Source organism: Erythranthe guttata, chromosome 8 (genome assembly GCF_056151865.1).
Source record: "Erythranthe guttata isolate IM_541 chromosome 8, IM_541, whole genome shotgun sequence".
In the NCBI taxonomy this organism is placed as follows: Eukaryota; Viridiplantae; Streptophyta; class Magnoliopsida; order Lamiales; family Phrymaceae; genus Erythranthe; species Erythranthe guttata.
The window spans coordinates 6,018,602-6,090,529 of NC_142540.1; the positions used below are offsets into that span (position 1 = coordinate 6,018,602).

The 71,928-nt window shown below is 37.3% G+C and overlaps 8 protein-coding genes across 9 annotated transcripts in view; 3 read left to right on the forward strand and 5 right to left on the reverse strand.

Moving 5' to 3' along the window:
* Nucleotides 1-6,627: 6,627 nt before the first annotated feature.
* Nucleotides 6,628-7,260, reverse strand: LOC105966310 (uncharacterized). The gene has a single exon (XM_012990874.2). It carries the CDS (start codon nt 7,258-7,260, stop codon nt 6,628-6,630), a length of 633 nt encoding a protein of 210 aa, XP_012846328.2.
* A 15,888-nt stretch (nt 7,261-23,148) lies between these two features.
* Nucleotides 23,149-25,687, reverse strand: LOC105960127 (PKS-NRPS hybrid synthetase cheA-like). Its single transcript, XM_088821179.1, has 4 exons — nt 25,661-25,687; nt 24,592-25,331; nt 23,997-24,503; nt 23,149-23,887 (listed from the first exon to the last, which is right to left on the reverse strand). The coding sequence occupies exons 1-4, from the start codon at nt 25,685-25,687 to the stop codon at nt 23,149-23,151; spliced, it is 2,013 nt and encodes a 670-aa protein (XP_088677305.1).
* An 852-nt stretch (nt 25,688-26,539) lies between these two features.
* On the forward strand, nt 26,540-30,432 carry TBL14 (TRICHOME BIREFRINGENCE-LIKE 14). Its single transcript, XM_012998264.2, has 5 exons — nt 26,540-26,684; nt 27,669-27,969; nt 28,662-28,871; nt 28,997-29,192; nt 29,374-30,432. The coding sequence occupies exons 2-5, from the start codon at nt 27,813-27,815 to the stop codon at nt 30,200-30,202; spliced, it is 1,392 nt and encodes a 463-aa protein (XP_012853718.2). The 5' UTR covers nt 26,540-26,684; nt 27,669-27,812; the 3' UTR covers nt 30,203-30,432.
* Nucleotides 30,433-33,095: 2,663 nt separating this feature from the next.
* Nucleotides 33,096-38,558, forward strand: LOC105973225 (U2 small nuclear ribonucleoprotein auxiliary factor-like protein). Of its 2 annotated transcripts, XR_016033088.1 has the most exons (8): nt 33,096-33,357; nt 34,659-34,770; nt 35,218-35,379; nt 35,707-35,753; nt 36,173-36,293; nt 36,704-36,767; nt 36,841-37,815; nt 37,970-38,558. XR_016033088.1 is itself a non-coding variant. In XM_012998242.2 (7 exons), exons 1-7 carry the CDS (start codon nt 33,154-33,156, stop codon nt 36,881-36,883), a joined length of 753 nt encoding a protein of 250 aa, XP_012853696.2. In that variant the 5' UTR covers nt 33,096-33,153; the 3' UTR covers nt 36,884-38,558. The 2 variants fall into 2 exon arrangements, 1 of the variants encoding a protein (XP_012853696.2); XM_012998242.2 differs by having other exon boundaries at nt 36,841-38,558.
* On the reverse strand, nt 37,151-38,215 carry LOC105973226 (uncharacterized). Its single transcript, XM_012998243.2, has 2 exons — nt 37,647-38,215; nt 37,151-37,476 (listed from the first exon to the last, which is right to left on the reverse strand). The coding sequence occupies exons 1-2, from the start codon at nt 38,213-38,215 to the stop codon at nt 37,431-37,433; spliced, it is 615 nt and encodes a 204-aa protein (XP_012853697.2). The 3' UTR covers nt 37,151-37,430.
* Nucleotides 38,559-38,992: 434 nt separating the features above from the next.
* Nucleotides 38,993-41,059, reverse strand: LOC105973224 (pentatricopeptide repeat-containing protein At2g21090). Its single transcript, XM_012998241.2, has one exon. The coding sequence runs from the start codon at nt 40,785-40,787 to the stop codon at nt 39,210-39,212; it is 1,578 nt and encodes a 525-aa protein (XP_012853695.2). The 5' UTR covers nt 40,788-41,059; the 3' UTR covers nt 38,993-39,209.
* Nucleotides 41,060-66,198: 25,139 nt separating this feature from the next.
* On the forward strand, nt 66,199-67,991 carry LOC105973142 (alkane hydroxylase MAH1). Its single transcript, XM_012998162.2, has one exon. It carries the CDS (start codon nt 66,235-66,237, stop codon nt 67,765-67,767), a length of 1,533 nt encoding a protein of 510 aa, XP_012853616.2. The 5' UTR covers nt 66,199-66,234; the 3' UTR covers nt 67,768-67,991.
* Nucleotides 67,992-68,831: 840 nt separating this feature from the next.
* LOC148768384 (uncharacterized) overlaps nt 68,832-71,928 on the reverse strand; it is a 3,958-nt gene continuing 861 nt past the window's right edge. The window contains exons 3-4 of the mRNA XM_088821180.1: nt 71,054-71,928; nt 68,832-69,124 (exon numbers count right to left, since the gene is read on the reverse strand). The exon at nt 71,054-71,928 is cut by the window's right edge and continues 109 nt beyond it. Of these exons, the coding sequence (XP_088677306.1) occupies nt 68,832-69,124; nt 71,054-71,928 (1,168 nt within the window). The remainder of the gene's footprint in view (nt 69,125-71,053) is intronic.

Here is a 71,928-nt window from a genome sequence, read left to right on the forward strand (position 1 = left end):
TATATATGCCTCGTCTGCTTAGTGCTATTAATCTCAATTAACTAAATAGTAGGGATTAGTAAGATGTTTGGTTGATGAGATTCGTATTTAGTCAAGTCCGCTACTACATTCAAAGTCCGCAATTGAGGGCTATTATTTGGTTAAATTAGTAGCACCTCCCCCCTGCGATTAATTTTGTAGGGGAGATTAAAAGAGGAAAATAAAATTTGATCCTTAAAACAATATCTTAATTTTTTTAATTAAAATACTTTTTAGACAATTCACATTAAATACCAGAATTTAACAAATTTAATACAAGATTTAGTCTAACGAATCAAACATCTTACTGACTAAATAATTAATTAGTCAGTGGAATATTAATTGAATCACACCTAATCCAATGTAATCCGATATAGGTAAGCAAACGAGGCCATATAGTACAACCTCGTGTTGGTATAATTATAAATAACAATCTGCGTAAACGGAAATACTTACTTGTTTGTCGAAAAGAGGAATTTTTAAAAACGCAAAGAACGATCGAGGCTCGCCAAAGCAATTCCCTTAAGACAATATTTCCGGGCTGTCAACGGTGCACAGTCTCTTCCCGGTAGTCTCCCAAGGTACAACGATCGGTTGTCAAATATTTGCACGAATATTCGACCCACGGCGAACTTGGACAACGAAAGAAACTTTGAAGTAGAAAAAGAAGAATATGAAGAACTGTCTCTTAATTGCCGATTAAATTCAGTACATAATTGGCCAGATTCTGCCTTTATTTACAGGCGGTAGAGATCCATTCATGGAGGGTTGCAATGGTTGGAAGAAGAAACATAAAGTTGTGTTTGGTCTTTTCACCGAGTTCAAGCGTAGGAAAATTAATTGGTTATGGGCCAATTAATTAATTTGGTTTGGGCAAAATATTTTATTATTTGGATTTTTGGTTCAAATAATTTGACTAACTACTAAATGTTCCCAAAAGTAATATTTGTGGACACCTAAACCCAAACTAGTCATATCACTCGATCACATCGAGCGCGCATCTTTTGAAGTTTAACCATTTACTCAAGACAATTTTCATTCACTTTACTTCATGATTATGATCAAGTAAATAAATGAAATCAATCTTTTCATATTTTAATTAATATTACTCAATATTAATTATTGGAAATCATGAAAATTCCACCACCTCGTTCGTTTGTATGGACGATATTAGTCCTTTGTTATTGGTAATGTAATTAATTAGTTAGTTCGTTTGGGTTATTTTTATGCCACACTCGGTGAAAATTACACTGAGTGATTTTTTTCTGCATCGATTAAATTTTGAGAATTAATAGTAGTTTGTACCGGGCTCATGCTTTTATAGCGGACTTCTCTTGGTTCGAATCTTGTCAACCGTACCGAACGTGTTATTAGTCCATATTATTTAGTCAGTAGAGAATAATAACAACAACCAAACGAGCCCTAAGTATTAGTATTAGTATTAGTCTTTAGTGACTTACACTCTAGTATGAATTTGAGTGTGTTTGTTTATATATCTTAGTGTAGCATAAAATAAACTCTATACACAAATGTGTAATTTTTGAAGATAAATAGTATTTACAAGTTGTCGACGAGGACTCGTCGGTGTAATGCTTATTATATTTGAAAATATAATAAGTGTTGATCGACAAACCACGATCCATAATTCGCGACAATAGTCAATTTTTGCAGCTCTTTTTGGCTATAAAATTTAATTCTATGCGTGTGGACGTGCAACCACTCGTTAATCTCCTCACAACTTCTTTTTTTTTTTTTTTTTTTTTTTTTTTTTTTTTTTTTTTAAATTTTATGTTTAATTTTAATATTATTTTTTCTTCGAGTGTCATCTCCTCTTATTAAAAAACAAGAAAAATATAAAGATGCATGTAAATCCAAACAACAGTTGAAATTTTAATTATGAGGTCGATGAAATTATATTTTTTTTACTTTGATTATTTTTATATGTAATTTTAATTTTCATTTTAATTAATTAATATAAAAATAATTAATAACTTTTAAAAATATATTTTGTTTTTTTAATTTCCAGTATTTTTGTTCATAATCAACTACAAATATTCCGAAAACCAACTAAAATATTTCCATAATCAACTTATTTTTTTCATTTTCTTTTTCGTGTCGTTATTTATTTAATTCTCAGTTTTTTGTTTGATTCTTTTTTTTTTCCAGAATCAACTACAAAATTACTGAAAACAACTACTTTTTCGTTCATTTTTTCTATAATCAACTATAAGAATATTGTAAAACAACTACAAAAAATAGTGGTTTACGATAGCAGAATTACCGGAAAAAAAAAAAAAAAAACTCAAATTATGAAAAATCAACTATAAAAATAAAACAAAATCAGCTATATATTGTCGAAATCACCATCAACTACAAAAAGATCGAAAACAACTATAAAATATAGTTGGTTAATGAAATCAACTACAACAGTAACAAAAACAACTATAACGAAAACAACTTAAAAACACCATCTTCTACAACAAAAACCTAACGCAAAAAATCCTAAAAAAAAAAAGAAAAAAAAAAAGAAATGATGTGTATAATTGGATCTTAAACCCAATTGGTCCATTAAAGGCCCAATTAAGGGAAAAGTCCAATTAGAGCTCCACTTCTATAATTTTCTCTCACATTGAATCTCTACAAGAAGTTTCACACTTCTACACTTGTCCCACATTGAAAGTTTACAAGAAACTAATAGTCAAGTCCTACTATAAAGACAATGTATGATTCATTTGTTGAAGTATCTCTAATTTGGGTGATATTTTAGCCTTTGCAAAGTATCACTTCCAATACCTAACTTGAGCGTCGGAGTGTAATCGTCGGGGCCACCCCGGCGAGTCACTTAGTGTCTTGATTTGTTTTGTAGGATATTCGGCGGACCCACACCTTTGATCCCTTTGGACACGTGGCAAGGACCCCCGGCATTCCCGATATTGGGCTTGAAGATTCCCGGACTTAGGAGACCAGTGGGCTTCAAGACCATTGGGCTGACCCACCATTTTGGAGCAGCATCAAAAAAGAGAGATGAACACTTTAAGATTTGCCTCGAATGACCAATCTTCACTCTGACATCAATGAGATTACTGTCACGTAACAGATCTAGATTTCCAATTGCTCAAGTTACGGAAAAAAAAGAAGATGAAAACTTTATATTCGAGCAATTTTCATCATCAAGGCGATGCGGAGCGGCGGATAACGGTGAGGGGCGGAGATGGCGACATCGGCAGACATAGGCTGCGACGGGTGGAGGGGCAGAATATGTCGGCCACTTGTGGAGAAAGAAGAAAAGAAAAAAAAAAGGAGAGAGAAAAAGAGAGACTGTGATTAATGAAAGAGAAAAAATGGGTGGCAACGTTAGAAAGTGATAGTGGTTGTAGTTAGGGGTGTAAATGAGCCGAGCTCGCCTTATTTTGTGAGCTCGAGCTCGAGCTCGCTACAAGTATACCAGGCTCGAGCTTGAGCTCGACGAGTCTATAGTTTTGAGCTCGAGCTCGAGCTCGTTTTGTTTCTAAGGAGCTCGAGCTCGTATACCAAACGAGCCCGAGTTCGAGCTCGGCATAACCAAATATTCCACTTTTTTATTTTTCTTTTGTGTTTAATTTCAATTTTCTTTTCTTTAATCAAATAACAAATTACAAGATTAAAACTAAGGAATAAAGTAAATCTATTTTTTTTAGGGGTTATTTTACATAACCCCCTAGCCACCAAATAAACTAGGGATAAACCCAAGCCCAAATCATCCTTTGACATACCCCCCTGAGAAGCGAAAGTACTATACTACCCTTATATGCAATTTTCGGCCAAACTGCACTCAACATTTATGGTCCTGCATTTATCATTTTCGCTGATTTATTAATTATTAATTATTATTTCCTTTTATTTTTATTAACCTGTTTGTTATATATATATATATATATATATATATATATATATATATATATATATATATATATATATATATATATATATATATATATATATATATATATATATATATATATAATTTTAATTTTTAATTTTTTTTTTAATTCTTCATTTTTAATTTTCAAAACAATATATTTACAGTACTGAAAATAACTACATGTAACTATAGTACCTATAGTAATTCATAGTTATGTTTGTTTTTTCCCCCATATTTTTAGTCGATCAATTGTATACACACACGAATACTGGCTTATACAAAATAAATTCATAAAACCCCAACAAAAATTTACAAATTAAAATATTTTTATTATAAATCACATCAGAGCCAATAAAATACAAATCGAAAATACAAAAATATACGCATATGTAAACTACATGTTACTATAGTAATGTATAGTAATGTACAATAATGTATACAGTCTGTTGAACAAATCAGATGTAACTTCAAAAACAAAACTGACACCTTCAAGGAAAGGATCAATGGCCTTCATTAAGCTGCAATTGCAAAATCAAAACAAAAAGAAATTACTTTAGTGCAAATCAACAAAATTTGAAGAAAAACATCAAAACACTCAAAAATCAACAAACACTAAGAGATCGAGAGATGGAGAGAGAGGTTATTGCTGGGAAATGCTACAGATTTTAAATCAAACAGACAGTGACTCCTCACCCCCTCGCCTCCTACCAAAACCCTAGACGCCGCTAATAACCACCCACGGTTCCGTGCGCCCACAAATGCAAAAAAATATAGAAATAAATCTGAAAACATTAAAATAAATGAAATTACCATCAAAATATAGATCCCGACGAGAGGAATCCAACGGTGGGTAGCCCGTCAAATTTCGACGGGTGGAACACAAAATGCAAGACCACCGTCCTCGAATGAAAAAAAAAATGCAGAAATAGATCAGCGCTCAAAACTGAATGAAATCACCACCAAAAGAAAGAGATCGACGAGAGAAATCCAACGGTAGTTAAACCATCGAATTCCGACAACCGGAGAGAGAGTTATGGCTCCGAGAAGCAATTTCGCCGGTGGGAGGTTTGTGGAGGCGGGATTTTGAATCTGGGAGAAGAAGAGAGAGACGATTGTAGTGGCTAGGGTTTAAAACTGATTTCAAAAGGGTATTATAGGAACTTTAGGGTGGCCCAGGGGGGTATATCAAAATATTTTCGAAATGAGGGGAGTTTTCCCTAAGATGCAATCCACTTGGTAGTTAGTTCTATTTAATTTGGAAATGAGGGGGGTCTACAAAATAATCCTTTTTTTTTTTATTCGAATGTTAATGTCTTAGCAATAGTCTGATATTATGTCTCTCTTATTAATTTTTTTTTAAATTACAAAAGTAAAATTATTCTTTTTTATTTATTATTAATAATATTCATTATTATATATTATTAATATGTATTAAAAAAATATAGAAAAAAGGTACAGCTCGCGAGCTATCGAACAACTGAAATGAAGCTCAAGCTCGACTCGTCAAAAAGCTCGGGCTCGTGAGCTCGAGCTCGAGCTTGATTTTTCGAGCTCGAGTACGAGCTTTTCTCGAGCAAGCTCAGAAAGCTCGCGAGCCGGCTCGTCTCATTTACACCCCTAGTTGTAGTTATAAGTAGGGTAATATAGGTATAACATATATAATTGTATATAAATATTTATTTAATTAAACAATTAAGGGGTTTCACTAGTAACACAAAATGGATTGTATTCCTCGTCGCCATATCTACTAGGGATCAGGAATTCGAACGAGCGTTAGGATTGACTCTGTTCGGAGAAATAACTCGGAGCACGGAGAATGATGTTGTTGTAGCAAAACGGGTTGTCGAAATTCGTATGTAGGAAAATAATGCCAATGTGTTTCATCATTAATAGTTCAAAATAATTAATACTCCATCCGTTTCATAGTATCTGTCGCTTTGGAGAACTTTTTTTGTTCCATATTATCTATCACTTTAAATTTCCAACACTCATTAATTACTTAATTTCCAGTTTATACCCTTATTAACTCTTTCCAATACTCTTTTTTTCAACTAATTCCTCTCTCTTATTAATTATAAGACAAGGACATTTTAGTCTAAAAGCATACATTTTCCTAAAATCAAGACACATTTAATAAAATTCTTAATCTTTGTGAAAAGCTTAAAAACGACCATTAAAATAGTTTTATGAAATTTCAAAACTGAAATGCTATTCATAGTGCGGTTTTTACCGGCTTGCAGTGCGATTTATTTCATTTGTAACTTTCCTAAAAAAAAAAACAAAATTCGCCCGCTATTTCGTGTATAAATACACGAAATCCACTCAACCATTTCGTATCTTTTCACACGAAATATAAGTGTTTATTGTTATAGAACACGAAGGACGAAACTGTTAGATTGAAAAAAATCGTGTATTTCGTGTAAACGTACACGAAATGTGACATCATATTTCGTGGAGTTTTCTACGAAATGGAAGACCATATTTCGTAGATTTTTCCACGAAATATGAAGTGACATTTCGTGGAATTCAGTACGAAATCACTAATTGATTTATTTTTTAATTAACCAATTTATTTCAGACACTCAAATTGACCTAAAAATTCAAATACAAATACAAATTGAACTAGAATTCAAATACAACTACAAATTGATCTAAATTTCAAATACAAATACAAATTCAACTAGATTCAGATACAACTACAAATTGAACTACCGACCAGACTTTAATTGTTCGTACAAGAGTAGTCGGGGTTTGTACGTTTTGAGTAAGTGCCTCAAGTTTTTAGCTCTATGGTGTACCCATGCCGGATGGATTGGTGGTAGTGGACTATTCGCGACCAAATTAACAAACATGAAATGATTGTTGTGCAATGTCACAACAATCATACATGATAAGTGACCACTGCCAAACATAGGAAGGTAAGTCATACTCCCTACTTGAGTCAAAAGTACCACTAATGCACTGTATCTGGTAGCAATGGCCAATCCCATTTCACTCATGTCCATCCAATAAGCTTGTGGACAAGGTCCTGAGGTCCAGTCACACTTGTGTATGACCTCAACGTATCCGGTACTGCCAAACATCGCCGTGTAGACACTAGCATGCTCGTATAACTCAATAAGCAACTCCCCTCTCACTTGCGGCCATCTTTCTTGATCCCCGTACACGGCTTGAGCAACGCACCGGTACCCACAGTTGCCATCCGCCATCACGTTAACATAATCTTGAATAAGACGGACCATAAATCTGGGCACGAAAGAATAAAAGTTGATTCCTTCATGTGCAGGTATTGTAGGGGCAGCAGATTCTTGTGTGGGAATACGAGAACCACGACCTTTCATCTTCGATTGAGGCGTTCCTGTTGGGATTCGGGCACGCGTACGCAGCGGAAAACAAAAATTTTATGCGAATTAAACTAGTTTAAAACACATAAGCACATGCCCGTTAAATGAAACCAATTAATTGCGTACCTTTGCGCTTCCAGCGAAATTAAAAACAACATACATGCTAATAATTTTAACCGAATTTAAATCAATTAACATGCTCGCGTTTAAACCAAATAACATGCTTGCAACGATTTGATCGATTACACATAATCACATAAAATAATACGAAACAAACATGAATACATAGGTTTAAACAAAACTCAAATCGAAACTAGGGTTTCGCGTGTTTACCTCTTGAAGCGTGAGGTAGGAGCGTATAGCACGTCGAGATTGCTACGGAAACCAATCCGTACAATCGGGGCAGCAATGGAATGCAGCGGCAGCAGCGGCGGATTGACCACGGCGGCGCGTGAGCTTCACGCGCGGACTTCCGGGGCGGCGCGTGGGGCAGCGTTGATACGCGTAAAACCTACGTATAAATAACCGCAAGTGTACAGTATCGCGTTTTGTAGAATAGTGAATTCCAGATATCGATCCACAGGGAATTAAGTTCCTAAATCTACCAAGTACCGTAATTATACTATCCTAAACTTTATCTAGACGGGAAAAAAAGATGGGAGATGACATGAAGCCAAAAGGAAACAAAAATAATAAAAACAACGGTCCGCCAGTATACGCGAGGAATTCCGACGTGTGATGGCTTCTAGGGTAAAATCCACCAGTGTATTATCGATAAAGATCTACAAATCCGAATCTATTGTCAATTCTATGTTCGCTAACCCAGACACTAAAGTACCCTAACCCCCGTCTCCAGTGTAGTTAGAGTCTACCCACAGGTCCGACGTCTCCGTTCAGAACCTGATATTAAGAGAGCATTTAGGTCAAGTCCTTAAGGGCTACCCGAGGTGCATCACGTCTCCGTTTCCACAACCCGAGCTATGCTTTCCTAAAATCAAACGAGAAATCCTCTCTCGAGTTCATTCCCATTTAGAATCAATTCAATTATTGGCCAAACAATCGAAAGCATTTAATACAGGAAAACATAAACAGAATCAAAGAACGACAAATAGATCACAGATCTGGAAATCAAAATCAATATATACAAGGTTTCATTTCCCTAAAAGAAAATGCTCAGTTCATTACAAACATAGCATCAAAATGAAGAACACGAGAAATTATAAACTAAACGTAAAGAAAAGCTTATGAAAAACCCGAGTCGAAACCCTCGTCGAAGCTTCCCGCGAAGAACTGGCGAGAACCGAAGAGAAAACCGAAGAAAAAGTCAAGAGAGAGTCGAGATCTTATCGAGATATGGAAAAATGAAAAGGAGACCTTCTATTTATAGTGAGAAATCAAAGAAAAATATCTAGTCTCGATTTCTGTGCCTAGATCGCGATCTGGGCTTCTTGGATCGCGATCTGGCAACCTCGAAAACTTCCCACCGCCTTCCCAGATCGCGATCCAGGAAGTGCAGATCGCGATCTGCCCCAACTTTTCGCTGCTACTGGAATTTGCCACCAGATCGCGATCCGGTGATGCTGGATCGCGATCTGGCCTCTGCATCAACTTCAAACACTGTTTTGACCCTTTTTCAGCCCGAATTCGACAATTGTGCATTTCACAAAAGTTGTAGCCCTTGAAGTTAGCTTTCTAAATCCACTTGACTCAGCTCAATCGGAGGTCGCATGAGAAAGTTATGCTTGAAATACCAAACACTGCCATAATCCGCGAGAATGCACTTTTGCACGTGTTTGGTTTGGTTCTCGGCTTCGCTTCCAAAATCGTTTCGAATCGGCAAAAATAGCTTCTCTTTACCTAAAATATAAATAAAACAAAAACAACATAATATATACAAATAAAGCCGAAAACTCGGACGAATGAAGACCAAAACACGAAGATTAGATAAGTAAAAGTTGCACAAAACGAACACTTATCACACCCTCAAACTTAGATCTTTACTCGTCCCGAGTAAATCAAAACAAAACTACGACACAAAAACAAAAACGACAAACGAAAGAAAAACTAAACCTAGGCCACTAACGTAGGGAATCACGATTGCATTTAGCGTATGCAACAAGCCTTTGAACCCCTGGGTACCCCCAAAGGACGAGTTGTGTCTCGTGAGGGTTTTCAGACAACACACCCACAAAGTTGCCGAATAGGTCAAAGCATTGCAATTAATTTCAAAGATGAAACGAGCTAGATAACCTAAAATCTTAGAATGGCATACGGCTTAAGGTATTCGACTTTCTTACCGACGCAATTAGTTGTTTCTACACCAAAATGAAAGATAGACTCAAGAATCCGTAATTAAACAATAAACACAATCATCGAGGGTTTTGAGTAGAAATGTGGGTGAAAAGTAAGTTTTGATTCTGAAATTCAAAAACTCGAGTTGGGCATAAGTAGGTCTCTTTATTCAAAATAAGAAATGACAACAACAATATTTTTGGTGATTTTCATCACAATTTTTTTTCTTTTCTCATTTTTTTTGAAACGGGCATAATCGTGACTCGTGCAAGGCTCGACACCACTGTGTTATCTCCCTGACCCATGTATCGAACTTTAGTCCAAGAAACCCCCAAGCTCGACAGCTCGAGAGCCTTAGGCGACGAGGTGCACCCAACGGGTTAAGCTCGAGTCAGAAAGGCGGGGAAATCAGAGCGTGAATCACAACAATACCACAAATTATTATTTTTATCTGCTTTTTTTTTTTTTTTTTTTTTTTTAACATCGAACATAAAATAAAAACGTAAAGACCATTGATAGAACTTTTAGCCAACAACTGGAAATCGTGAACACATAATTCAATTCTAACTCGCCCCCCAAACCTCAGGCTATTATACCCCTCAGAAAAGTGCGCTCAAGCTTAATCGGAAAGGATTCGAAAGGCTATCCACACAAGTTGCAAAAACGCAGTCGGAAGATACATCTATAATTAGCCGGTTATCCATAATTTCAATTTTAAAATCAACTAGCCCATCTACTAATTCATTAATTGCTTTGCTTCAATAGAATCCGGAAATGCAACTTACACTCGATCCTAAATGAGATGCATGTGACAAACATAACACAACTACGGAAATCGAAATACATAAACGAGACTAAATTATATGATATGCATGCAAAAGACCAAATCAAAATAAGCTAAACTCCCCCCAAACTTAAATCATGCATTGCCCTCAATGCGAAAATAAAAGAAAGGAGAAAGAAATACGCCCTGAACAGTCGTGCCGCAGATTGATCAGTGTTCTACGGTTGCAAAAGTGTTCTTTGGTTGCACGGGGTGCCGTCAATTTGGCACCGAGGGCGAATTGCCGGAATTGCCTAGACTTCCCGACTTCTTACTCTTCTTTCCTTGGGGACGAGATACCGACAAAAATCAAGAAAATGGGTGAATCTGGATTTAAACCAAAAAATGCAAAAATAAAAGAAAACTAACAAAATAAATGAAGAAAAATAAATAATGGGTTGCCTCCCATCCAGCGCCTGTTTTACTGTCGACGGCTCGACACAATTTGGACGGATTATGTCCAATCCAAAGCCTTGTAGATTGCGCATCCATCCGTCAATCTTGATACATACTTTGCAATCATATCATGGATTAGATTGCAATCTTGTAATGACCATCCCAACCCATGGTACTTTTCGTTTTCTGTGGAAATCAGTCGGTAGGAGACTAGGATGGGTTGCTTGCCTACCGATCTCTCAAACTCGTACACAAGATATTCGAGCTTTGGAGTAAGCTCTACCTCAAATTTGATACCCATCTCCTCTCTCACACTCAAATCCGGAGTTACGATGTGGAAAGGATTTTGTTCGTCAAGTTCCTCTACCACCATCTTCATCCCACTCTCATCACACGCAAAAGTATCTACAGAAATGGGATGAATAATTCCCTCAAGGTTCTCAACCTCATCGTTCATACGAAAATCTGTAAATACCTCGTTGTCTTCATAAAGGATGGTTGGATGTGGTTCATGACTGTGACATCTCTGAAAATTTTCAAAAATATTCGCCAGAAAGTGGAGTTCGTCTTGTAAATAGCACAAGTGCTCATTTGTCTGTGCAATTCCATTTTCTGGGTTGAACCTTCGATGTCTTTCAATATCCTCCAACTCTTTTTTAATGTAATCTGCTCTGGATTGAATCTTGCAAAGTGAGAGGTCAAAAATCGAGGCCATCAATGTATACAAATCTGTTAAAAACAATAAAAAAAAATCAAAAGAAAAAAAAGAAAAAAGTCTAAAGTAAAGTAAGGATAGTTGGTAACGATATTAGTAAATTCAAGATTAACTAATTCCCCGGCAACGGCGCCAAAAACTTGATACGCGTAAAACCTACGTATAAATAACCGCAAGTGTACAGTATCGCGTTTTGTAGAATAGTGAATTCCAGATATCGATCCACAGGGAATTAAGTTCCTAAATCTACCAAGTACCGTAATTATACTATCCTAAACTTTATCTAGACGGGAAAAAAAGATGGGAGATGACATGAAGCCAAAAGGAAACAAAAATAATAAAAACAACGGTCCGCCAGTATACGCGAGGAATTCCGACGTGTGATGGCTTCTAGGGTAAAATCCACCAGTGTATTATCGATAAAGATCTACAAATCCGAATCTATTGTCAATTCTATGTTCGCTAACCCAGACACTAAAGTACCCTAACCCCCGTCTCCAGTGTAGTTAGAGTCTACCCACAGGTCCGACGTCTCCGTTCAGAACCTGATATTAAGAGAGCATTTAGGTCAAGTCCTTAAGGGCTACCCGAGGTGCATCACGTCTCCGTTTCCACAACCCGAGCTATGCTTTCCTAAAATCAAACGAGAAATCCTCTCTCGAGTTCATTCCCATTTAGAATCAATTCAATTGTTGGCCAAACAATCGAAAGCATTTAATACAGGAAAACATAAACAGAATCAAAGAACGACAAATAGATCACAGATCTGGAAATCAAAATCAATATATACAAGGTTTCATTTCCCTAAAAGAAAATGCTCAGTTCATTACAAACATAGCATCAAAATGAAGAACACGAGAAATTATAAACTAAACGTAAAGAAAAGCTTATGAAAAACCCGAGTCGAAACCCTCGTCGAAGCTTCCCGCGAAGAACTGGCGAGAACCGAAGAGAAAACCGAAGAAAAAGTCAAGAGAGAGTCGAGATCTTATCGAGATATGGAAAAATGAAAAGGAGACCTTCTATTTATAGTGAGAAATCAAAGAAAAATATCTAGTCTCGATTTCTGTGCCTAGATCGCGATCTGGGCTTCTTGGATCGCGATCTGGCAACCTCGAAAACTTCCCACCGCCTTCCCAGATCGCGATCCAGGAAGTGCAGATCGCGATCTGCCCCAACTTTTCGCTGCTACTGGAATTTGCCACCAGATCGCGATCCGGTGATGCTGGATCGCGATCTGGCCTCTGCATCAACTTCAAACACTGTTTTGACCCTTTTTCAGCCCGAATTCGACAATTGTGCATTTCACAAAAGTTGTAGCCCTTGAAGTTAGCTTTCTAAATCCACTTGACTCAGCTCAATCGGAGGTCGCATGAGAAAGTTATGCTTGAAATACCAAACACTGCCATAATCCGCGAGAATGCACTTTTGCACGTGTTTGGTTTGGTTCTCGGCTTCGCTTCCAAAATCGTTTCGAATCGGCAAAAATAGCTTCTCTTTACCTAAAATATAAATAAAACAAAAACAACATAATATATACAAATAAAGCCGAAAACTCGGACGAATGAAGACCAAAACACGAAGATTAGATAAGTAAAAGTTGCACAAAACGAACACTTATCAAGCGTGCGGCTTCGGCTCGTGCGTTGCTCCTCGATTCTCCAATCTACAGTCTTCCTCCTCTCGGATTTCACCTCGTATACTTCGATCTACTAAAACGTGGCACTAGACACGAAGTAGTTAGAATTAACGGAAGAGAAGAAAGAAGAAAAGAATACCGAAAGAGATCGGCCAAGGGATGGCCGATTCCGGCGACGGGGCGGCGTCAACGGCGGAGGTGGCCGCGCGAGAGAGAGAGCGAGAGAGAGAGGTGGACGGCCGCTTAGGGTTAGGGTTTGTTATGTTTGTGCAAGGCCTATAAATCATGTATTTATAGTCCCTTGCATAAAACCCTAGCGGGCTTAAGTTGGACCGGGCCCAACAGCTTAAGCTTGTCAGTTCCTTTAATCGCTCGTCTCTCTCAATTCAATGTCCGAAAAATTGCAACGATTACATTTTCGGAATCATTATAATTTCCTCGTCATTACGAGTGCCATCTCTCATTTTCCAACTTTCCAAAAGTGGAAACTCTAGTTCAGTGCACTTTCTAAATTTGGAAACTTCCCGATTTAGAAAGTTCACTAATACGTTCGCCTATTCTTTTCCTTTTCTGATTCTCATTCATAATTCCAAATTACGAATGTTGGACTCAATCATATTGACTTCCAATCATGCAAAGATAAACTATTTTATCTCTGACCGTTTATTCAAAGATCTCATGTGCACGAGCAGTGTGACCCTCGATGGTTCAGGTGTAAGCTAGCCGTGGGCCCACAACCCTTTTGTGGTCAAAACTCGTCCCCTTCGAGTTATGATTAAGATGAAGCTCGTTTCACCTTAATCACCCAACGAATCAAGATTGGCGTCTAGCAACTACGCGTCATGATTCCCTAGATACAAATGAAGTGCCTGCAAGAACCTTCAGATATAGTTAACGTACAGTACGGTCCCTTCGATTCATATGTCCCGATCGAACTAGAGGCATTGGTTCATCGAGACCTCTTTATATGTTCGATGACGGTGCGATCGTTCTAAGTGTTGTAATCCTTACGTGCATGACTTAGAGAATCGAATTCTCTAATCATCACTTAGTCAGCTCTGGCCAGAGACTTAGAATGATTACAAACTTTCAGAACACACAGGACATCCAAGACTATTCTAGCGATCGAATCCCCGACTACAATGCACAGACCTCCCACTAGATTTCGGACTGCACGAACACTGGCCCTTGGGATGGTCCTCGGTGGAACTCAGGGACAGGTCACGATACAGCTGGTCCTCTAGTGAAGTCACGGTGATGTCTAGGTCATAAGGACTAATGGTGTACAACTATACCATAGATATCTCTACTCGATTATTGGGAACCACTTAGAGATTTCTAGGGTGAGGGAGTTCAGTGAACTCGTCAACTTACGAGCACCCACTTATGCATGCCGATATCACAATACCGTTTACTGATGAGATGCAGTACACATACACTAAGTGCTAGTCTTAATGGGAAAGGCCGATATCCTCATTAGTGGCGTAACCCTTCGACTAGGAACACGTTTAACAGTTATAATACTTAAGTAAATATCTCACGATCCTAACGATCAATTACTAGTACTTGTAATAACTGTAAGGACTATATCTATGCTTGTGACAAATGGACAAAGATATAGAATGCCAAGGTGTTTTATCATTAATACGAATAAAGGTTCGTTTATTACAATAATAAATACGAAAGACCACAGCCACAGGTTGGCTTGTTGGTCACCTACTCTAACAATCTCCCACTTGACCTAAAGCCAACTACCCATAAATCGCAATCCCATCGACTCTCGATGTTTCTCATGGACCGATCTCGGTAAAGGCTTCGTGAAGGGGTCTGCAACGTTCTCTTCCGAGGTGACTCGTTCAACCTTAACTTCACCTCTATCAATGATCTCTCGGATCACGTGATACTTCCTCAGAATATGCTTCGACTTCTGATGAGATCGTGGCTCCTTAGCTTGCGCCACGGCTCCGGTGTTATCACAGTACAACGGTACTGGATCACTAGCATCAGGAATGACACCCAACTCTTGGATGAATTTCCTTATCCAAGTCCCTTCTTTTGCAGCTTCGGACGCTGCAATGTATTCCGCTTCGGTAGTGGAATCGGCCGTCGTGCTTTGCTTGGAACTCTTCCAGCACACGGCACCACCATTAAGCGTGAATATAAATCCAGAATTCGACTTTGAGTCGTCCACGTCCGATTGAAAACTAGAGTCAGTGAAACCCTCTAATTTCAACTCGGCACCCCCATAGACCAAAAATATATCCTTAGTCCTTCGCAAATACTTGAGGATATCTTTCACGGCTTTCCAGTGAGCCGGGCCGGGGTTAGACTGATATCTGCTTGTGACACTCACAGCATATGCAATATCGGGTCTCGTACATAGCATGCCATACATTATGCTTCCTATGGCAGAAGCATAGGGCGTCCTTTTCATCTCCTCGATTTCACTAGGTGTTTGGGGACACATAGATTTCGAGAGACGAACCCCATGGGACATTGGCAAGAATCCCTTCTTGGATTCTTCCATGCTAAACCGTTTCATAACGGTGTCTATGTACAGGCTTTGGGATAAGCCAAGCATCTTTCTTGCTCTATCTCTATAGATGCGTATTCCTAATACATAAGATGCTTCTCCCAAATCCTTCATTGAGAAACGTGTGGACAACCATGCTTTCGTTTGCTGCAACATTCCTACATCATTCCCAATGAGCAGAATGTCATCAACGTAAAGCACTAAAAATATTACTGCCCTCCCACTAACCTTCTTGTATACACAAGGTTCCTCCGGATTCTTCTCAAAATCAAACTCTTTGATAGTTGAGTCGAACCTAATGTTCCAACTACGGGATGCTTGCTTCAATCCATAAATGGATCGCTGGAGCTTGCAAACCTTTTGCTCACTTCCAGAAGATATGAAGCCTTCCGGCTGCGCCATGTAAATTTCTTCCTCAATATCTCCATTAAGGAAGGCGGTCTTCACATCCATTTGCCATATCTCGTAGTTGTACCACGCAGCTATGGCCAGCAAAATCCTAATGGACTTCAGCATCGCGACTGGCGAAAAGGTTTCCTCATAGTCAACCCCTTGCCTTTGAGTGTATCCTTTTGCTACCAATCTAGCTTTATAGGTCGATACCTTTCCATCAACTCCAATTTTCTTCTTATAGATCCACTTGCAGCCTATAGGAACAATTCCTTTGGGTGGATCTACCAAGGTCCATACCTTGTTGGAGTACATGGAGTCCATTTCGGATTTCATGGCAGTTAGCCAATGTCCCATGTCCGCATCCGATACGGCCTCATTGTATGTTCTTGGATCTCGTCCAAGATCAACATGATCTTCATCATTTTCGAGGAGGAATAACCTATCCGGCATTTTCCGAACTCTTTCGGATCTACGTACCGTAGGTTCAGGAGGTATATTAGTGGTTTGTTGTATTGGTTCGATTGCTTGTTCTTGCGTTTGAACTTCATTTTGTGGTTCTTGAACTACTTCAAGTTCTATCATGCTGCCCTTTCTATCGGATAGAAACTCCCTTTCCAAAAAGGTGGCATTTCTCGAAACAAACGTCTTTGCTTCTTTGACATAGTAGAACTCGTATCCCATCGAGTCTTCGGGATACCCCACAAAATAGCACAAGTCGGATTTACTATCCAACTTATCTCCCATTAATCGCTTCACATAAGCGGGACAACCCCATATCCTAATATGTTTGTAGTTGGGTTTCCGGGAATGCCAAAGTTCATAAGGTGTGGATTTAACTGCTTTGGTGTTAACTCTATTCAGCAAATACGCGGCAGTACGAAGTGCATGACCCCATAAGTATGCCGGTAAGTTTGTGAACCCCATCATTGATCGAACCATATCTAATAAAGTTCGATTCCGACGTTCGGATACTCCATTAAGTTGAGGAGTTCCCGGTGGAGTCCATTGGGACTGTATCCCATTTTCTTTTAGATAGTCAATGAACTCGATGCTCAAGTATTCTCCACCACGATCGGATCGTAGCTTCTTAATACTTCGTCCGAGTTGCTTTTCTACTTCATGTCTAAAATCTTTGAACCTTTCAAATGTTTCAGACTTGTACTTCATCAAGTACACATACCCATACCTAGAATAATCGTCGGTAAAGGTAGCGAAGTAGTTATATCCACCCTTCGCACTAACACTTAGTGGACCACATACGTCTGTATGGATCAAATCCAAAAGACCCTCGGCTCGTTCCATTTTCCCTTTGTAGGGTGACTTGGTCATTTTCCCTTTAAGGCAAGATTCACAAGTTTGTAGTGATTTCACGTCCTCCAAAGAGAACAATCCTTCACTAACAAAATCGTTCATCCTTCTTAAAGAGACATGACCTAATCTAGCGTGCCAAAGTTGTGCGGGGTTTTGATCTATCTCCTTACGTTTTGCTGATATAACATTAATAGGTATTTCACTTGGATTTAGTTCATACAAGTTGTTTAATAGTCGTCCTTTGCAAATTAAATTCTCATTCTTTTGTATAATGCAAATCGAATTTCCAAAAATAAAAGTAAAACCTTCAATATCTAATGCAGGAATAGAAATAAGGTTTCTAATGAGCGACGGAACAAATAAACAATCGTTCAAAACAATAGGAAAACTAGAATCCAAAACATTTAAGTAAATTGTGCCAATGGCTTCAGCAGCAACTCTTGCTCCATTCCCCATCCTTAGGTAGGTCTCACCCGCTCTAAGCCTTCGACTTCTTGTCATTAGCTGCAAATCATTGCACAAATGTGAGCCACAGCCCGTATCCAATACCCAAGAAGAAGAGTTGACAGACAAATTTACGTCAATGAAATACGTACCCTTTTCAGAACCTTTCTGCTTCAGGTAAGCCTTGCAGTTGCGGCGCCAATGTCCTTTCTTTCCACAGTGATGGCAAGCATCATCAACTTGTTTGCTAACCTTTGCCTTGGGGCCCCCACTACCTTCACCCACTTCGAACTTGCTGTTAGGGAAGGGAACTCTTTCCTTTCTCTTCTTTTGGAAAGAACTCTTCTTTCCAGAAGTAGCAGCAATGAGAACAGACTTCTCTTTCTTAATGGTGGACTCGAAGCTGACCAACATGTTCATTAACTCATCCAAGGGAGGATCTAGTTTGTTCATGTTGAAGTTCACTATGAACGATTCATAGGAACTAGGAAGAGACAACAGGATCAAATCCAACGAGAGCTCGGCCGGGAGGGTGACATCAAGATTCACTAGCTTTTCAAGGAGAGTGATCATTTTGAGACAGTGCTCGTGGACCGAAGTCCCTTCGCGCAGTCTCGCTGTGATCAACTCCTTTGTAGCAGCGTACCTCGATGCCCTAATATTCTCACTGTACATGCTATCGAGATGAGCCTTTATATCGAAAGCATGCAAGTGAGACTCATATTTCCTCGCAAGCGCGGGCTCCATGGCGGCTATCATATAGCACCTAGCATGAGTGTCATCTTTCTTCCAAACTTCATAAGTTTCCTTTTCAGCATCAGTCGCTGTGGCAGGTATTGTGGCGGGAAGTCTCTCGTTCAAAACATAGAGACGCCCCTCAACGGTTAGTACAAGCTTAAGACTACGCAACCAATCTAGGTAATTAGGGCCATTGAGTTTATTGTCGAGGATTGACATTATGGGATTCTTAGACATAATTATCTGAGACATATAGAGAAGAGGATTATTAGAGATTCGCGTTAAATGATTGCTACAATTAAATGTTTGGACTTATGTTATTTAATTGTTCTCCCACTAATTTTATCGAGTTCCACTTCCCTCTAGTAGACAAACGAGAAAACTGATTTTTCTTAATGGGCTTTAGGTCCAATAGACAAATATAACCCGTAGTTAATCTAGCCCGATTATATTTGCCCAAAGGTAGATCACAATCAATCATATCCACAATATGACCCTAAATTAATTTTCCTCACACTTGATAATGACCTAAGTTAATCTCGTGAATATCAAAATCGTCGTGTGTCAAGTCTAACCTACCAATCAAAGATGCTCATAGAACTTGATTATGCCAAACTAATGCAGTCCCTAGTTAATCTAGCCGACCACGTTAATCCAACATAACCCTTTTCTACGGCTACCTTCATCATTATGTCAATTGAATTACAGCTTACTCTACCATAGCTAGGGCTGTGCGTTGGTTGGTTTGGTTAAAAACCAGGCATAAAACCAACCCAAACCATCCAACCAACTTTGCTAAATATTGGAAACCGTTATCGACCCAACTTACATGGGTTGGGTGATGGTTGAAAACCAATTTAATGGGTTGGTTGGTGGTTTGGTTGATGGGTCATCCATCTAAATATTTTTTAATTTTTTTTTAATATTTTATTACTTGGTACAACGCTATATTTTTTATAAATTAAATGCGACTAGTTCAATAATATTCAAATAAAAGATTCAAAACATTACGTGCATATATATTGCAATTAAACATAACTAGTTCAACAAATAATAATCGTCCAAATATTTAGACTGTATGTCTTAAAATTAAAATAGTTCAAATTAGATAATTAAGTTAGATTTATTGCTTTAAGGATTTTGGTCAATATTAAACAATTTAATAAATGTGATATAAAATAGAAATTTGAAATTAAAAATATTAAATATTTTAATTAAAATTAACAAATAATAAATTAATGAATAAAGTTGGTTGGCCGATATTAACCGACTAACCAACTTTTTAGCATATTAGAAACCATTATCGACCCAACTATACATGGGTTGGTTGACATTATCGACCCAACTTAAATGGGTCGGTTGATGGTTGATTAACCATCACAAATTGTGGGTCGAAAATGGGTTGGTTGATGGTTAAAACCGATCCATGCACAGCCCTAACCATAGCACTCCCCGCTAACACGGCTTACTGCACTATAGTAAAGGGCTACACATAATCCAACCGTTGGCAGAAGGAAAGAAATAACTCAACAGATTGGGTTTTCCTTTATAGCTTGAAATGATTCTTAATTGAATTAAGAATGAGGGATTTTATTTAAAAGTTTTATCTCATCAGAAGGTTTTGATTGGTCTATGTGATTCCTACATCTATGTTCTCTAAAGGTATATGGAAGCGCATATTGTCCTAAGAGGAACATACGACCTAACTACATAATTAATTACATTAATTAATTATCGGGGTTTTCAAAATAATTATAGAACCTCAACTAGCATAAATCATTCAAATAATGTTGAGGTACTATTAATCAAGTTGAACTATAATCAATATTATATATGTGTTCTATTAATTGAAATCAATTTAACAATTTAAATCAATTTAATTAATCTAACACCTATTTACTAAAATAGATGATTGTCGATCCAATTATCTAATTGGGATTAATTGAAAATAATTTTCCAAAAATTAAAATCAATTTGTTTTAAGTATAATTTTAGAAATCTGAAATAATTTTTTTTTTTTTTTTATTTTCAGTGAACCGGTTCGGCCCGGTCCAGCTGACCCAAATCAGTGGGCCGGGTCAGTCGGACCGGGAACCGGTCTGACCGACCCGAATCCACGTGGATTCGGTCAACTAAATCGTGCACAACCATCGAACCGGCCGGTTCGACCGGTTCGATCCGAACAATTAAAAAACCGATGTTTTAAAACAATTTCAGATCCGATTTTCCAATTTTAAACAATTTTAAAGCTGGAAAAATTCTAAACAATATTTCAAAAATATTTTAAACTTACGAAAACTCCCAATTACATAATACGACTATCACTACTTTAATAAATCGAACATGCATATTAAAACGAACGCAATTAATTGCGCAACGAGCTCTGATACCACTGTTGGGATTCGGGCACGCGTACGCAGCGGAAAACAAAAATTTTATGCGAATTAAACTAGTTTAAAACACATAAGCACATGCCCGTTAAATGAAACCAATTAATTGCGTACCTTTGCGCTTCCAGCAAAATTAAAAACAACATACATGCTAATAATTTTAACCGAATTTAAATCAATTAACATGCTCGCGTTTAAACCAAATAACATGCTTGCAACGATTTGATCGATTACACATAATCACATAAAATAATACGAAACAAACATGAATACATAGGTTTAAACAAAACTCAAATCGAAACTAGGGTTTCGCGTGTTTACCTCTTGAAGCGTGAGGTAGGAGCGTATAGCACGTCGAGATTGCTACGGAAACCAATCCGTACAATCGGGGCAGCAATGGAATGCAGCGGCAGCAGCGGCGGATTGACCACGGCGGCGCGTGAGCTTCACGCGCGGACTTCCGGGGCGGCGCGTGGGGCAGCGTGCGGCTTCGGCTCGTGCGTTGCTCCTCGATTCTCCAATCTACAGTCTTCCTCCTCTCGGATTTCACCTCGTATACTTCGATCTACTAAAACGTGGCACTAGACACGAAGTAGTTAGAATTAACGGAAGAGAAGAAAGAAGAAAAGAATACCGAAAGAGATCGGCCAAGGGATGGCCGATTCCGGCGACGGGGCGGCGTCAACGGCGGAGGTGGCCGCGCGAGAGAGAGAGCGAGAGAGAGAGGTGGACGGCCGCTTAGGGTTAGGGTTTGTTATGTTTGTGCAAGGCCTATAAATCATGTATTTATAGTCCCTTGCATAAAACCCTAGCGGGCTTAAGTTGGACCGGGCCCAACAGCTTAAGCTTGTCAGTTCCTTTAATCGCTCGTCTCTCTCAATTCAATGTCCGAAAAATTGCAACGATTACATTTTCGGAATCATTATAATTTCCTCGTCATTACGAGTGCCATCTCTCATTTTCCAACTTTCCAAAAGTGGAAACTCTAGTTCAGTGCACTTTCTAAATTTGGAAACTTCCCGATTTAGAAAGTTCACTAATACGTTCGCCTATTCTTTTCCTTTTCTGATTCTCATTCATAATTCCAAATTACGAATGTTGGACTCAATCATATTGACTTCCAATCATGCAAAGATAAACTATTTTATCTCTGACCGTTTATTCAAAGATCTCATGTGCACGAGCAGTGTGACCCTCGATGGTTCAGGTGTAAGCTAGCCGTGGGCCCACAACCCTTTTGTGGTCAAAACTCGTCCCCTTCGAGTTATGATTAAGATGAAGCTCGTTTCACCTTAATCACCCAACGAATCAAGATTGGCGTCTAGCAACTACGCGTCATGATTCCCTAGATACAAATGAAGTGCCTGCAAGAACCTTCAGATATAGTTAACGTACAGTACGGTCCCTTCGATTCATATGTCCCGATCGAACTAGAGGCATTGGTTCATCGAGACCTCTTTATATGTTCGATGACGGTGCGATCGTTCTAAGTGTTGTAATCCTTACGTGCATGACTTAGAGAATCGAATTCTCTAATCATCACTTAGTCAGCTCTGGCCAGAGACTTAGAATGATTACAAACTTTCAGAACACACAGGACATCCAAGACTATTCTAGCGATCGAATCCCCGACTACAATGCACAGACCTCCCACTAGATTTCGGACTGCACGAACACTGGCCCTTGGGATGGTCCTCGGTGGAACTCAGGGACAGGTCACGATACAGCTGGTCCTCTAGTGAAGTCACGGTGATGTCTAGGTCATAAGGACTAATGGTGTACAACTATACCATAGATATCTCTACTCGATTATTGGGAACCACTTAGAGATTTCTAGGGTGAGGGAGTTCAGTGAACTCGTCAACTTACGAGCACCCACTTATGCATGCCGATATCACAATACCGTTTACTGATGAGATGCAGTACACATACACTAAGTGCTAGTCTTAATGGGAAAGGCCGATATCCTCATTAGTGGCGTAACCCTTCGACTAGGAACACGTTTAACAGTTATAATACTTAAGTAAATATCTCACGATCCTAACGATCAATTACTAGTACTTGTAATAACTGTAAGGACTATATCTATGCTTGTGACAAAGGGACAAAGATATAGAATGCCAAGGTGTTTTATCATTAATACGAATAAAGGTTCGTTTATTACAATAATAAATACGAAAGACCACAGCCACAGGTTGGCTTGTTGGTCACCTACTCTAACAGTTCCATCAGTGCTTCTCTCAACCTTTGTTTTAGGAATCTTTGCACCAGATGAGTTTGGCGACCCTTGGAACCACAAGACGACTTAATTGTCTGATCATCATCAATATGATACTGCCATCCAGAAGGGTCTCTCTTTGTCGAGTTATTCTTTGGTCGTCCTTTGGTCTTAACAAATGATGGCTCGGACAGATGCGACGTAGACGGATAAACGATGCCACGCAATGAGGCCACGGCATTTATCTTACTCGTGTAATTCATCTTCTTCAAATTGCAATTCAGGTCATCAATCTGTCTATCCACAATCTCCTCGCGGTTTACTTGATACTCAGGTAGCTCCGAAGGCTCAATTGCCATGGTACTCCAGAATGGATGCAAGTTTGAAATGACGAACGTGTCATTATCTTCCATTTTCTGCACAATTTTGCACGCGCATGGGAGCCCATGAGTATTCCAAAGATAGTGTGTGCAAATACTCGGATCTTGCATCGCCGGGGACTCCATCTCTTCATCCAATTTCTCTAATGCCAGATGCGTAACATAACAAATCAAACCCTGAAAACACGACCATGCTGCAGTATGCTTCCTTATCTTGGATGATAATGAAAAATCGCACTTCAGCTCACTAATTTGGATATAAACTTGGTCCCGAAGTTTGCCTTGCACGCTATCCAGACCTCCGGTCGAAACATTTAACCAACCCTTCGCCGAAGAATGTGCACTCTCCACCCTATCCAATTACAACAACAATCAGAGCATACAATGACAATCAAATTACAAAATAAATATTATTTTTATATAATATCTTTTATCATTTAAATAACTAAAACATGTAATACCTGTTGGTGCTCGTGTTGCCAAAATGATACACATTGCGAGTATAGGCTCGAACAAACTTCTCCTTGTATATCAACCACGTATCATTCAAATATTGTATCAGCCTAAGATACCCTGCATACCGTCCAACAATTTCATTGTAATTGTAATGATACTCTTCTTCGGTTTCTGATTTCACCAGCTTAGCCCACAGCACACGTCGGAATATTAGACCTTGGTCCTTGTTGCCTCCCATAAATTTCGTTGCATTTGCCTCAACATTTCTGTTTATATGGAATATACACAACATATGATACGAAAATGGGAAGACATTTGGCAGTGCTTTCAAAAGACCCAACTCTCTGTCTGTCAAGATCGCATCAGGTTCGACACAATCTAGCAACTCTTTCAAACAATTCAAAGTCCACTCGTAGGTGTCTGCATCTTCATGCGACATAAATGCAACAACAATTGTAAAATTCCTCCCAACTGGAGTTATCCCAATTATTTCCAAAAGAGGCATTCCATACCTACAACAATGTTGTTTTTACTTATTTAAACAATACAAGACATTAAAACACAATAATCGTAATTTAAACAATCGTAATTTTTACTTACTTATTGGTTTTGTATGTGCAGTCCATCAATATAACATACGGGAACAGCCGTAATAACTTAATAGATTCGGGACATGCAAACATAATATCTGTAATCGTGTTGCTCGTTTCACTATCGACGCGATGCCAATATCGATACTCGCCTTTTTGAAAGTTATGCATCATAAACTGAATAACAGTCATGCCCTCCATTTCCTCAGATTTAATCTTGGCCAACTCATTGTAAACATGCTTCATAGAGGTTTGTATCGTCGGATCATCTTTCCTCAGTCTATCCATGATCAACATTGGCTTCACGTGAGAATTTCGCAATTCTTTAATTCTTACTTTCTGTTGTGGAGTTATACGACTAGTCGTACCTTGTCCGTGAGGAAACAAAGCCGGACGATGACTATGCCTGCCATCGCTGACAGTCAACCGCCATAATTCATCAAACCTTGACCTTTTGCCAATCAATTTGAACGGACAACCACATTTTTTTGTTCCTGTGTTTCTAGGATCTTCCATATCGATATTCGTTTGTCGGCCATGTCCGTATTTGTCACACATCATGTACTGTGTATTCTCCCTTCTAGACTGACAAATCAAACGGTGACAATGACTAACTGTAGTTTCTTTCGCCCAGTTGATTAATTCTTCACTACTGCCGAACACAATATCAACTTGGAAGAAGTGAGAGAAATCTTCATATTCATTTCGATCCAAAACCGAGGGATCAAAATACAAATTGTCGTCATATGGCTGCGTAAATACAAAAAAAAGGTTAGATACTTGCACAAAAAAATTTAATAACCATACTAGGTATTTCGTGTACAATTACACGAAATATATGTATACATTTCGTGTAGTACTGCACGAAATGAATAACAAAACAGTTTTACTGCTATTTCGTGTGACTTTACACGAAATAATAGGTATAATTTCGTAGTATTGTACACGAAATGACTGGAAAACACGAATAAAGTGTTCATTTCGTGCAAAACACCACGAAATGACTTGAATAGTTTCGTGATATTCTACACGAAACGACTGAAAATCGAAAAAAATCACACTAAAACGTATTTTTTTACCTCATTTACGGGATCGATGTTGGCCATCTTGATAATCGTTGGGTTTTAACTGATTTCTACGAAAACAAATCACGATCTACGAAAGTCGAAATATTTGGAGGTTGAGAGGATTTTGTAAAAGGTTAAAGTGTTTTTTGACAAATGAATTATTTCGCACTGTAGCTGGAAAAAATCGCACTGATAATAGCAAGCCCCTTTCAAAATGATTCTAAATATGCACATTTTGCCATAACATCATTATATCATAACCATTGGTTGTTTCTATGCTACACCCGGTGAAGGTTACACTGGGTGATTTTTTACCGTTGATCTACACACACCAATGTAAGTGTGTGTTTATGTGTATATGAATGATAAAAATCTACCCGGTATATTTCACCCGGTGTAGCATAATATAAGCCCATAACCATTCATCATTTAACAACAATTAATATCAAATCAACAAAAAATACTTCAATGTTCAAACTTTCCAATATGATAATTGATAATAATATTTAGACTTCCAATACCCACTTACAAAAATCACATTATTTATTTATAAATTAAACGACATTTTATTAATATAGTTGGTTGACCAATAATTATTAATCAGCTGATTTTTTATTATATTATAAACCATCAACCCACTCGCTATAAATCAATTGGTTGAATTGGTTGAATTGTTATTGGGCCGACTTCCGTTTTCCACAGAATCTTACAGTGGGCTGTCACACAGCTAATTAAGAATATCCAAATCGGTAAATTACCCGACCCGTTACGCAATCAAAACCCATGTCACCATGTGTATATATATATTACGTATTTTTTCTTGAGTAATATATATATATATATATATATATATATATATATATATATATATATATATATATATATATATATATATATATATATACGTATTTGGATCTATCTATTATCTATCTATCAACTTTCTAAGGGAGGAAACCCAAAAAAAAAAAAAAAAAAAAAACACACACATTACGGCAAAGAATTCTGACAGATCTACAATCGTTCAGCAAAACCAAAGGTGAACGAACGCATTCGCAATTGTACTGTTTTTTTCTTTCCCGAAATTACAAACGATGAAACGATGCCGTAATTGTTTTTGTTTATGTTTACATTGCTTGTAATGGGATCCATTTATTCGTTTTGGGGAATTTCAGCATTTATTTTTTTCGAATTACTGCTTGCTATTTTTGCCTTCAATTGAATTTCGATTGTGTGAAAGAGACAGTAGCCAGTCAGTCAAGATTGTGGGGTTTTTTTTGTTTTTTTTTTTTTTTTTTGTTTTATAAGGCACCCACTTATTTTCCCATTAGTCATAAATTTGATAATGCTGATTGATAGTAAGAGTTGATATAATTGGTAAATTTCATAGAAATAGAAGTGGGGAATTTTTCTAATTGATTCAAGTGCTATTTAGATTTTTCGAGGTTAAAGAAAACAAAGTTTGTATAGTGATTTGGACAGCATAGGATTTGGGGCCTTGTATTTCGACACTCTTGTATGTACCGTTTCTTGATTTCTCTCGAGATGGATATTTTGAATTCTTGATTAACCAATAGTTCCGATTTTCCGGTTGCTATATTCTGGAAATTTGTTCGACACGTTAATTGGATTTAATTACAACGGCCAAGCTCTAAGACTGTTTTTTTTTTTTTTTTTTTTTTTTTTACCTTCATGCAGATCGAATTACAAAGTCGTAAGTTGATATAATTGGTAATTTCATAAAAATAGAAGTGGGGATTCTAATTGATTCAAGAGCTATTTAGAGTTTTCGAGGTTAAAGAAAACAAAATTTATATAGTGATTTTGACAGCATAGGATTTGGGCCTTGTATTTCGACACTCATGTATCAACCGTTTCTTGATTTCTTCCGAGACGGATAGTTGGAATTCTTGATAAACCAATAGTTCTTATTTTCTATATTCTGGAAATTCGTGCCACAAGTTAATTAAATTTATTAACAAAGGCCGAAGCTCTAAGACTGTGTTACGTTTTTTTCGTGCAGATTGAATTACAAAAGTCGAGAGATTCGTTCTATGTTTATATTGATATCGTATACAAGTGACGGTCTATACATACATGCCCACCGAGGCTTGGAGTTGGGCCTGACTATTTAATCTAATACCCACAATTGTGAATAAATAACGAGATGAAGGGTGGACATTCGAGTAGAATTTGGGGACGACAGTCGTCGTTTACAGTGGCAGCTCTTGTAATTACCACCATATTTTTTTGGGCTTGGGAGTATAACCCACTCGTGATCAGTCTATTATCTGCACAAGAGCAGTTCATCATGCAGACACCAGGTATTTGTAATTTGTCGACGCGTATTATTTCTTGTTGTTTCATAATATAATTATATGTTTCTTCGTAGATAGGGTTTCAAACTTCCTTAATATTTAGTAAATGGTTCAAATAATTAAACACTCGCAGATAAATTCCGACAGTTGAATAAGTAACTTCCCGTTTTAGCAAAAAGAACTAAAAATAAATAAAGGGTTCCTAGAGTTTGCTTGTTATGATATTACTTTTAAATGTCAAAATCGTATTCCAGCAAAATCTCGTTTTCCTTTCTGAAGTTTTGAGAAAACTCTAAAGAAGTAAGTTCATTGTTGTAATAAAAAAATAAAATTATATTTGTCTTAAAAATCAAAAATAAAACAAGCGTCCTTCCAACAGAGCTGAAATATTTTCCCCATTTCACTAAAAATAAAATTAATTTGCTTTATCTCAGTAAAAATTTAATACATTTTATATTGGAAAGAATACCACCGAGTAACAATTTGATTTATGTCTATCTTAGCGTAAAATTTGACCGAAACCTTGTGAATACATCTGTTGTTAAGTTTAACTTCAATTTGATCAGCGTTGATCACATTCTTTCTAATATTGGATTTCTACGTACGATATTGCGGATATGATAAAGGGTTGTAGATTTTTAAAGTAATTTGTAACAGTAAGGGGGACTGGACTGAATTGAATTATGTTTCAATCACAGAGTTTTGGTTGGGTGATTCTGCCGATTCTTTGGTTCTAACGAACCCCAAGGAACAGCTGGTGGAGGAAGATTCAGTTACTCAAATGGCAGAAACTAAAGAAGATGAGAAGATTCTAGAACATTCCGAGAGTGATGTGGAAAGGGAGAACGTGCTTTCTACTGAAGAAAAAGTCGAGAACGGGGTTTTGGCCTCTTCTCTTGAGAAGCAAGGTATAACGGTTTTCTTGTGCAATTTTTTTTTTTTTTTTTAAGTTTGCGTCCCTCTTGTCAATGAAATTCCATTACAAGTTTAATATTTTGCGACTATAAACATCTTTTAATATTTGTTTCAACAGATTGTAATTACGGTAAAGGAAGATGGGTAGCAGATAGTAGACGACCATTGTACTCTGGGTTCGGATGTAAGCAGTGGCTATCGGATATGTGGGCATGCAGACTTACACAGCGCACCGATTTTTCTTACGAGGGTTTTCGATGGCAGCCAAACGGTTGTGAGATGCCCGAGTTTCGAGGCGAAGAGTTTTTGAGAAGGTATATATATTTTTCTCCTTCAATCCATTTGTCAATCATTTCACTTTTTTTCCGAAAGTTGTGTGCTAAAAAAAATTTGCATTATAGGGTTTTTTTGCTAGAATTAATAACACGAGGGTTTTTTTAACAATTTGATAAAAGTTGCTTCGATTTTGTGCGAATCATATATTTTTTTTTTCAGAATGCAGGACAAGACGATTGCATTCATAGGAGACTCTCTAGGCAGGCAGCAATTCCAATCCCTAATGTGCATGGCATCGGGGGGTGAAGAAAACCCTAATGTCGAAAACCTCGAAAAAAAATACGGGCTCGTAAAACCACGCGGATCGATCCGCCCAGACGGGTGGGCCTACAGATTCCCCGCCACCAACACCACCATTCTATACTACTGGTCCGCCAGCCTCTGCGGCATCGAACCAATCAACGCCACCGACCCGAACACCCATTTCGCCATGCACCTGGACCGCCCGCCCGGTTTCCTGAAACGGTTCCTGCCGGAGTTCCACGTGGTGGTGCTCAACACGGGCCACCACTGGAACAGGGGGAAACTCAACGCGAACCGGTGGGTGATGTACGCGGACGACAGGCCGGTGACGGATCGACATCTGGCGGAGATGGGCCGCGCGAAGAACCACACGCTGTACAGCATCGCCAGGTGGCTCGACTCGGAGATTGAAGCTCGCCCGGAGTTGAGGGTTTTTATGCGAACGATTTCGCCGCGTCATTTTGCGCACGGGGATTGGAACACGGGCGGCAGCTGTGACAACATGTCGCCGCTGTCGAAGGGCGCTGAGGTGGCGGGAGATGATCCGAGCGACCCCGTTGTGGAGGGTGCTGTGAGGGGGACGAGGGTGAAGATTTTGGACATAACTGCCCTTTCGGAATTGAGGGACGAGGGTCATATATCGAGGTACAGTATAAAGGCATCGGAGGGTATAAATGACTGTTTGCATTGGTGCCTACCTGGTGTTCCTGACACGTGGAATGAGCTGATTTATGCCCAATTGTAGAGTATCTATTTATTATTATTATTATTATTATTATTATTTTATTTTATGTCGATATTTATTTATACTAGATAAATAAAATTAGTTCACGAGTAAAAAATGCATAGTTGGTTTGAATTTTTTTAATTTTTTTGCCACCCGGAAGCCAGCTTCTTGGGTACATACATTGAGGAGTTTGCAGCTATAAATATGTTAGAGAAGAAGTTTAATTCAAAATCCGTTATTAGTTATTACAGTTGTTTTGGCATTATGGATTGGAAGTTGATAGTGACATGGCATTAATTGTATATTTTGCCAAGAATCCAATTGTTCATTGTTTTGGGTGAATTCATAATGGTCCCATACTGCCATGCTTGATACTTGCAAGTATCTAGTAATTTTTTAAGGTGTCATTAGCAATAAGCTGATTATATAGATAAGAAATTGTGATATGTGCATTTCTTAAATTTTTTTTTGTGATAACTCCATACAAAATTTTATTTTCAATACTACCCTTATGTCAATTAGCCACTTAATTTCTAAAAATCTATTACCAAATCAAAAAGAAAAATGATTTTTTTATTTTTATTTTATAGTATTTGTTGGCACCAAATTTCCGTTTGTGAAGATTGAAGAAATCCGCCATACGTGGAAATTAAAGATTGGCAAAGATTTGTTTTCCATGTTTATTTTGGAATTAATTAGAGTACTATTCTTCTAATATTTTTATTAGGACTTAGATTTATTTAAAGATTGGCAAAGATTTGTTTTCCATGTTTATTTTGGAATTAATTATAGTCCTATTCTTCTAATATTTTTATTAGGACTTAGATTTATTTCCATGTATTATATTCTAGTTAGGTATCTTTTGTACTTATCTAGAATAGAAGTAGAAATCGACTAGGATTCTATTACCTAGTTAATCGATTTCTTAGGGCTCAAGTTAGGTTTAGGGTGGTGGATTTCGTGCCTATATAAGGCCCTCAACCCCATATGAGTCCGATGGAGCTTTAATAAGAAATATCCCAGCATAAAGGCTTTGAAGGGTGCAGCCCGTGCTGCAGCCCTGTCTGCACGGCAGGTGTGGCAACAGAACAGGTTTCTTCTACCAGGCCATAAAGAAGATCGGCGTTTCGGGAGAAGTGCTTAAAAGATCTCGGGAGAGGTCGATCCGCCGTTTGAAGGAAGTTCAACATTGGAGGAAGTCCAAGAGTGCGGAGGAGGAATTGCTTTGATTATCAACAAGTTCGAGTCGTGTGCAAGAACGGCGTATCACATAAAGAGGGAGTCCTTAGTGTTTTATTAAGTCCTATTAATGTACACTTAAATCTAAACTAGTTTTGCAAGTCCTCGTGGATGTAGGGTACATTTGTATCCGAACCACATTAAATTGTTGTGTTCTTTATTCTGCTTTTCGTAGATTTATTACTGTGACAACACAACAATTCTGTTACGTCACCTAATGTCGTAAACACGTAGTCTGTCTCAACAGATGAGTGGACTTTGATAGGTATTTAAATTCAACAGTATTTTCGGATTTATTTAGCATTTATTATTTATTATTTATTATTTATTTTTTATTATTTATTTTTTATTTTTCTTAACAAAAAATTGATTTTTTTTTCTCGACAGGTTTACTACGCCGAATATGACTATAGTGTAATGTGACTATACGTGACTATATCAATTGTAGTCATATTATTTCTTTATATTGCAGTTTTTTACATTTTCAACTTAAAAATTCCGATTATACAATGTGATAAAGTCATTTTACCAAATTATATAAAAAACAAAAATTGCCTATAGTTTACGAAAACAATCCAATCAACATCCACACAAAAAATCACAGTTTGAATCTTGTTATTACAAGTTAACTTGAAACGAGAAGAAAAAACATATTCGAATATGACTACAGTCATATTTAACAATAATCATACTCAAATATGACTACAGTCTATTCAACAATAGTCATATTCGAATAGTCGTATTACTGCTGCCTCTCAAATCTGACACTGTATATTCAGATCTAGAGAAGAAAAAGAAAAAAAAAAGAGAAAAAAAAATACATAAATAGAGATGAAAAAATAAGGAAAAAGAGAGAGGGGAGTCGACGACAACAGCTGTGGCGGCTGTGAACGAAAGAGAGAGTGAGAGAGGTGGCGACGGTGGTGGATAGATCTGAAAAAAACAAACTAAGAAAACGAGGCAGATAACAAAAAAGGGGAATCTCCATGTAGAAATCACGCATCCGATGGAGGCGCGACGATGAGGTGGGGGAGGCGCCACCGCCACTTGTACCAGGTGTCGATTTGGTGGTGTTGGACGAGGGGGGAGACGGTCTCCAACATCGGCGGAGGGGGGCCTCCTGCAACGGGTTCCGGCCGGCAGAGTTTGAAGGATATTGTTGGCTCCGGCGGCGACGTGTCCGCGAACAGCGGCGACATCTTCTAGGCGGACGGCTAGGTGTAGTGGAGTGAGCGACTGTGATCGGTGGATAGGGTGAGCGGACTACGGTATTTAAGCCCGACAATATTAGGTAAGTTAAGGGACTTTTAGAAAATTAGAGGTAAAGAAAAGAAAAGAAAGTTTAAGAACGGAAAAATACAGTTTTGGTCCTTGAAGTTTGCACTAATTTCACATTTGCATGTTCATAAAAAACACATGTGGTCCTCATATTTCAAATACTCAACACTTGTAGTCATTTCCATCAATTTTTCGTTAGTAGTGACGGAATCAAGCGTTTGCCCATCATTGCCATAACTGACGGAGTAACGGTAAATTGACGAAAAAGACCAAAAGTGTTAAATTGCTGAAACATGAGGGACCAAATGTTTTTTTTTTAACATGAAGGACCAAATGTGGAATTAGTCAAACCTGAGGGCTGAAAACTGTAATTTTCCCGTTTAAGAACAGAGAAATTCTTAATGTAAATTATTTTCATCTCCCTTGTTTGATTACGGAAGGAAACGAAAAAAATGAGTTTCGGAGAGTTGCAGCCGATATTCGGGAGAGTGGTTGGAGAATGGTCAGGGTCGCCGCCGCAGACCTCACCGGCGCCGCCGTTTCTGTATCAGGTGCACGGCAACCGAAATGACGATTCTGCCCTCCGAATAATCGCCACCGATTTCCAGTCCAATACATTTCAGGTCATCAAGTCGAGCCAGCAGCTCGAGGATTTGGTCAGTCACCGTTGATCTTCTCTCTCTCCTTTTTCAGCATTTGTGTTCAACTTAATTCCCCCAAATTTCGTCTGAACTATTCTTATTGTCTTTTTTTGCTGTTCATGGTTTTTGTTTTTCCAATTACTGATCAAGGTAAAAATATTTTGATATCCTGAGTACGGTATTGAAATAGCTCAGTTATGCTGAGAAATTGTAGTTGTTGTAATGATGTAGTGAATTTAATCTTCATTTGGATGGCGTTTCTTTTTAATTTTATCATACAATTACTTAGAGACATGCTATCGAACAAGGCGGTTCGTTATACAACTAGAATCGTAAGATCGAGAATTGGGAGATTTTGGTATGTAAAAGATGTGCTGTTATTCATTCAGTATTTCATTCGTCACAAAGCACTTTCAATCTCAATTTATGGCCCCCAGAATGAAAGAAACACGTCTCATTTTCCGATACATTTTCCAATACGTTTACCTGAAACACATTCTCCAAAACAGTTTCAAGAAAGCACCAAACAAATTCTTTTGACAAATTGCATGCTGGAAACTAGGCAGTGCCTCACTTTAAAGAAATTATGTTATTTCATGTTAGTTGCTAGATTGTTAGTACTGCGAGGGATCAAACCACAACAAATAGAATATGTTACGTGAGGGCTGCCGAATGATCTGGATCTTGTGTGCAATTTGTAGGAAAATTAAATTATTTTATCATGACTGGAATAAACATTTCTATTGATTTTTCATCGGTTAGATAGTTTATCCTTCCTCATATTCTAGTCATTGGATGCCACTTCATATATTACGGGTCACATCTGAAAGGCTCACCTTATAGAGGTTGGTCTCGTGGGCATTATACAGATGCCGACTATTTGTTCCAAATATGTAATAGGAAGCTTATTACAGGTTACTAGATGTTTGTTGGACGCAATTATTTCATGGAAGAGTAAGAATTAAGAAGCATAATATCATTACCTTCTCTAGTAGGATACATAATACAAACCACTTTTGAGCTGATTTGTTTGAATGGGGAATACGTTGAACGAACTTTTCTTTGAGGATTTTCATTCAATGAAGTATATAGGAAAACACGAGGCAGCTATGTTTTTGTGTCAGATCTTTCATAAAATACAGAGTATATTGAAGTTGATTGTTCTTTGCATGATACAATTCTTGTATAAGATAGTTCATGTTCGCAAAGCGATTGTTGATGTAAACCTTTAATAAAATGCTGTATACTTTTGTCAACTTTGATGTAACTGCCTTGATGTACTGACCGTTGTTTCGGTCTTTGGTTTTTATATATAGAGAGATGATATTGGAATTGGTGGCTCGTGGTCCGATTTTGTAGACTACGTCACGGCTTCCCTGAGATCTGGAGATGTGAAGCTTATTATGGAGGGTTCGTCGGAGTCAGGCGGTAAGTCAATACTTATAGTCTTGTCTTTTTTATGATATATCATCTTAGAGTGTTCGTTGCAGAGGAACTGTAATTGAAAGCTGAGAATTTTCATGCTCCTATGAAAATTAAATTTATTTTGTTTCAGTTCTATTATTTTCTGATATAGGAAAGTTAACAAATATCATAATGTTTACTCTCTCCTTTCTTCCTTATCCTAGTGTTGCACAAGTTTGGTACACATATGTGTGAGGCTGAGTGTCTTGGTGGTTATTGGAAACACATTTTTGCTGAACTGTAACTTTATGATGAATGGATTTGGTGTTTGTTTCTCTAAAGGTCGTAACCATTATATCATGCAGAAGAATGATGACGTGTTGTCTACTTTCTTATCAGTTTAGGAGTATCTGTTCTGAGCTTCTGAAAATAAATGTGTCATGTTTTATCTCGTACCAAATCTGATTGCAGGTGCTACTTATGCAAAATTAATTGCCCAAAAAGCAAAAGGAATGCCGCGAATCTCTTTTTCCCTTGGAAAACTTGTTCATGGTGCTGCTGGTGAGGCAATGGCCGAACTTTCGTTGGAGCTGTACAAAGAATTCAAGGATGTACAGAGTTCACTTACAGAAGGTCTAATATTACTTTATGTTCATCTCAAGCTAGTCATAATGACAATACCAGCAATAGTTGGTCAACCAACTTGTGACATTAGGAAATTCAGTGCTCGAGTTTACATCTTAATGAAATATAAATCTCTTGCATTACTTTCAGTTATTTGTATTTGATGCCGTACCTCGTGATCGATACTGGTTACATGTTGCTATCATATGGACTTTATATTATCCGTGCCACACACTACATGCACCTTATCTATCGGTGTTAAATTTGGTTAATTTATTTATTTGTTTTTCTCTTGAAAGTTTGATAAATTTTTTTTTTCATGTCTTTGGTCTTCAGAGCAAGAAAGCAAATGTCAGTTGACAAAAACTGTAGCTGCTGAAAAGGTATTCCCGCCTGTACTGATGTTTGACTAGTTAATGCTGTTGGTACTTTATATTGAACCTATCTTTACCTCTTCTATGATCCATAACACTTTCTTATAAATTAAATAGATGTGTTTGCATATATGGAACAAGATGCATAATAGGTTTGAGAAAGTTCGAGTCTTGTCTAGTATCTTGGTCAAGTGTTGCCTTATGATATGGGAATGATTGGATTCTCACAATTATATTCAATTGGCTTGCAATATGTATCCATGATGTGTCGTATTTCCGTTTTTCAATTTAAAGATGATGGTTGAAGTGCTTTTCCCATACAATTTGACTACGTGCCATTTCTTGTCACATTGATAATTTCGATTTTTTTCCGTCTCATTGGTGACTGTCAGTTTATACATCAAAATTTCACTTCAAATTTTTTTCAGGAAAAGAATGTCACTCTCCAAAAGCAGTTAGACATGGTATTGTATTCAAGAAAGTCGCAGAAGATAAATGACAGAGAGAATTCAGATTCTACATCTAATATGGTTTCACAAGATTCACCAGGTATTTTTTTCCGGGGAATGTTCATGTTAATTGACACTGTATTTTTAATTCCATCTTCGTCATAAACTGCATATCATATTATCCTAGAGGGCTGTACATATCTTCGTTGACTTACTGCATTTGGTTGATTTTGTTGGCTTGTTATTAACATTTTAGACAGTTTTGATTGTCACATAACTGTTAGAAGATGGACGATTCTATTAAGTTTAGCATTTGCATGAAAACATTGTGGCACGGGTCGGAATTGATATTTCTACCCTGTGTGTGTGTGTGGGGTCGAAAAAACAAGTTTACTACGTAAAGTTGATTAAGTTATGCTTTTTTTCTGTTTAGTTATTTCTCAACTCACAGTTTGTACTATTTAATATTTCTTGCTGGGAAATAACAACCACACATACGTCTACTTGCAGACAAGCACATTACTGAACCAAGCCCAAGAAAAGGAACCAACCGTGTTGTACCAGCATTTCGCAGGTTACTTTTGTTCTGGATTGTTAAATCAGTTGCGTGAATATTTTGTCTAACTGACCAGGATCTCCTTTATCAGGTCCAAAGTAAGAGGAGCTATTTTAAACGACACTGAAGAATAAAAACGATCGCGGATAGCTTTAAGATAGGATCCTGACTCTATGTTGCATTGTATGGGTTGTTATTGAGATTATTAGCTTCTGCTTTGTTCTTCATACACTTCATCATGCGTAAGTCGATAGTGCTAGGTTTCTTCTCAGTAGTGCGTATTTCCGTCAAATCATCCAATCACTGGATTTGTTTCAAGTTGAGAAAAGGAAATTTATATCAGGCTGCATCTCGTGATGCTTATATTCCGACTGTTTGTACAGATTCTTGTGAAACATTGGTTTTGTTTATGACCAAAAAGTGGAAAAATCTGGAGTTTCTTAGTTTAGGTCTTGACATTTTCTAGTTATCGCTTTATTATTTCTGTAAACGTACCACATGTTCTCGAACAAATGGTGGAATTTTTCAAAATTACATTTAAACGGGATTCTCGTTTGCCCTCTGCTTAAGCAACATTCCGTTCCGAGCTCCGCAGTTCTTCGAGCTCTGAGCATTTTCGTGTGCAATTACCTTTTTGGGCTTGTTTGAGTGATCATCATTCGTAGCCTGTGTCAAACTCTTTCAGAAGAGGCATCCTCTTTGTTCTCTTGGTTTGCATTTCTTCCCACTGGAGGATAATTGACAATGTATCATGTTACAATCAATCAAACAGAAATGAAACTTCGACAATTTTCTATATTTTTTGCTTATTTCAATTTTTTTAGCTGCTTCTTTAATTTTTCTCTCGTACGAGTATTGTGACTTGTGCTGGTAGAGCAAAAATTACTGAATGCGTACCTGTTTCTATTGCTGCTGATATTACTTGTTCTGCTGTTCTGATTATCTTTAACTGCTAAAGATACCATCTTCCACCAGTTTTTAGTCTTTTGTTTGTCAGATGACGGGCCCGCACAGATTTCCGAGTTTTTTACAGCCTTTGGTTTCTTCTTGAAACTCAGAGTTACAGGTACAAACACCTTTAGCAAGAACATTTCGCTCTCCATGCTTGCAGACCTGCACATTTGACCACTCTTGGTTTTTTTACTCTGTTGTGCCTTATGCTTCTTTTTCTTCTCTTTTACTTGTTCCACGTTTTGATGACCATCAACTATATCTTTCAGTGACAGTTCGTAGGAAGATTCCGGAACGTTCTTCACCATCTCCATGAGCTCCCTTCTGCCATCCTCGATTGCCCTCACACGCGATTTTGGAGACAGTATACGGCTGTATTGGTGATCGTTTTGCGGAATCAAAGCCTGAGTTTCTTGTCTGAAATCGGCTCTTGGTTTTGTCCACCGCGGAGGAGAAGTATGATTTTTAATCGGTAAGCTTTCTTCCCAGAATTCGAAATCGCACGATTTTCCCATCGTGCTAAGAAAATGCTAATAGCAGCTTTTTGGTGTCGTCAAAAAAATGCAACAATTTTGTTTGTAGCAAGATGAAAGAAAGAGATGCTGGAGGGAAAGGATGTGATTTTAATGAAGCTATAATATAACTGCAATAGGATTAGTGGTTGTGTATAAAGATAGTGTGGTAAGAGAAAAAATGGTTTAAAATTGGCATTTTCTGCACTATATTATTCCAAGTCTTTGCCGTCTGCATGGGGACAACTGGAAATTTTGTTTATGACCTCCAAAATTGTTCCAATTGTAGGAAAATTCTGCCCCTAATTTCACTTTCTTTTCAATAAAGCGTTTCAAGTGTTGATTACGACATTGCTATCATCGTACAATTTACTTTCTTTAAAGTATTCAGCATAGAAATCGAGATCCCGAACGAGTATTTTCAACTCCTCAACGCCTTTTATGCCCCACTTTAAGAAGAAAATAAGTGACTTGCACCGTTGCAACTTGCACATTCCAAGTATCGTGGAAGCTTCCATTTGGGTCTAAAGGCAATTTGGAATTCATGACCAAGACTCGAGTTTATTTTCTCGGTATGATCCAACGTGCAATTTGGGATGCAGTTCAACAACGAAACAAACACAATAATTAGTATCTACACTTTATATTAAGTCATTCAACATTCAAATCCTTCCATCGAAATATACCTTTTCCTTTGTATTCAATCTTTTCATGGTAATGCGACCTTAAGAAACGATTTGACCGATCGTCGCTTATTGACATCAAGAAAACTGGATCAAATTAATCAAGAATCAAAAGAATACTTAAAGGTTCCAGTGTAGAAGGTTGCCGACTAGTGGTGCAGCCAGTATAAAACTACGAAGCGTGCACCCGTAATATTTTTCAACTAGTGTAGTATTATCAATTGACCCAAGATATTTAAAAAAATACATTTGGCCCCACGAATACAAAATTCTTGCTTAATCAGTTCGATGCACTCTTTTAGTACATGTTAACACTAACCAACATCCTTCATTTGAGCGACAAGGTTCGCAAGTAATCCTCGTATATCATCTTCTAGCTTATGTTCGGACATGTACTCAGCTACAAACACATGTCTCATATTCTTAACCTCTATCCAACTGGACCCCGCTTCTTTCGTCAGTTCCATTTCCTCCATAACCTTTCTTATTTCACGAGCATCATCCCACATACCAGCATTCGCGTAAATATTCGACAACATAACATATCTTCCCGTATTTTTAGGCTCAAGCTCAAACAGAGCTTCAGCCGCCCTTTTCGCAAATTCCAAATTCCCATAAACGCGAGAATTCGCCAGAAGAGAACCCCACATTCCGATTAGGCTAGAACCGTAATTAGCCTTCTCGATCACCTCCAACGCTTCTCCAAGTCTGTTTTTTCGTCCGAGCAAATCTACTATAATTGCGTAGTGATCCGATCGTGGGATCAAATTATACCTCTCCGCCATTGTAGCAAGAAAACGAAGCCCTTCAGACACTAAACCCGAGTGACTACAAGCTGATAGTACACCAACAAATGTCACGTGATTTGGTTTTACGTTTTCTTGCACCATCATCTCAAATATAGCAAGCGAAGCCTCTCCTTGTCCGTTTTGAGCAAAGCCCGTTATTAGTGAATTCCATGTGACAATGTCTTTCTTGTGGAGTCTCGTAAATAGCCTCATCGAAGATATCATCTCACCGCACTTACTGTACATGTCGATTAGCGCGTTAACTATGAACACGTTATCGAAGAGACTACTACTCCTATTTCTGATGACGAAACACTGGATTTGCTTCCCTTTTTCTACGAGAGCTAAATCTGCACAGGCACTTAATGCACTAACGTATGTAATATCGTTGGCGGTTATACCTTCATCCTGCATTTTTGTGAAAAAGTACAGAGCTCGGTCTCCTTCACCGTTCTGTGCCAAGCCCATGATTAAAGCAGTCCAAGAAACGACATCTTTCTCCACCATTTGACTGAATATCGAATACGAACTCTTTGGCACACCGCATTTCCCATAAGCGTCGATTAAAGCATTGCAAACCACCCTATTGAAATCCAACCCCATTATCATCGAAGCACCATGTACCTGGCGCAACAACTCCAACGCAGCCAAATTAGCGCATGCGTTCGCCAAACCGACAACGGTGAACTCATCCATCAGTACCGCATTCCGACTCGTTTTCTGCATCCCTTTGAACAAATTCACAGCTTCCTTATCAAACCCACTTCGACAGAAGCTGGAAATCATGGAGTTATAGGTAACGAGATTTGGTTCAGGCATTTCGTCGAGCAGGTGGCGGGATCTTTCGAAACGGCCCGTTTCAGAATACGCAGAAATCATCGTGTTCCACGAGTGGGCGTTTTTGGATGTGAGATCATCGAAGGTTTTCTGGGCATCATCAATGGAGTTGCATCTGGAGTAAATCTGCATTAGGCGGTTGGTGAAAAATGTGTCGAGGATAAAAGCTGTTTTGATTAGGTGGGAGTGTAGGGATCTCCCGAGCTTGAGATTCTTGGTGTTGATGCAGTTTGAGAAGAGGTTTGCCAAATCTCCGATCCATTGCATGGGAATTTATACTGTCTTTGTTGTTTAAATCACATGAAAAACTATTTGGGGGCTCTCTCTCTCTCACTTGCTATATGAATTTTAATAATAATTGAATTGATGGGAATTATATTTTGTATTTATAATATAGTACATAATTTTCTTATGTTTGCTATTTGTGACAATACAACTAATCAAATATACGATCATACACAAGATACTTGAAAAAGGTTCAATATGAAAAATTGAAATATCCTTGTAGCCACGCCCAAGACTAACCACAACGTGAGCTCCTTCAAACTTGCCCTTGTTTTTACAATACTAGTAGTTTCACTTGTGCGGTGCACGGGATTTAAAAACAAATAATGCAAAAATGAGTCAATTTACTAAAAACTCCATTAGACTTCAGAACACATCTAAAAATTTTATGTAAACATCGTATTTTAATTAGTAACTCCTCTCGTAAAAAATATAATGCAAAAATGAAGTTAATTTACTAAAAGACTCCATTAGACTTCAAAAGACATCTAAAAGTGTTATGCAAATATCGTGTTTTAATTAGTAACTCCTCTCGTGGAATGCACGACATATATATTTTTTATTATAATTAATTAAATTATGTGCATGCATACGATAAATTATAAACATTAGAAATGAGGAAAAATTTATATGCATGCATATGATAAATTGAAAAAAAAAAATTGAACACATCGTACAAAAAGAAGGATAAGATGTACACTCAATTATTAAACACCAAGAGGAAAGGGGAACCACAAACTTCTGGTAGAGGGAATGTTGTAATCAAAATTTTCAACTGTCAGGTACATAAAAAAAAGGGAGGTGATATTCGCGGTAGCAAAATTACGAATGCCGGTTTAAAAAATCCGCTGTCTACTTATCTTTTTCTCTGTACAATTTTATTTTTAATAACTTTTATGTTAGAAATCGTTCCAAAACCCATGTTATTGTAGTGATTTGCAAAGAAAAATAAGTGCATCGAATGAGAATCGAGATACGGAACCCAATGAGGTAAAATTTGTTCGTTTTTGTTCTTTAAATCGCGAAAACGCGACTCACGACCAATTTGGACGCCGAAAAATACGTTTCACGACCAAACTAGGCGCAAAAAAGTTCGATTCACGCCCGATTTGGGCGCGGGAAAGTACTTCTCGCGCCCGGTTTGAACGCGCGTGCTGACTGTGTTTTAATAAAAAAAGTCATATATTTGTGCTGCTAAAGGGGGGTTGGGAGGGACTTCTTATTGGCGTTGCTACCAAGACTCGAACACAAGTCAATTGTGAAATAGACGAAATGCCTAACCAACTAGGATACAAAGAGTTTGTTATTTAATACTTATTTAAATATAATTATTCATTTCGGTTATACTGGCCAAAAAGAAAATTGAATCGGACGACTGGTCCAGAACCGACGTCTGGACCGAATGCCCGAACTAATTTTTCACGCCCAAAATGGGCGTGGGAAAGCAATTTCCACGCCTAAACCATGCGTGGAAACTGCTTTCACACGCCCATTTCGGGCGTGGAAAATTCGAGATCCCAACACTAAAAACAGTCCCAAATCGCGATTTTCTGGGGATTTTCACATGATTAACCACAAATTCAATATATATATATATATATATATATATATATATATATATATATATATATATATATATATATATATATATATATATATATATATATATATATATATATAACTACTTTAGATGATTAATTACCTTTCAAATTGACGCGATTTTCGAATTTTGGAGGATTTGTGAGAGAAGTTGAGGTTTTTTGTGAATTTTGGGGCTTTTGGGAATTTTGGGGTTTGGGTGGATTTGAGGATTTTTAAAGAGAGAAAAAGAAGACTATTGTGAACGACATTCGTAATTTTGCTGCCGTGTAAATCATTCTTGTAAAAAAAAATCCAATTTAATAGAAAATTAGATTATAAGAAAATTTGAAGAGAGAGAAAAAGAATATATATTGAGAGAAGTGCAATCAGAACATAAATTATTTGGAAATAACTCCATTAACTCTAGTTATAGCAGAAAGTCACAATATACAAATAATTATATCAATGTTTGGATGTGTATGAACTTCGCAAATAAGAAAAAAGTACCATCGCCATCATAAGGGGACAGCAAGGCACCAACCATCTTCGTAAAATGTAATAACTTAAGGAGAGAAAAATCAAAACTGAGATATGCAAATGATTGATTCTACAAATTGCTGGTCGAAGTGTAAGGTTTTGGAGTTGCAGAGAAAAATCCTTAACAGAAGTTGCGTCAGTGTAAATATTTAGATTTGAAGATCTACGTTGATTTGCTCAACCTAATTTTTTGAATTGTTGAATTTATTAAGATTTATGTTTATTCATTTGACTTGTGATGCGGCTAATTTAAATGGATGAAATTTAATTAACCTAACTAATTTGACAACCAATGAATCGATCTTTTTTTTTTTTTTTTTTTTTTTTTTTTTTTTTTTTTTTTAATATTTTGCCCAATTTTGAGAAAACAAAAATTCAAAAAAATAATTTAAAAAATAAAATAGACCCAGAAAATTAATAATATTTATTGATAATTTTTGATATTTTCCCTAATACTGAGCAAACAAAAATTCGAAAAATTTAATGTAAGAAATAAAATATACCCAGGAAATTAATAATAGGAGTGAATAATTCATTGTAGAGATTCAGAGCAAAACAATAGAAGCCAATAATTAAATATTGTTAAAATAAATAATATTAAATGAAATTAATTAAATAAATATAGTTATCAAATGAGCGGGAAAAAAAATCTTGATTTTACGAGAAGCAACCTTACTTTTATTAATAAGATTTTTTTAAGATTTATGCGATTTGTTCGACCCTACACCCGGTGATAAACACCGGGTGGGTCTTCTGCTGCCACATGTCTCTTTTTTGTATTTTGTAATATATTTCCCGCTAGGGTTTATCTTTAGGGATTTTAGAAGAATAAAAAAAGGGACACGTGGCAGCAGAAGACCCACCCGGTGTTTATCACCGGGTGTAGGATCGAAGGAACCGATTTATGCTGATTCATTTGACTTGTGATGCGGCTAATTTAAATGGCTGAAATTTAATCAGCCTAATTAATTTAACAACCAATGCATCACTATTTTTTTCCCCCCAAATTTTGAGCAAATAAAAATTCAAAAAAATAATTTAAAAAATAAAGTATACCTAGAAAATTAATAATTTGAGTCAATAAAATTGATAATTTTTGATATTTTCCCTAATATTGAGCAAACAAAAATTCGAAAAATTTGATTTAATAAATAAAATATACGTAGTAAATTAATAATAGGAGTGAGTAACTCATTGCAGAGATTCGAGCAAAAGAATAAGAACCAATAATTAAATATTGTTAAAATAAATAATATTGAATAATAAATGACAATTATAACTAACAAATGAGCGGTGGAGAAAAAACTAGAATTTACCAGAAGCAATCTTACTTTTATTAATAAGACATATCCTACCATATAAATAAAAAAAAACACTTATACACAGGGCCGGCCCTGGGGTGGGGCGAGCAGGGCCCACGCCCAGGGCCCAATGGCTAGAGGGGCCCAATTTTATATATTATATATATTTTTTATATATAAAAATTTATTGTTTTATTATTAAAAAAAACATATTCTTTTATTTAAAAAAAGATCTTCTGTTATTATTTTTAAATTTAGTATTAAAGTAGACATAAAATTTTAATATTTTATTTAGTCAAACAAAAATTTATTACATATTTCTCTAACATTTGTTTTAAAAAAAAAAAATCGGGGGCGTTGCTCTTGAATTCCCGTATTATTAGTTATACAAATTTTATTCTCGCCCAGGGCCCCCGAATATGCCGGACCGGCCCTGCTTATACATACTCCAATCATGGTTAATTATTCAATGCTTAACCAAAGTAACAATGAGTCCGTGAGAATTTAAGATGCATTCTTGTGTAAGTTGATGGAATTATAAGATGTTTCGAAAATGGGGCACAAGAAAAGGGGAACATGGAATCAAGGGATCTAACGTATATATGATAGCAAATAATGTCATTTCCCACCTCATTTGAAATGTTACCTCTACCCACCAAAGCTATACATTTATGTTCGCATAAAATATATGTGTGTATATATATAATATATCTTATGCACATACACATGTACATTGTTCTTTATTCCGGAAGGAGATATGACTTCACTTCCAGCATTTAAAAAGGATTAGCAGCTGGATAGTGGAATTGTCGATGAAAGACAATTCCACAAGAAGAGGTATAGTTTGAGAACTTTCTAATCAAAATAATATATGCACCCTTTGTTGGGAATCAGGCATATGTACGCAGCGGAAAAACAAAATTTTTATGTGAAAAACAAATTAAATCATATAAACACGTACTCGATAATAACAACTAATTGCGTACCATAATGCTTCCAACGCATATTGTTAATTCGCTAATTAAATCACATATCATGCTCGCAGTAAATCACAAATCATGCATTGACAATTGCATAACAACATTCATGAAAAACACACTGCAAATATGGACATTTAATTTAATCATATTAAATTAATACTAATTAAAAATCGGATCCGGAAATTACCTCTTGAAGCATGAGGCGAACTTTTGGATTGGTGCAAACTGCCACGGAAACCAATCCGTGCAGTCGGAGGAGCGGCGGCTAAGTGGCGGCGACGGACACGCAGGCAGCGGCGGCGCGTGTAAATCACGCGCTGTCTTCGGGCGGCGTGTGAGGGCGCGTGCGGCGGCGGCTCGGCGAAGGCTTCTCGGCAATCTGACTCCTTTGTCTTTGTTGGGTGCTAAATACCAACACGCAAGTGCACGTATCGCAAACAAGTAATAAAGTGGACTCGTGAGAGTCGGATGTCGATCCCACAGGGAATACGCAAATTACCTAATCCTAAGTACCAAATTCTAACAATTATGATTTTTATCCAGCCTACGCAAGTTTGTCAAATTAAATCAATTAAACAACTAAACTAATAAAGAAAGCAAATAACACAGGAAAATATCAATTAAAACGGACCTAGGATTTTATCTTCCCCCTATGCAAGAATTGCTCACCCAAAACCCCTCAATTATGAAATATATGATTCATGATTATTAACCCGAGACACTAATTTACTCATAACCCGCTGTCGCGTGTATTATGAGTCTATTATTCATAAACGATTCACTATATGTCTATGCAAACCAATTATAAATAAAGCATTAACTAACAAGTCTCGTAAGTGGCTACCTAAGGTGATATCTGTATGTCTACGACACCACATGCAATTGACACACTCATCCGGTGAAAACTACTCGAAGGCTCTTATACTTACCGTCTAATTATCAAAATAGCTCTGTCAAGTCAATCCCAATAATCACAGATAAAACACATAAATTGATCAAGTTCATGCACTAACAATCATAACAAGTATAAGAAATAATCATAAAATCATAATTGCATAATCTCAAGAAAACGGGTTCACAATCCCCACATAGGGTTCCAACAAAATCCTAGATTAAAAACTTAGCTACTCATAACGAAAAACATAATAAAAGTAATAAAAATCATAAAAGCTATAAATAAAAGTCAAAGAGGGGAACTAGGATGAAGATTCGTCAAGTCTTCGTCTTCGTTCTTGTGCTCCTTGATCGCGTGTAGAAAGATGAAAAATAAAAACCTAAAGATTAAAGATAAAAGGTAAAAGATATCTCTAATTGTGTGCTTGTGGCCTTTAAATAGGGTGTAAAAATATAATAGGGCCGGTTTCCTTGTGTAATTAGGATTCCTTCACTGCGCCAATTCGACCATCCGGACGGCCGTGTGAGATTTATGCCTAAAATCCGCACGGCCGCGCGGTCCTTGATTCTCCAGAATTTTGCCTTTTTTTACTTTTGGCCCACTCTTTCTCCGAAATTGCAGTTTTCACCCCAAAAGTTGCCAATTCTTCAATTTGCACCTAAAATACAAATAATAACCAAATTAAGCACCAATTATCGTAAAAACACATCAAAAGCTCCAATTAAAAGATACAATTAAGTGTATAAATATACACTTAACACACCCCCAAACTTGAACTTTTGCTTGTCCTCAAGTAAAATCAATGTAAGAACACAAAACACGACTATACATCTCATTACATAGATCGATTGGTCAACTTCATTATTCAGAACTTGCAGTTATGATGATAATTCCTAAGTATTCGCAAGCTTAACATTCAACGGCACGTAGTCACTCACTATTACCAAAAACCACAAATCATACAATTGCTTCAAGTATCCAATATTTGCAAGTTAAAAATAGAGAAAATTTATACTTACATGCATATATTTGACTCCAAATACTCACCAAATTATTCTACTCAACTAATATTGAACAATAAGCTATTGGGATCATTGGGACTTTGTGGCTTTCAATTGTTAGGCTCTTTGGTCCGAGGTAGGTAATATGGGTATGTGTGGCTAATTTTTCTTGAAATGAGGTGATTACGCCAAAATTTGAAAGATAGGCGTTTGAAACAATGAATTCACCTCTAGGGACTTTAATAAACTCGATTCTCCAAAATTCACACGTCAATACTTTTGCCTTTTAGGCAATGGATCGAGTTTTCAACACAATTCAACAACTAGTCCTTATTTCTCCCTTCTAATCTATTCTTCTTCTTCTTTTTCAAATTTTTTTTTTTTTTTCGAATCGAAGAATTTAGATATATATATATATATAAGGATGCACATATATATATATATCTTTTCTCTTTTTTTTTTTTTTTCTTTTTTTTTTCGATAAAATTTTTTTTTTTTTTTTCTCAAAGAAGAAGAAGAAGAAAGATCTTATAAGAATTTTCGATCGACCTCCAAGGGATAATTATTCAACAATCTCCACTTTTCTACCTTCCACATATTGGCTAAAAGAAAGAACACCTTTTCTCCGAGGCTCAAATCAAGGTTCTAAGGATAATTTGACAAAAAGGGTAGGCTTGAACGGCTCAAACGGTTCAAAGAAGGCCCAAATCATATCCCAAATCACTTACTACCCAACACTTCGTATCATAAATGTCCTAAGGTGAGATTTAAAACCGAACAAAGCATGATTTAGCACAAATAAATTCCAAATTTAAAATACAAAACATTCAACCAAAGCAATGCATAAGGCGTGATTCCTAGCAATAATTCACTTCTACGTTCCGTTGAATCGAAAGCTAAACAAATATCTACTCCTTATCACATAAAACAAGTAATCTCATCATCAAACATTGACCATCTCCCATCATCATAATTCATCGATGCATCGATTTTTTTTTTTTTTTTTTTTTTTTTTCTTTTTTTCGAGTAATAAAACGATAACTAAAACAAAAAAAAAATAACGCAAGCAAACTAACAAACAAGCAAAACACAAATATAACCACCCCCAAACTTAAAATTCACATTGCCCTCAATGTGATTCGCCCAAAGTTTAAGGATAGAAAACACCTGTTTAAACGGCGGGACCATCGTCGGGTTGCTCACCAACTCCACCATGTGCATGAGCATCATCCTCCTCGTCATCCTCCAATAGCTCGGGTACCGGCTCAATAATCGGTGCGGGAAAATCGTCGAACACCTTGTGAGCGTTCTTGAATCTCCTTGCGCAAATCAACAACAAACCCCTTTGATTACGTATTATATGGTAAATTTTCGGTGAAATTTGTCAAAGAAAAGGGAAAATTTCGAAAAAAAGAAGGGAGGGTTCGAAGTGGGGGGAGAGAGGGGATTTGGGAATTATGGAAATTGTTTTTTTTTTTTTTTTTCCGCACGGCCGTGCGAAATTTAGGTGAAAAATCCGCACGGCCGTGCCATTTTCCAATTTTGGGCAGTAGCCTCTTCAAATTTCGCACGGCCGTGCGAGATTTAGGTGTAAAATCCGCACGGCCGTGCCCTTTTCCTATTTTGGGCAGTAGCTTCCCCGAAATCTCACACGGCCGTGTGAGATTCCTGCCCTTTTCTTGCACGGCCGTGTGAATAATTGCAATTAGGTCCCTGCAAAATAAAAACTTCCTATTAGTGCCCCTAAAACTTTTTTTTTTTTTTTTTTTCAAAGATGAAATAAAATAAGAGCAAACACTAACAAGTTAAATAAATAAAAACACAAATAATAAAATAAAAAAATAAAATAAAAGAAACGAAAAACGAAAGCTCGGGTTGCCTCCCGAGAAGCGCTAAGTTTATAGTCTTCAGCCAGACTTTGTTCCTCTTCTTCAATTCCTTAGCTTTTGAACCCATCTCCTTACTTCCTTTTGGAGAAAGTCTTGAATAAATGGGTTGATCCGATTCTTCTTTCGACTGGTTCGCTTAGGACTGCCCTTGAATTTATTCTTCTTGATGTCATGAGGCTTGCCAACATCGTCTTTTATCACGGTGTTTTGAGTAGGTGTTGTAACCAACTCAACCTTTTTCTTATGTTCTCCTACATGCACATTAGTATCCACAAAAAAATTTAAATCATGTAATTCAACAGGAAAAAGTTTAGAATCACTTACCTCATCAAGAAGATAACATCCATTAGCCGTAATAGGCTTTTCATCCACCCGGTACACCTTGAAGATCACTGTTTCTTCCCCCACACTCATTCTTAGCTCTCTCTTTCCTACATCAATAATTGACCTACCGGTTGCTAAGAAGGGGCGTCCTAAGATAAGGGGAATATTTTCATCTTCCTCTATGTCTAGTACTAGAAAATCGGCCGGGAGTATGAACTTATCTACCTTGACCAATACATCCTCCACTATACCTAAAGGGTGAGTAAAAGATCTATCGGCTAGCTGCAAGGTCACGGAAGTAGGCTTAATTTCTCCTAAATTCAATTTCTCATAAATTGATAAAGGCATTTAATTTACGCTCGCCCCTTGATCACACAACGCCCGCCCAAAATACCTAGTACCTATTGTGCATGGAATGGTACAAGTGCCCGGATCTCTAAGCTTCGGTGGAATTTTATTTGCAAGGATAGCACTACTTTGCTCATTGAGGTCTATGATTGCTGCACACTCCGGAAGCCTCATCTTCTTCGATACAAGTTCCTTTATAAACTTAACCCAATTCGGCATATGCTTAAGTGCCTCAACAAAAGGAATATTAACATGCAATTTTTTAAGATAATCCAAAAATGACTGAAATTGCATATCAAGCTTAGAGTTTTGAAAACGTTGAGGGAAAGGTACCTTGGGATTAGGTTCACTTACTGTGATCTTTGTGTTGCTTGGCCCGACCTCGTTTTTTTCCTTGGGCTCCTCTACAATAGGCGGTGGTGCAACGGACTTTTTAGGAACTTCTTCTAATTGCCTCCCATTTCGCAAACTCACAGCATTGCACTGCTCGATGTTGCTCTTTCGAGGATCTTCCGTATTCGACGGCAGTGCTCCCGACGGCCTCGCGTTTAGTTGGGTTGCAAGTTGCCCCATTTGTGTCTCAAGGTTCCGAATGGATGCTTGAGTCGCCGTCATGAATTTTGCTAAGATGTCAGCGAGGTCAACTCCTTGGGGTGGAGCTTGAGGTGGTGCTTGCCTTTGTCCTTGCTGATTTCCTCTCCATCCAAAGTTGGGGTGATCCTTCCATCCGGGATTGTACGTGTTGGGGTACGGGTTCCTCTGTTGTCGGTTGGTGTCATGCACATAATTCAGAGACTCCGTTTCTTCTATGCGTTGGTCGGGAACTTGGACTGCGTGGACTTGCTGAGCCTGCAAAGCCGCTACTTGCTTCGATAGCTTCTCCAATTGGGCCGTGATTGTGGTGACTCCATCTAACTCCAAAATTCCGCCCGTCTTGACTGCTCCGCTATTCGACCGGTCCGATGCTCGCATGTATTTATTCCTAGCGATTCGTTCCAAGAGCTCGTATGCTTCGTCGTAGGTCAAACTCATGTACATACCTCCAGCTGCCGAATCAAGCACGGTTCTCGAGTTGTCTTGCAATCCATCGTAAAATATTTGCAATTGGCGCCACTCTTGAAGTCCGTGATTCGGGCACCTCCTTACTAGCTGCTTGAACCGCTCCCACGTCTCGAATAATGCTTCACCGGCTTCTTGTATGAAATTTTGAATTTCTCTCCGGATTCTCTCAGTTTTTGTTGGGGAGTTGTATGTGTTCATGAAAAGTTGCGCTAGCTGGGCCCAAGACGAGATGGAGTGCGGTGCGCGAGTTTGCAACCATTCTCGGGCTGCTCCTTGTAGGGAGTGCTTGAACAGGCGGAGTTGCAGTGCTTCGGGTGTTACTCCGTTCATCTTGTGCGAGTCACACGTCTCGAGGAAGTTGACCAAGTGGAGGTGTGGGTCTTCATGAGCCAATCCGCTGAATAAACCATTGTTTTGAAGCATCGTGAGGAGTCCCGCTCGAATCTCGAAATTGTTGGCTTCAATGGGGGGCTGCTGGATGCTTGATTGAAACCCATTAAGCGTTGGAACGGTGTACTCATGCAGTGCTCGTTGACGAGGCGGTGGATTAATCAGCTGGCGTTGCTCTTGCTCGTTGACGATTTCTCTCGCCACATTCGGTGGGCGCCTTTGGTCACCTTCTCCACGATTATTCTCGTCTTCCATCGTTGCTGGAGTGGTTTGGGCTAACCGTTGATTTCTCCTGGCTTGCCTAAACGTTCGCTCAATTTCGGGGTCAAGAGGTAGCAGGCTCGTGTCGTGTCCTCTTCGCATAAAAAAAAAAAAAAAAAATACAAATTAAATAAAATAAAAAAAATTGGCTGAAGTAAGAAAAATTGCTCAAATTTAATATTAGGATAAATAAATAATTTAGCCGTAGTCCCCGGCAACGGCGCCAAAAACTTGTTGGGTGCTAAATACCAACACGCAAGTGCACGTATCGCAAACAAGTAATAAAGTGGACTCGTGAGAGTCGGATGTCGATCCCACAGGGAATACGCAAATTACCTAATCCTAAGTACCAAATTCTAACAATTATGATTTTTATCCAGCCTACGCAAGTTTGTCAAATTAAATCAATTAAACAACTAAACTAATAAAGAAAGCAAATAACACAGGAAAATATCAATTAAAACGGACCTAGGATTTTATCTTCCCCCTATGCAAGAATTGCTCACCCAAAACCCCTCAATTATGAAATATATGATTCATGATTATTAACCCGAGACACTAATTTACTCATAACCCGCTGTCGCGTGTATTATGAGTCTATTATTCATAAACGATTCACTATATGTCTATGCAAACCAATTATAAATAAAGCATTAACTAACAAGTCTCGTAAGTGGCTACCTAAGGTGATATCTGTATGTCTACGACACCACATGCAATTGACACACTCATCCGGTGAAAACTACTCGAAGGCTCTTATACTTACCGTCTAATTATCAAAATAGCTCTGTCAAGTCAATCCCAATAATCACAGATAAAGCACATAAATTGATCAAGTTCATGCACTAACAATCATAACAAGTATAAGAAATAATCATAAAATCATAATTGCATAATCTCAAGAAAACGGGTTCACAATCCCCACATAGGGTTCCAACAAAATCCTAGATTAAAAACTTAGCTACTCATAACGAAAAACATAATAAAAGTAATAAAAATCATAAAAGCTATAAATAAAAGTCAAAGAGGGGAACTAGGATGAAGATTCGTCAAGTCTTCGTCTTCGTTCTTGTGCTCCTTGATCGCGTGTAGAAAGATGAAAAATAAAAACCTAAAGATTAAAGATAAAAGGTAAAAGATATCTCTAATTGTGTGCTTGTGGCCTTTAAATAGGGTGTAAAAATATAATAGGGCCGGTTTCCTTGTGTAATTAGGATTCCTTCACTGCGCCAATTCGACCATCCGGACGGCCGTGTGAGATTTATGCCTAAAATCCGCACGGCCGCGCGGTCCTTGATTCTCCAGAATTTTTCCTTTTTTTACTTTTGGCCCACTCTTTCTCCGAAATTACAGTTTTCACCCCAAAAGTTGCCAATTCTTCAATTTGCACCTAAAATACAAATAATAACCAAATTAAGCACCAATTATCGTAAAAACACATCAAAAGCTCCAATTAAAAGATACAATTAAGTGTATAAATATACACTTAACAGTCTTCCTCCTCTCGGATTTCACCTAGTACATGGACTTCAACTAATACGTGGAACTTGACACGCAAAAGTCAGTATAAACGGAAGAATAAAACAAAGAAAGAGGGCTACCGAGAATCGAGGCGGCGCATGAGGCCGAGCTCTGGAGACGGCGGCAGTGAACTGGCCGATGAGAGGCAGCGGGGTGAGCTAGGGCAGGCTAGGGTTTTTTCACTTTGTACAAGACCTATAAATCTTGTATATATAGTGTCTTGTATATAAGCCCTAACATGCTTAAGTTGGACCGGACCCAACAACTTAAGTTCATTAGTTTTCTTTGCTCGTTTCTCATAAACCAATGATTGGAAAATTATAACAATTATATTTTTAGAATCATTCAAACGTCCTCGTCATTACGAATGCCAATTCTCGATTTCTAATTTCTAAAATTGGAAACCCTAATTCAGTGGCCCTACTAAATTTAGAAACTTCCTAATTTAGAAAGTTCACTAAAACGATCGTCTAGGTCTTTCCTTTTCTTATTCTCATTCATAATTCTCAATTATGAATGTTTGACTCAATCGTATTGACTTCCAATTATGTAAAGATTAAACATTTTTATCCTTGACCGTTTATTCAAAGAACTCGAGTACACGAGCAGTGTGACCCTCGATGGTTTAGGTGTAAGCTAGCCGTGGGTCCACAACTCTTTGTGGTTTGAACTCGTCCCTAGAGTTATAATTAAGATGAAGCTCGTTTCAACCTAATCACCCAACAAATCAAGATTGATGTCTAGCAACTACGCATCATGATTCCCTAGAGACAAATGAAGTGTCTGCAAGAACCATGTGATATAGTTAACGTACAATATGATCCCTTCGATGCACATGTCCCGATTGAACTAGAGACATTGGTTCATCGAGACCTCCTTTAATTTATAGTTCAATAACTGTTCGATCGTTCTACGTATTATAATCGGTACGTGCATGACTTAGAGAATCAAATTACGTAAACTAATACAAACTAACGTGCGGCTTCTCCCTACAATATAATAAACTTACAATGATACGTACACATATGCAGCATCAATTCTTAAAGAGAGGGTTTCACACATTCCAGGACAACAAAAGTATACAATCCATAATCAACAAGTATATAATCGACCTCTCGTATAAGCAAAACCTAAATACATAGACGTAGTTCGGTTATTCCCATTTATCTCATTTATTAGTGGGAAGGTATATGAGGGAAGGAGAGCTCAAAGACAAAGAGAACCCAGCTTTTCCAAGGAAATGTTGCAGCTTCCCACTCTCTTTAAATTATCATATAGCAAAAAGTAGTCTCTTTAATCATAGAGTGATCGGTAAGTCTTCGGTAAAGAAAGTCAGTCGTTTCCTACGTAATGCTACAAATTAGCCTTACATAATCGTGTATGTGTAATAATAAGTCCGAAATGCCCTTAGTTTGTTGCCATCCAAAAATTATGGTGCTACTCTTTTGGCTTTGTGTTATTATCCTGAAGATAGTTGCCAAAACATTGAGCATGGTAAGAGACAAATTCGTCTTAAGAAGAAACTAAGGAGTTCTTGCATAGGCTATCCAAATTGTGTCAAATTATCATTTCAAAATATACTATCATAACATGTCAAACATTTACACATGTATTCATTTATCATTATTTAAAGATATAATCACGGGGCTCTTTGAGAAAATCTTCATTAATTCTTTTAATGGGAAGAGATCCAAAATATGTTGCTCTATTTGACAAAAATCCATACCCATTTCCAGCCATTATATTTTCCAATTTTGCCCCCGCCCGTACATTATCACTGCGTCACACGCCGGTCATCGACCGTCTTTTATGTTTGTTTTTTTTAATTTTTTTTTCGTTTTTTAATTTATTTTTTCTCTACTAGGTATATTAATCGCCTATGAAGCATAGTCGATTAAGAATCTGACTGCTAAAAATAACAAATCATAACTAAAAAAAATGCAAAATCAATTATAGTTTACAAAAACAAAAATTATACAAACATTATAATTGATTAATACAATTGGAATAAAAAGAATCAAAAAAAAAAGAATTGAAAATTAGAGTCATTTAACGTTAATCGACTACTGGACATAGTCGATTAAGCCTTAATCGACTATTGAAAATGTACGTAGTCGATTAAGGGTCCAACCTGCGCAAAGTTCTCTACCCGCGCTATTCTCCGCCCGATCTACCAAAAAACCCTAGATATGTCTTCCCGTCGTCACCACACAGCCGCCACACCACACCATCACCATCCCCACCTTCATATTCCGACGGTTGTAAGATTTACAAACAAAGTAAATCACACGACGAAGACGTAGAGTTCTACTCTCCCAAAGTCTCCCTAAACGGCAGGGAGAGTTCTTTCGGCAATGGATCAGCTTCCATGCCATAGAAGTGGAGAACTTCAATGAGCCCACTTCGAGTTCCTCATCCACTTATTCATCCTCCCCTTCCGGATCCGGGTTCGGGTCTCTTGCAAGCTCCGTTTCGCTGAGTCTTTCCCCAAAAAATAGTATGAGCCTAAGAAATTCGATTACAAAATCGCCTGACGTAATCAAGATTCAGAAGATTGCACCACTGCATCATCGACAAATACCCTCCGCCCCTGCACCTAAGGCATCTACATGTCCATCGCCTCCATTCTCTCCAAGAAGTGATGTATCATCACCCACGATTTCGAAGAAGTCCACTGAGGAGAGAAAAAATGGAGAAGACATGAAAAGAAGAAAGAGGATAGAGAAGAAGAGAAAAAACTCAGACCGAGAAAAATAATGAAGAGAGGCGGTGCAAGAACTAGGGTTAAGGCAGTTACAAACCATTAAGGGTAGTATTGGTAGTTTACTTCTAATTATTAGTCAATATAACAAGCAAAAAGGTTTTCCTTAAGGGGTCATTAGCAATAAACCCCTCCTAAAGATAAAAAATAGTGATATGTCCATACCATAATTCTTCCTTTGTGATAAACCCCTAAAATATTTATTTCCAATATTGACATTGCAGCAATTATCACAATTTGTAACACCAAACCATGATTTTCGAAATCCCTAATAATATGGGCGCCTAAATCTCTATTAATTTCGAAATCCCTAATAATATGAGGGCTTAAATCCCCATTAATTAGCATTAATATCTGCTTTCCTATCAAAGTTACTTCCAAATTAAAAAAAAAAATCAAGTTACATAAAATTCGCTGAAGGAGATGCACGAAAGTGAAAATTCCCCTAAATTGAAAATCCCCCAAATCGAAAATTCTTTGCTTCGAAACTGCAGTCACTTACCAAAAAATCGAAAACATTTGGTACAACATCATACATCCATAACCCCCTACTAGTCATATACAAGTCTCTAGTTTTGATTTGAAGTAGTCACATTCGAATCTCTATGTAGCCATTAACAAAACAGTGAGAATATGACTTTAATATGACTACGTTGTGTATAACAATGTAATTAACATATTGTAGAAGCATAATTATTAAGATAACAGTAAAAATATGACTATTATGTGAATGTGACTAGGCTTTATAAAACATTGTAATTAACAGACCGTAGAAGCATAATTCTTAACAAAACAGCGAGAGTATGACTATTATGTGATTACGGCTTGTATAACAGTGACTGAGCAGGACAGTATGAATATGACTATTATGTGACTAGGTACTGCGTAACGTGACTATAAGTTATCAACACTTGAAAAAGCTTGCAACATTAATAGCAAATACATTGTAAACAGAAAAAAATGACTACAAAAAAACAAAAATAACTAATGTGATCCTCCAACAATGGCCATCGAACATGTATTTTTTGTTGCGGTAGCCAATTCGGTTGCACAGACTGCACTAAATCTTCCGTTTGATCTTCTTTGTCAAATATGACTACACAGAACATATGTAGCACTACAAAAAAAAAAAGGACAAATATAACTAAGCTGTTAAACACGATTACTCTGTCAAATATGACTAATCTGCAAATACACTACACTACAACCGACTAATTTTGTAATTCAACGAGTTTTCCAGATCTAAACATTCAGAATATGCGGAATAACACAAAAATCAATAAAATCTAGAATAATTGAAAATCAATGTATTCGTTCATAACACACAAATAATAGAATTGAAAATTCGGATCCATAACATATTCTATTATTAGTTTGACAGTTAAATCGAGAGAAAAAAAATTACCAATTAATAAAATATATTGGTATTCCGCGTTGAGAGAAGAGGAGTCTCCATGTACAAATCACGCACCAGTCGGAGGCGGCGACAAGGTAGGGGAGACGCCGCCGCCAATTGTACCATGCGTCGATGTGGTGGTGTTGGACGAGGGGGGAGACGATCTCCAACATCGGTGGAGGAGGGCCTCCTGCAACGGATTTCGACCGGCGACGTTTCAAGGATATTGTTGGCTCCGGCGGCGGTGGTTTCAGATCTGAAGAAGAAGGAAAAAGAAAAAAAAAAGAAAAAGAAGAAGGAATAAACTGTGAACGAGAGAGAGAGAGCGAAGAATGAAAGAGAGAGAAATAAAATTGTATTACGTTAAAAACCTAACACATAGGGGCACTTTAGTCCTATCATGACTAGTAAGGGGGTCTCACTAATTTAGATTGAAATTTGAGTTATGGAAAAAGTCTTTAAAGTCAATTGGGTTTAATTCAAAATATTTTCTAAATGAGGGGTGTATTGCATATTTCCCCTTTCTTTAATTATTTTTTGGAGGGAGATTTTTCTTACATATATTTTCTAAATCGGAGTTCTCAAACAATGTTGAAACTTAGTAATTGGCAATGCTTTAGTCAAAGCATCTGCAGGATTCTCTTCTGTAGCTATCTTCTCCACTTTAATCTGACCAGAAGCTACAACCTCTCTAATAAAATGAAACTTGATAGCTATGTGCTTTGATCTCTCATGAAACATTGGATTTTGTAATGAGAAATATAGCACTTTGACTATCACAGTGTAAGATGATCTTCTCATCTTTTCCAGACAACTCCTCCTTGAATCCCTTTTAACCATAACCCCTCTTTTACAGCCTCAGTAGCAGCCATATATTCTGCTTCTGTAGTTGAAAGGGCTACAACCTTTTGCAGACAAGATTTCCAACTCACAGCTCCTCCATGAACTGTGTAAATATAACCAGATAGAGACTTCCTAGTATCTACACAACCAGCATAATCAGAGTCTACAAAACCTTGCACTGCAAGACAAGATTTCCAACTCACAGCTCCTCCATGAACTGTGTAAATATAACCAGATAGAGACTTCCTAGTATCTACACAACCAACATAATCAGAGTCTACAAAACCTTGCACTGCAACACCATCTTCCTTGCATCTCTTATACATAATTCCCAAACCACAAGTGTCTTTTAGATACTTTAACAAGCTCTTCAAAGCAATCCAATGAGCCTTACCAGGCTCTGCCATAAATCTGCTTAATATGCTCAAAGCATAAGCAAGATCTGGTCTTGTTGACACCATACAGTACATAATACTTCCAACAACATTTGCATAAGGAATATTCTGCATATACTGCTCTTCCTCTGAAGATTTTGGCTTCTGATTTTGACTTAACTTAAAATGAGCAGCCAAATGAGTTCCAACTAGTTTGGAATCAATCATACCATACTTAGAGAGGACTTTTTCTAAGTATTCTTTCTGAGATAGAAATAACTCACTCTTCTTTCTATTCCTTTTAATATCAATGCCAAGAATTATACTTGCATTACCCATGTCTTTCATTGCAAATTCCCCTTTGAGTTTGATCTTGAGGTTTCTGATCTCTCTAACATGTTTCCCAATGATCAACATATCATCAACATATAGGAGAAGAAGAATTTGATCCTCACCTTTTGATCCATTATGATAAACACAACTGTCATAACTGCTCTTCTCAAAGTTTATTGACAACATGAACATATCAAACCTCTTGTACTACTGTCTTGGGGATTGTTTCAATCCATATAGAGACTTGTGTAACAAACACACCATGTCTTCATCACCATTATGAAAACCCTCAGGTTGCTTCATATATATAGTCTCTTCCAACTCTCCATGAAGAAAAACAGTGGTGACATCCATTTGTTCAAGTTCAAGATCAAACTGAGCTACAAGAGATAGTGCTATTCTGATTGAGGTTTGCTTTACAACTGGTGAAAAAATCTCATTGAAATCTATGCCTTCTCTCTGAGTAAAGCCTTTTGCAACAAGCCTTGCCTTGTATCTTGGCCTTTCAACACCAGGTATTCCAGTTTTCAATTTGTAAATCCACTTACAGCCAACAAGTTTTTGATTCATTGGCTTTTTCACCAGTGACCAAGTGTTATTCTTCTTGAGAGATAACATCTCCTCTTCCATAGCTTTGAACCAATGCCTATTTTCAGCACTTTCAGTAGCTTCTTTGTAGCTAGTAGGTTCACTCTTGTTTGCCTCATTTGCAACTGCAAGAGCATATGCAATGATATCTGCATATCCTAACCGGTTAGGCACTTTCTTTTCTCTTCTAACTCTATCTCTTGCCAGCTGATAATTTTGAAGATTATCACATTCAGTTGACTCTTCCAATGTCTCTTCCACATGAAGTGTTTCATCCACTAAAGTCTCATTTTCTGACATTGGGGCAGGATCAGCAAACTCCACCTCAATTTGAGCTCCCCTTGTTTCAGCACTGTCTGAAGATGATGCCTCCATTAGCAAAGGCATTTGATCTTCATTGAAAGTCACATCTATGCTAATTATGCTCTTTTGATTTCCTTTTTCTATGCACCAAAGCTTATAGCCTTTTACTCCCTCTGGATAGCCTAGAAAAATGCACTTAAGAGCTCTAGCTTCCAGTTTGTCCTGCCTCACATGTGCATAAGCTGCACATCCAAACACTCTCAAATGATCATATGTGGGAGGTTGACTGGTCCAAATCTCTTGAGGAGTTTTGAATTTTAGAGCAGAAGAGGGACTTCTGTTTATGAGATAGCAAACCGTAGTGACTGCCTCTCCCCAGAACTTCTTAGAACAACCTGAACTCAGCAGCATGCATCTCACCTTCTCAAGTATAGTCCTATTCATTCTCTCTGCTAAACCATTATGTTGAGGGGTACTCCTTACAGTTCTGTGCCTTGTAATGCCAGACTCTTCACAGAATTTATTAAATACTTCTGACACAAACTCCAAGCCATTATTAGTTCTTAGATGTTTGATTTTCAGACCAGTTTGAGTTTCCACCTTTTGTTTCCATGTTCTGAAAACTGAGAATGCCTCATCCTTGGTTTTCAACAGATAAATCCACACTTTCCTAGATTTGTCATCAATAAGTGACATGAAATATCTGCAACCTCCCATAGTCTCAGTCCTTGATGGTCCCCACAGATCAGAGTGAATGTATTCAAGATTGTGTTGAGTTGTGTGAATAGCTTGACTGAACTTCACCCTTTTTGCTTTTCCCAAAATACAATTTTCACAAAACTTTAGTTCTTTAATCTTGATTCCATCAAGAAGCTTCTGCCTCACAAGCTCTTGTATACCTCTTTCACTCATGTGAGCAAGCCTCTTATGCCATAAAGTGGTATCATCCAATTAATACTGCAACATCAGCTGTATTGGCTAATACAGAACCATCTAGAAAGTAAATGCCATTCCTCAAAATACCCTTCATCACTATCAGAGATCCTTTAAGGATTTTCATCATTCCACTCTTAGCTCTCATTTCATAACCAGCTTCATCCAACATACCAATAGATATAAGGTTTCTCTTCAAGGCAGGAACATACCTCATTCCATTTACCAGCTTCTTCTGACCAGAGGATAGCTGCAAGTTTACAGCTCCAATTCCCAGTATCTTGCAAGCTTTATTGTCTCCAAGAAGTACCATTCCTTTCTCTGATTCCTTGAGATCTTGAAACCATTCCTTGTTTGGAGTCATATGAAATGAGCATCCAGAATCAAGTACCCATTCTCCACCTGAATTTGGGTATGATGTTACTAGAACATTTCCCTCTTCAACATAGGTGGCAGTCAATACATCTGCTGATTCATAATCATCAGATGCTATAGATGCATCTCCTTTATCAATGTAATTAGGCTCCAGCTTCTTCAGTGTTCTTTCTGGATAGAATCTCCCAATGTGGCCTTCCTTTTTACACTTGTAGCATCTTCGGGTATCTTTGTTAGGTTGTCTAGATTTAGATCTAGATTTTCCTCTGCCTTTCCTTTGGTCTTTCCTCTCTGTTCTTCCTCTCACTGTGAGTCCATCACCATTTACATTTGAGCTCATTCCTTGCTTCTTCTGTAGCTCCTTGGAGTTTAGCACTGACTTGACCTCTGTCATAGTGAGTGTTTCCTTCCCATATAGCATTGTATCTACAATATGCTCATATGTCTTTGGTAATGAACTGAGAAGAATAATAGCTTGATCCCCTTCTTCAATTTTAACCCCTACTGCATGCAGATCAAGGATTATCATGTTGTAATCATCCAAGTGCTTTCTGATTTCAGTGCCTTCTTCCATGTGAAGTGTGTACAGCTTCTTCTTCAGATACAATCTATTTGCCAGAGATTTCTTCATATAGATTGACTCCAATTTTTCCCAAATAGCTAGGGCAGTAGTTTCCTCTGAAACTTCCCTCAACACCTCATCCCCAAGGCTCAGAATCAGAGCACTGTGAGCTTTTGATAATATCTCTGGAATTGCCTTTCGATCTTCAGTGGCAGCTAAGGATTTAGGATCTAGAGCTATAGAAGTACCTTGATGAACCATTAAGGCCTTCATCTTTATCCTCCAGAGTGTGAAATCGTTTTCACCATTGAATTTTTCAAATTCAAATTTGGAGGAACTCATCTTCTTCAAATCTGAATCTGTGATTGTGTTGAAGGTGTAGATCTGTATCTACTGATGCACAATTTGAATTTATCAGTCACCTTCAATCAGATCCACGCTCACCGCACCACTTGTTATGAATCTAAGGTGATCAAAACTGAGTGATTATGCAGAAATTTATACACATACACTCATGCACACAGATCACACACACACACATACTGAAAACAAAGAAGAACAATGAACAAGAGCAATTTTACGAGGTTCGAACTCGGTATGAGTTCTACATCCCCGGGAGCAGCACACTCCAATCCACTATATTCATAGATTACACCGATTACACGTACACAGTAGTAAGATCAGATCAATAGCTCAAACCAGCTTCAGATCTGATTGAAACCCTACCCCAAAACCAGAAAGATGTTTCACTCTCTCTCACTCTCGTGTTTCCCAGTGTAATGCACTCTCTCTCTCTAGTGTTGCTCACGTTGCCCATCAGCTCAGCAAATACCTTGCTATATATAGCCCAACCGAGGCACATGATCCCATGTGCCTTCCACTTATATCAGCCAATGAGAGCTCTTTCTTTTCCTCCAAGAATCAGCTCCACCTAACATCTACATTTGCAACTCACGTGACCAAATGCATGTGCAGATCACATGCATAATCCCAAGTGGATTAAGTGCCATTAACCGTAGATTAGAACCATAGTTTAACATGAACTTTTATAAATTAATACAGTTTGGAATAACAAGATACTATTAATTTATTTTATTTTTTTTGAGTAATAGATACTATTAATTTACGAAATGTTAAATTATCGAACTAATACTTTTGTAAATTTTTACTGAGCTAGAACCGAAAAAAAAAATTATTTATGCGATATTATTAATTTATCAAGGTTCTACTATATTGAAATTGGGATATTAGACGGTGCATCCAATTGGCCAGTGTCCAAATTGAATACGTTAATTAATAGTTGGCAATTTTAGTTGACTTTAAATCTTTAATAATCATTTCTTTTTTCTTTTATTTGGTCAAACTTTATTAGTCAAGTGGTAAAGCTGTCTTGCATGTTGGGAATGAAATAAATAAAGTCAGGTATAGTAGATGATATAAAAGGGAGCACGAAAAATAAATACATTTTTCTTCTCACTTCAATACCACCAATATAATAATTAAAAAAAGTAGATATAAATATATAATGACATTATTACTATTAATGAAAATCAACATAAAATTAGAGGGTGTTTGACTAAGGTTATTTTAAACAATTGATAAGCTCTTACATCTGATAAGATGTTTTTTGAGCTGATAAGCTGTTACATCTTATTTTTAGGATTAATTTTTAGAGTGTTTGGATAATGAGCTTATTTCTTATTTTTACACATCATAAGATCTTAAATAAAAAGGTGGAGTAGATGTACTTATTTAAAAAGATTTTATTTGCTCTTCAACAGCTTATTTTAAAAAAAAAAATCTTTTTATAAAAAAAAACCAAACACTTTGGAAGAGCTTATAAGCTCTAAAATATCTTATAAGCTCCTTTTAACATCTTATAAGCTTAGCCAAACACCCTATTAGTGTGGTTTGATTTTATTAAGGTCATTACCTATTTATTTTCTATTTTTTATGTTGGTAGTATTGAAGTGAGAAAAAAACGGTATTTGTTATAGCCGTTCCCGATATAAAAAGCATAGATCGAGCTAGTATGTATGTGTTACTTGATCACCAAATGTTGCCGCAAATACAAAACTCCACATCTAAAATAACTTTTTTCCTTTTGTTTTTTTTGTTGCAATTGATAATAAATTTATAAACACATTTTGTGTACCAGAGTGAAAGTCGGAACGGAATTTATGCCGGTTTCGATTCTAAATGTTTTGATTTTCGAACAACTTTTTTATTTCGATTTCCAAAATTCTGATTTTCGATATTTTCTGATTTTTATCATTTGATTTGGAATTATATAAAAGATATTTAGAATTTACTATTTATGTTCCGCTTTAATTTTAGAAACTAATTTAAAAAAAATATTTTTTTTTTCCAAAAATATACGCCACTTATATATATATTAAAAAGAAGGGTAAATGAGTGATATATAAGCTCCTAGTTTTGAAAATATATATGAGGAGGTCTAGTAAATTTTTCTGTCCTAGTCAAAAACTCAAATTCTAATCTTAATTTGTGAGACCCCCTGGACAACCTAAAATACATGTTTTGCCCTTTTAATTTTTAATTAATATATGCTCTAATCTTCTCTCTTCCACTCACCCACAACTGCCGTTTTATTTCTCTTTTTCTCTCGTCTTTTCTGCCTCTCTCTCTTTTCTACATCTCGTTTTCTGTGCTTCTCTCTCTCTCTTCTTCTCTCGTCTTCTCTGCCTCTCTCTCTCTTCATCTCCCGTCTTCTCTGCCTCTCTCTCTAACTCTCTATGGCAAAAAAAAAATATACAAAAGCGCAAAGTCTTCGGCGGCGCAGGCGCAGAAGAAACTGGAGGCTGGGAAGAAGCTCCCCAAGGACAAAGGCAACCATCGGCGGAGAGTAGACGAAGAAAAAGACGAAGAAGAGCGTGGAGCGTGGAGAGAAACACCTTGAAGATGTACGTAGATCTTGTACGTCTCCACGCTCTTCTTCATCCTCTTCTTCGTCTACTCTCCGCCGATGGATGCCTTCGTCCTTGGGGAGCTTCTTGCCAGCTTCCAGTTTCTTCTGCGCCGTCGCCACCGGACACTTTGCGCTTTTGTATATTTTTTTTGGCCATAGAGAGTTAGAGAGAGAGAGGCAGAGAAGAAGAGATATGAAGAAAGAGAGAGGCATAGAAGACGAGAGGTGAAGAGAGAGAGAAGCACATAAGACGAGATGAAGAAAAGAGAAAGAGGCAGAAAAGAAGAAAAGAGAGAGAGGCAGAAAGGACGAGAGAAAAAAAGAGAAATAAAACGGCGGTTGTGGGTGAGTGGAAGAGAGAAGATTTGGGCATATATATTAATTAAAAATTAAAAGGGCAAAACAGGTATTTTAGGTTGTCCAGGGGGTTTCACAAATTAAGATTAGAATTTGGGTTTTTGACTAGCTAGCACCAGAAAAATTTATTGGACCTCCTCATATATATTTTCAAAACTAGGGGGTTATCACTCATTTACCGTAAAAAACAAAAAAAAAAATCAAAAATCAAAAAAATTATAAATGCAGACCCAAAATGTTGAATGCAGTTGGTAGAAATGTTGAATGCAGTTGATGGAAATGCTGAATGCAGTTGGGCGAAAATTGCATTAAAAGGGCACAATAGTACTTTTGCCTCTCCAGAGGTGTATCTCAAAAAAAGAATTTTAGGGGTGGACCTATCCCTATGTATCTTCCATATAAGAACTTATATGTATATCAAATGGACCCTAAAAAGAAAATATTTACATATTATTAGCATATGGGCGGCTAGGATGGAGCTGCAAAGTATTTTCTTTGTTATTTCTTACGTAAAACGGATCTAGTTTTTTTCTCTAATTTGACTTATATCACATTAAGGGTTTCGAATTTTCTGGAAAATAGATGCCTATGTAGTGCAATTGGAATAATAAATAATATTTTTAAAATATTAGAATCTATCATATTAGTAGTTTTAATCCTATGATTTTATAAAAGTGGGTGGTGTTCTAAGTTTTGAAAATTTATGAAAGTTTCTTAAACTTTTAAAAAACGTTAAAACTCATGTTATTTCCGAAATTTCAAAATTTCCACAGCTTTTGGAATTGAAATCTATTTCTAGATTCCAAAATTTTAAAATTGAAATTGAAATTAATTTTTTACTTCCAAAGAAATTAATTTTTTTCTAAAAAAGTTAATTCCTATCCATGTCATCCGACTTTCACCCCAATTGTACACTATCATGAGTATCACCTACTTTAACATATCCATAAAAGAAAATTATCATCTACAATGAATATGGGAAGTTTGTTCAGAAGAGGGTTCATAAAATTGATGATACCACAAATACACACACAAAACGTGCATATATATATATATATATATATATATATATATATATATATATATACTTCTTCAAAAGATTTAACATTGCTCAAGTCCGCTACTAAAGTAGAACTCTGCAAGTCAATCCCCCCAAATTCCCCACCAATTAATTTTGTAAGTGATGATTAAGAAGATAAGAGTAAAAAAAATTTATAAACAATTCACATATAATACTAGAATTAACGAATTTAATACATGATACAGTCTAAAGAACCAAACATGTTATTAATTAAATACTTATTTAATCAATAGTGTTTTAATTCAATTTAATTTAATCCGATCCAATCTAATCCAATATAAGTAAGCAAACGAGAGTTGTTCTGCGGTTCCGTTGTTGACTTGAACTTTTTTCAAACGCATTAATTGGACATCACCTATGACCCATGTCTAATATTCTATATACGACTATATATAACTTCTTGGCCATGCCACACGCGCTTTCAATTAACCATATAAATATCTGGCATGATCATATAATATAGTTTCAATTTCAAAACAATTAAGCAAATTAAAACAAAATAAAATGGGCAATCTCGAAATATTTCTAGCAATTATACTTTGCTGTTTCATTCTCCTCTTCCTCTTATTACCATCAACAACAAATATTAATTACATTTATACCCTTCTCCCATGGAACTGGCCATTCATGAAGCTGATGCCCACAGCTTACCTCAAAAGCCACCAACTCTACGACAAAATAACCGACGTTTTATCCGAACACAACGGCACCGTATTGTTCAATACGTCGTGGTTCACAAACCTCGATATCCTCGTCACGAGCGATCCGGTCAACGTTCACCACGTGATGAACTCCAAATTCACGGTCTACCAGAGAGGAACGGAGTTTCGAAAAGCCTTCGATTTCTTGGGGGATGCAGCTTTCATTAAAGATCTCGACGAGTGGAAGGAAGACAAGAAATTCACCCACGCTTTCTACAAAGAAATTCGGTTCCAGAAATCGATACCGGAAACAACCCGCCACACTCTCGAGAAAGCCCTAATCCCGGTTCTCGACCACGCCTCGAGTCAAAACCAGGTCGTTGACTTGCAGGGCCTTTTCCACAGGTACATGCTGGACGCCACGTGTCTCATGGCTACAGGATCCGACTTGGGATCCCTCCGGGTCGGGTTTCCGGATTGCCCGTTGCTGGACGCGATGGATGACGTGGCGGAGGCGGTTTTCTGGCGGCAGATTCTGCCGGAGAGGGTTTGGAGGATGCAGCGGTGGTTGAATATTGGGAAGGAGAAGAAAATGGGCCATGCATGCGTCACTCTGAATCGAATACTGGCGGGTTATGTGTCCGGCAAGAAACGAGGAAAAGACGACGACGAAAGTTTCGATGTTTTGAAGTTTTATATGGATGAGGCTTCGACCGAAAAGCAAACGAGTAATGTGTTTCTAGCTGCGAATTTAATGACGCTTTTATTCGCCGGGAGGGACACGTCTGCCGCACTCCTGACCTGGTTTTTCTACCTCTTGTCGAAAAATCCGTCGGTCGAAAACGCGATTTCAGAAGAAATCGGGCGATGTGGCGGTGATAGTATCGCACCCGGCCGAAAGCACGTTTTTTTTAGACCCGAAGAATTAAGCAAATTGGTTTATCTGCATTGCGCTTTGATGGAAACCCTAAGGCTTTTCCCCACTGCGCCGGTTATAATTAGGGATCCGAATCGAGAAGACGTGCTACCGAGTGGACAGAGAGTGGGTAAGAAAACGAAAGTCGTGCTTTGCACTTACGCGATGGGGAGGTCGCCGGAGATATGGGGCGAAGACTGCGGTGAGTTTAAGCCGGAGAGATGGATGTGTGGTGGTGATGGTGGTGGAGGGGTGAAAGTGAAGCATGTGGGTTCGAATAGTTTTCTTGCGTTCGGGGCGGGTCCTTGGGCTTGCCCCGGAAAAGAAGTGGCGTTTGCGAGGCTGAAAGGTGTCGCGGCCACGATTATGCACAATTATCACGTGCGTGTTTCGGAAGGGCAGACGGCGAGTCCGAGTGTTTCGGCTTTGCTTACCATGAGGCATGGTTTGAAAGCCACACTTTCAAACAGATGGATTTGATCAATTATTATTTGTGTTACCAGCTGCTGAGATTTTCCGAATTCTGCCGATTACAATCTGAAAATATCCGAATTTGGAATTGTAGTTTTCATTCAGGTTTTCATAGTTTCGATTTCCAATTTTTCTGAATTTATTTGGATGGAATTGGAGTTTGATATGAAATTACTGGAAATTTCGATTTTCGATCCGATTTTAGTTCTGAATATTCCGATTATTTTTTGAAATATATAATATAATTTTATGATATATTTTTGTAATTGCATAATATAACTTATGTTGTGTTTTATATGAAAAATATAAATATCGAAGGGACAAGTAAATTAAAACCTTAGAAAATACTAATTGTTATCATAAACTCTCAGTTACATTTTATCTTATCAGAAAATCTATATTTTAATTTGTTGTTCCTAGATGTGGTTTTGTTTAGTGCTTTTTGTCGAACTTTCTTATAGATTTTCCTTGCATTTTCCTGCAAATTTTGGAAAAAAAAGATAAAAAAAAAAATATTGTGAAATTCCCATTATATTCGAATTTGGGACAATGGATTATAAATTATGTAGTTTCTGAAATTCTAACAAAATTGAAATGAATTTTTGCATTCCGATTTATTTAGAACGGATATTAGAACCTATTTTTTACTTCCGAACAAAATTGAATTTTTTTTGAAAAAGTCATTTTCGATTCATTTCGTCCGATTTCCGCCCATAATCAAGTTATATATTTAACAAAACAAACATATTTTACATGATCGTACATATTTTACACACTTTTATATAGATGTTTGTGTGATTATATATAAGAGTAAATTGCAAAAACTGCCCCTGTGTAATCCTCAATTGCTAGAAAAGTCCCTATGTTATAAAAATTAGCAAAAACCCCCCTGTATATTTTTTTTATTAGCTCACCGCACCTATTGTTATTTTAGCCATTGACCAGGGATGAAAAGATAAATATACCCTTGTTAATAGCATAAATTTAGAATTAATATATAATAGAGGCCAAATTGTAATTTTACTAGATTTCTGAAACTTAATTAGGTGACTGAATTGTAATTTTCCAAAATACTATATTAAACCTAGATTGAAACACACACTACGCACAAGCTGGATTGCACAGCCCCCTGCCTCCTCTGCGGCGGCGGCGGCGCCGTCGACCAGTTCCACACCAGCCTCTAAAACCATCGTCGGAGAAGACGATAAAAAACAGAAAAACAATGGGAGGTTTGGATCTGGAGGCATCAAATACCTTGCTCTTCTCCTCCACTGTTTCGTGAGGCTGCCGGCTTCGACATAGCTACAGGATTTGAGAGAATTAGGGGCAGCTCCGGCGGCGGTAGTGACCGTGGTTGTTGCCTTTGCTGGTTTGAGTTCCAGAAATTTTGGGGAAGAAGAGAATTAGGTCCTGGATTTTGTTTTCCCAACTGGGGGCGTTGAGACAGGGTGATAGGGAGAACGATGATGATCAGGATTTAAGATTTTAAAAATTGCTATTTTGGTCCTTTGAATTTGAATTATTTATAATTATATCAAATTTAACATACATTTTTTATTTATATGTATAGTAGGATGTTTATGTCCTTTTACCCCCAATTTTTCAAAAAGAACCGCACAACCCGCGCGTGAGTACCACGAGCAGCTTTAATGAACTTTCTTGCCTTTGACTTTTAATCATATGGGGGGTTTTGCTAATTTTTATAACATAAGGACTTTTATAGCAATTAAGGATTACACAGGGGTGGTATTTGCAATTTACTCTTATATATAAATTAAAAATGCGAAAACCTTCAGTCTCCGACTATAACTCTGCAAACTAATTTTCGGAAAGGGTTGATTATAGTTTTAAATATGCCAAATAGCATGAAAAATGGAAAAGTCAAAGATTGCGAAATTTTGCGCGCAATACATCATTTAGTTTGACTTTTGACATATGAGAAAGTTTGTTTAGCACTTTAGCTACATGTAATACAAAAAAAGTCTTCACCTATAAAATGCTTGTTCACATCATAAAATAAGATAAATTAAATACTAGACCTGGTTATCTATGTCGGGATGAATTTAACTTATATATCAATATATAATCACTGACACACTTATGTGTGTATGTGTATTTAGTGAGTACTTATTTAATCAAATTTACGGTTCAAATTTACCTTAGATGAAAATAACCAGATGTAACCGTTAACTTTCCAATAATAATGATATATATATATATATATATATATATATATATATATATATATATATATATATATATATATATATATATATATATATATATATATATTAACTAATCTTGTTGACTTGGCATGAGTTTGACCGTTTCATGTTAAATATCTCATAATATTTTTTAAGCGACAACAATTTCGATTATATTACACTAAAAACGTTTTTTAGTACAAGGAGCTGACTTAAGCGACTTTAAACAAAAAACGCGTTCACACTTCACATCACATCTATGTATTCCAAAAACATAGCTTACATTTTTATATCTGAAATGCTATTCATAGTGCGGTTTTTACCGGCTTGCAGTGCGATTTATTTCATTTGTAACTTTCCTAAAAAAAAACCAAATTCGCCCGCTATTTTGTGTATTATTACACGAAATTCACTCAATAATTTCGTGTCTTTTCACACAAAATATAAGTGTTTATTGTTATAGAACACGAAGGACGAAACTTTTAAATTGAAAAAAATCGTGTATTTCGTGTAAACGTATACGAAATGTGACATCATATTTCGTGGAGTTTTCTACGAAATGGAAGACCATATTTCGTAGATTTTTCCACGAAATATGAAGTGACATTTCGTGGAATTCAGTACGACATCACTAATTGATTTATTTTTTAATTAACCAATTTATTTCAGACACTCAAATTGACCTAAAAATTCAAATACAAATACAAATTGAACTAGAATTCAAATACAACTACAAATTCATCTAAATTTCAAATACAAAATTGACCTAAAAATTCAAATACAAATACAAATTGAACTAGAATTCAAATACAACTACAAATTGAACTAGAATTCAAATACAACTACAAATTGATCTAAATTTCAAATACAAATACAAATTCAACTAGATTTCAGATACAACTACAAATTGAACTACCGACCAGACTTTAATTGTTCGTACAAGAGTAGTCGGGGTTTGTACGTTTTGAGTAAGTGCCTCAAGTTTTTAGCTCTATGGTGTACCCATGCCGGATGGATTGGTGGTAGTGGACTATTCGCGACCAAGTTAACAAACATGAAATGATTGTTGTGCAATGTCACAACAATCATACATGATAAGTGACCACTGCCAAACATAGGAAGGTAAGTCATACTCCCTACTTGAGTCAAAAGTACCACTAATGCACTGTATCTGGTAGCAATGGCCAATCCCATTTCATTCATGTCCATCCAATAAGCTTGTGGACAAGGCCCTGAGGTCCAGTCACACTTGCGTATGACCTCAACGTATCCGGTACTGCCAAACATCGCCGTGTAGACACTAGCATGCTCGTATAACTCAATAAGCAACTCCCCTCTCACTTGCGGCCATCTTTCTTGATCCCCGTACACGGCTTGAGCAGCGCACCGGTACCCACAGTTGCCATCCGCCATCACGTTAACATAATCTTGAATAAGACGGACCATAAATCTGGGCACGAAAGAATAAAAGTCGATTCCTTCATGTGCAGGTATTGTAGGGGCAGCAGATTCTTGTGTGGGAATACGAGAACCACGACCTTTCATCTTCGATTGAGGCGTACCATCAGTACTTCTCTCAACCTTTGCTTTAGGAATCTTTGCGCCAGATGAGGTTTGGCGACCCTTGGAACCACAAGACGACTTAATTGTCTCCTCATCAATATGATACTGCCATCCAGAAGGGTCTCTCTTTGTCGAGTTATTCTTTGGTCGTTCTTTGTTCTTAACAAATGATGGCTCGGACAGATGCGACGTAGACGGATAAACGATGCCACACAATGAGGCCACGACATTTATCTTACTCGTGTAATTCATCTTCTTCAAATTGTAATTCAGGTAATCAATCTGTCTATCCACAATCTCCTCGCGGATTACTTGATACTCAGGTAGCTCCGAAGGCTCAACTGCCATGGTACTCCATAATGGATGCAAGTCTGAAATGACGAACGGGTCATTATCTTCCATT

Excerpts from the sequence above, each read along its gene's own strand:
- LOC105966310 (XM_012990874.2), bottom strand. The coding sequence starts at position 7,260 with ATGAAAGGTCGTGGTTCTCGTATTCCCACACAAGAATCTGCTGCCCCT.
- LOC105960127 (XM_088821179.1), bottom strand. The coding sequence starts at position 25,687 with ATGGCCAACATCGATCCCGTAAATGAG. Across the intron at positions 25,332-25,660 it reads ACATCGATCCCGTAAATGAG|CCATATGACGACAATTTGTA; the intron begins GTAAAAAAATAC and ends GTATTTACGCAG. Across the intron at positions 23,888-23,996 it reads GGCAACACGAGCACCAACAG|GGTGGAGAGTGCACATTCTT; the intron begins GTATTACATGTT and ends GTAATTGGATAG.
- TBL14 (XM_012998264.2), top strand. The coding sequence starts at position 27,813 with ATGAAGGGTGGACATTCGAGTAGAATTTGGGGACGACAGTCGTCGTTT. Across the intron at positions 27,970-28,661 it reads GTTCATCATGCAGACACCAG|AGTTTTGGTTGGGTGATTCT; the intron begins GTATTTGTAATT and ends TTTCAATCACAG. Across the intron at positions 28,872-28,996 it reads CTCTTCTCTTGAGAAGCAAG|ATTGTAATTACGGTAAAGGA; the intron begins GTATAACGGTTT and ends TTGTTTCAACAG.
- LOC105973225 (XM_012998242.2), top strand. The coding sequence starts at position 33,154 with ATGAGTTTCGGAGAGTTGCAGCCGATATTCGGGAGAGTGGTTGGAGAA. Across the intron at positions 35,380-35,706 it reads ACAGAGTTCACTTACAGAAG|AGCAAGAAAGCAAATGTCAG; the intron begins GTCTAATATTAC and ends TTTGGTCTTCAG. Across the intron at positions 35,754-36,172 it reads AAACTGTAGCTGCTGAAAAG|GAAAAGAATGTCACTCTCCA; the intron begins GTATTCCCGCCT and ends AATTTTTTTCAG.
- LOC105973226 (XM_012998243.2), bottom strand. The coding sequence starts at position 38,215 with ATGGGAAAATCGTGCGATTTCGAATTCTGGGAAGAAAGCTTACCGATT. Across the intron at positions 37,477-37,646 it reads ATCAGCAGCAATAGAAACAG|TGGGAAGAAATGCAAACCAA; the intron begins GTACGCATTCAG and ends ATTATCCTCCAG.
- LOC105973224 (XM_012998241.2), bottom strand. The coding sequence starts at position 40,787 with ATGCAATGGATCGGAGATTTGGCAAACCTCTTCTCAAACTGCATCAAC.
- LOC105973142 (XM_012998162.2), top strand. The coding sequence starts at position 66,235 with ATGGGCAATCTCGAAATATTTCTAGCAATTATACTTTGCTGTTTCATT.